Source organism: Aptenodytes patagonicus, chromosome 24 (assembly GCF_965638725.1).
Source record: "Aptenodytes patagonicus chromosome 24, bAptPat1.pri.cur, whole genome shotgun sequence".
Taxonomy (NCBI): domain Eukaryota; kingdom Metazoa; phylum Chordata; class Aves; order Sphenisciformes; family Spheniscidae; genus Aptenodytes; species Aptenodytes patagonicus.
In genome coordinates, this window is record NC_134972.1 from 4600724 (window position 1) to 4661112 (window position 60389).

Below are 60389 nucleotides of genomic sequence, written 5' to 3' on the forward strand. Positions count from 1 at the left end.
AAAAAAAAAAAAGGAAAATAAGACTCATTGTTCCCTGGTGAAAACACAAGCTTTGTTTTAGCTGCGCTATGGCAGCCCCTGGGAATGCTATGGTACACCCAGGATGGCAGGGACCCCCACCTTGCTACAGCAAGGGCCCGGAGCCAGCAGCCATCGCGCGTGGGCTGGAGCCACTGCAGCCACGCTGGGTAGCTCCTTCCACGGAGCAGCACATCCGTCCCCCTTCCTATCGGTGACACAGCACACGTCTGCCAGCCACGCTGCAAGCGCGTCCTGCCAATGCTCCTCTCGCCACGGAGAAGAACTTCCCTGTGGCTCTGCTGATGCCCCAGGCAGGGCGAGTGCTGCCAGCCGTCCAACGCAGCGCGAGCAGCAGCCTCACCCGCGCACACATCCCACTGCCAGGCTGACGCATCCCTGCACCAGGGCTAAGCCCCTGGCATGCCACCCCGTGCCAGGAGGACCCCCATGGCCTCGCGAGTGGCAGCAGGCACCCAGTGCTCACCCCAGCTGTGCGCCAGGCAGCTCCACATGAGGGAACCATCCTCCAGCCCTGCCTCCTGCAGCCCCATCGCAGTTTGGATGTGCTTGTAGGGCTGCCAGGGGACGCTGTCTTGTGCCAAGGGGAAGAGAAATGCTCCTCTCCCCAAGGGACACCCCATCACACCAAGGTCAGGAACACGAACGCCAGGGGGCCAACCAGCTCCCGCACAGCTCTGCGCCCCAGGAAAACTGCTGTTTCGTGGAGCCACAGCTATCCCGAAACTGCCTGCCCTCACACCCCTCCTGAGGCACCATGGCCAGTGTCTTCCAGCCCACAGCACTGCCCAGGACTTCACTTTCCCCTTCCCACATTATCCCAGGCTGATGGAGCCAAGAAGAAGCCCAGCCACGATTCGGGTCCTCCCGCCTCAGGCAGTCCCCACTGCAGCAGCCCAGAGGCAGCCATGCCGGCACACGGCTGCCCGCCACAGCTCGCAGTATCAGGCACAGCCTCCTGCCTCCTAGCCTACTGCAGTTTGGCTGGGGCCCGTCTTCTGCAGTTGACAGCTCTACTCCAAGCACAACCTTAGCCTGCTTCCAGCTCACTTTTTCCCTGCTGACCATTTTCTAATGCCTGGCTTTAGAGCCAGCTTACTCCAGGGGCAGGAGAAGGAATGTGTAATGCTATATTAATCAGCAACTCCCCTGATGCATCCTGTGGGCCTGCAGGCTTTACCGCCTCATGCTTAAGGAGAAAGGAATTCAGCAGGTCAGCTCTTTGAGAGGCAGAAACAAATTCCAATTTCAAGGTGTTAATGGGGAAAAATACTGAAAGGGCTCGTTCTTATTAGTGCCCAGAGAAAAGGGGGGACACTGCTGGGTTCTGAACCTCTTTGAATCAACAGGAAACACACCCCAGTGCCCAAGACCAAAGGGGCTCCAGGAGCTGGCGCTCATGGAAGATGCACACAAACTGTGGACAGGGTCTCCCGCGGCAGAGCCCCAGGCAGAGGGGAGGACCTGGCATGCACAGGGACAAGGGCTGAACCACAGCAGCACAAGCATGCTCACCCAGACACACCCCTCATCTGCACGAGGTGGCAGTGCCAGCGGACAAAGCGCTGGACACCTCGCTGGGTCCGGTCCCTGCCATCACTGCAGGCCATGCACAGATCTTCTGCAGAGTGCGGGAGCAGGAGCATTAGCGTAGGAGATCTGGCTGTGTTGGTTTACATTACAGCAGTGGTCACAATTAACTTTACGTTTGCCCTGTTCACTCTAAGCTGTTTGGGGCAAGAGCGTCCCAGCACACGGTATATGCGGCACACAGAGCTTCACCAACCAAAGGTTACTCGTAGGAGAACACACGCCTCTGCCGCAAACCAGCATCAACGTCATGAAAGCTGGCACACCTAAGGGCAGCAGGTCCAGCCCAGCAGATTACTGGGGGGTCTGGCCTTCTCATCTTGAAGAAGCATTTTCTAGCAAGATTGCTCGTCCCCTCACAGGTATGTGCCCCAGCTGGTGTGATGGGCTCATGGGGCTTGGCCAGCACCTCTGGAGCTGCTGGGGCTCAGCTACAGCACATGCAAGGGTTTCTCTTGAAATACTTTCAAGCAGCCAGGGGATGTGAAGATGGCTGCTTATACTTTTCCACTGAATACTGAATAGAGTTCACATTTGCACAACAATTTTAAAGACTTACTTTCTGTAAACATCCTTGTGAACAAATTGGTCATTTAAAAGTGCTTGGGACATAAGTTTTGCGAAGTCATTTAGCAGACAGCAGTTTATCTGAGTGGCTGCAATACTTCCTTGCAATACTCGCCCAGCTCTGATTTACAGTTCACTTGAAGAACAAGTTAATACACCCTAAAGTTTGTGCAGAATGAGGCCTCTCTGCATGCTAAACAGGACCAGCAATAGATCTACAAAGGACTTAAACCTGAGCTGATGTAATTTCTTGTAATAAGGTCACTTTAGCGATGCCTGTGAATGACAGCATGGTGTCCAAATATTGTGCGGATGGGCACGTTAGCAGCACCAAAAGAAAGCGGTAATGTCCCACCCCAATGCTGCTGTCAAGATAGGTCTGAAAGGTGATCAGAAAGCTAGTTGTTAAACTACACAAGGGAAAACTTAGCAGATGCTGCTCACCTAGAATACTGTTCCCGGGTCTTGAGTCACTAATGTCTCTTAGAATGAATGACCAGCAAACAGCTCAAACTCTGTTTCAGACCTGGGAAAGGGCAGCTCTATAGCAAGCAGCTCAGACACAGCTGCCCCAGGAGCATGCTTGGCTGCAAGTCCCCAGGAATAAAAGCAACCTTTGTACCCGCAACACAGGACATGACTGCGGTCTTGACCAAAGGTCTAGGTTCACATAGGACAGATGATTTTAGAGCCTTCCTGGAAAACAAAGAGCTTCCTCCAGCAATCACATCAGTAAGTGCAAGCCATGGCAAGGAAGCCAGCGTGGCTATGCTGCTGTCGGCGCCGCACAGGGAGAGGCTGGGTCCCCGAGAGTGAGAGCAGCCAAACCTCACCCCCTGGCACGGGTACACACTTCACACCGAGACACGACAGAATCTGCCACTGCTGAGACACGACAGTTTGCCTGTACAGCTCCGGCGGGTGTCGAGCTCAGGTGTCCCTCACTGCCTGCCCCCAGGCAGGCTGCCTGCCTGCAGCAACTGTTCCGTCCTGCTCAAGCCATCGCTCTCCACTTCCTTCTGCGTGCCCCCACACTGGCTCCTGGGGACACCCCCAGTGTGTCACCCCTCTGCTGCAGGATGTACTCCCTTCCTGCCCCATAACTGAAGGGCTCCCTGAAGTACAAGTCCCGCTGGGATGAGTGGGATAACACTGCACAGTTCCCAGAAGGCTGGACGAGGGCTCCCAGCCGAGCACGACTTACAGCCTTTGTCTGCAAAGGTAACTGCACGTGAGCAGCCGCAACCTTCCCTCCAGATGAGCTCCAGACACAGCATGGAAGCTACGGGAATCGCTCAGCCCCACGCATGGCTCCCCCATCCCTGAGCTCCTCCCGAGTGCCTGCACTATCCCCTCATGAAATCGGGAGTGCCCATCCCTTTCAATGAAGCTCCGGACGAAGGAAAGCATTGCACTCTTTTATAGCCCTCTGCCTTCTCCCTCTACAAATATTCCTCCTGCCAGCCTTTCAAAGCACTCCGATGCAGAATGCCGAAGCAACACCAGGACATTGATTTATTTTAAAAGTTTTCAGCAACAAGCCAGACTCATTGCAACTTGCACAAACAAGCCAGTCTGGCACCAAACAGACCTGCCGCACATAATGGAAACAAACAAGAACCACATCCACTTTCCCCAGTCATTTCTTGATAAATCTCTTGCCCCCTCGCCAGCACACAGCCCCACCTGAGACGGCAGGGCTGGATTTTCACTGCACACGCAGCCACCAGCTGCCCAGCCTCTTGCCCCAGGACTGCTCGGGAAGTTAGGTACCCCATCAGGATTGCTGTCACCATTTACTCCAGTCAGGCAGCGCTTTCTGCCATGGGAGGACCATGTGTTCTATTGCTGCCAAGAACAGCCCCACAGGAGTCAGGCTTGGGAGAGAAACTGCTACCAGGGCTGTGCAGCACCTGGAGGAGGGTCAGAGCCCTGGTCCATCAGGGGCCAGAGCCCGACCCTGGTGCCTGCACAGGGATCAGAGCAGCCATGCACCCACTGTGCCCTGGCACCATCTGCTCCCGGGCTCAGATCCAGGATAGAGGCGAGGAACTGGCAGGGCATCCTGCCTTCCTTGGGACAGGAGCGCTTGCAGAGCGCTCAGAGGCTGGAGGAGGACTGCTGCCGAGAAACAGAGTTCAGGTGAGCCTCCTCCTGCCGCAAGACCCCCTTCAGTGCCACACAGCCCCTCCTGGGCTAACACCTGCCCCATCAGCTCAAAGAAAAGCACCACGAGCAGGGCCATGGCACTGGTCACGCCTTACCTTTGGGCCTGGAGACCTCGGTGGCGTTGGGAGCTGTCATGGCAATGCAGACATCGTCCTGGGGGAACTGGTCACACTTGAGCATCTCGGGCCAGAAGAAGCCAAAGAACTGCATGACGGGCTCGCAGGAGTCGCGCACGGCCTCACAGAGCCAGCGGCACGGGTAGACCGGCCGGTCCAGGCAGACAGGGGCAAAGAGGGAGCAGAGGAAGACCTGGGTGCCCATGTGGCAGTTCTTGTTGAGCAGCGGCACCCAGCTGCTCGCCTGGTGTTTCACCTCAGCCATGGTCTCGTGATCCAGCAGGTTGGGCAGCACCATCTTGTCATAGCCCACGCTGTGGCAGAGCCGCAGGTCGGCGGGGATGGCCACGCACTGGTGGGGCTTGGCGTAGAAGCGCCCACCCGGGTAGGGGCCCAGGTCAGACTGGTAGCTGACATAGTCGTACTCGCTGGCCCCGCCACACGCCAGCAGCCCAGCGGCCAGCGACACCAGCGCCCGCAGGGCGGCCCCACGGGGCCCCAGGACGCTGCCCATCGCTGCGCCCGCCGACGGCGGCCCCGACGGCGCCACCCGCCACACCCCGCCGGGCGCCCGCTGCCGGAGGCCGCCCCCGGGGACCCTCCCCGCGCCCCCACCGACGGCCTCCTCTGCTGCGCCCTGCCCGGGGCCCCCCAGCACTGCCCGGGACGTCGAACCGCCGCCGCCCCCGCCCGGTGCCCGCTGCCGGCAGCCCCCCCCGCGTCGGACGCCGGGCGCCCGCAGTCGTCGCCGCCCCGCGCCGAGCCGCCCGCCCGCCCGCCCGCCCCCTCTGCCTCTGCCTCTGCCTCTGCCTCTGCCTCTGCCTCTGCCTCTGCCTCTGCCTCTGCCTCTGCCTCTGCCTCTGCCTCTGCCTCTGCCGCCCCGGCCCCGGTCTGGCCCCGCCGCGCCGCGGGTTTGTGAGCCCCCGGCAGCCAATCAGGGCGGCGCCGCCCGCCGCGCGCTCGCCCGCCGGTGTCAATCAGCGGCCCCGGGAGCCAATCCCGCTCCGCCCCGCCCCGCTCCGCCCGGGCGGGCCCCGACGGCGCGCGCCTCCGCGGCCGGCCGGGAGCTCCGCGCTCCGGGGGCGGCCCGGTGCGGGCGCTCGCGTCCCGCGGCGGCTCCGCAGGCTGCGGGACAGCGCCCGGCGCGGTCCCGACGGCGCTGCGCAGCCGGGCTTGCCCCGGCGCCGGAGTGGGCGCTTCCCCGCGCCACCTGCAGCGCGGGCTGCGGGCGGGAGAGGGGCCGCGGAGCCCTGGCCCGACGGGGTGCAGGAAAGGTGCCGTGGGCGGCCGGCGGGGGCTCGGGGGCACCGGGAGAGCCCCGAGCTTGGGCGCGTGAGCGCGCCCCATAGCCCCGCGCGGCTCCTTCCCCCGTGGGCGGCCAGAGCCCGGCGGGTCCGTGCCACGGAACCCGCCGCCGCCTGGCACCCCGGGCGCTGGAGCCGGGGCAGCTCTGGGAGGCCCAGGCGCTCCTGAGCAGCTATTCCAAGGTTGCAGATGTTTCTGAGAACCTGGACTGGACCGTGCAGACCTCATCTCCCTGTGGACAAATTCCAACAAAAACTATGGTATTTGCAAAAAAAAAAAAAACACGAGAGAGAAAGAGTCAGTTTGTTTCTTAAAGAGGTATTGCGCCTGGGAAACCTGGCTCCAGTCCTGCCAGGGAAGCAGAAGCCCTGCAACAGCAACATCCACTGTTCCCCCAGCAGTAGTGCCAGTACCTCACCACCCCTTGGAAGAAAAGGTCTCGTGTAAAGCAGACTAGCAGTGCTGCCTGCTGCGGGTCCAGAGCTCCATGGAGGGACTGCTACCAGCAGCTTCTTGGAGCAGGAGCTAGGCCACAGCAAGCCTGACAGCTTGCAGCCACAGCCACGCATCCTGCTCGGAGACAAGCGGGATATGCTTGACACAGCACGGCTCTGCTGGGGAGACAGGACAGGAGCGCAGGCCAGCCCTGTTCCCCACAGCAGCCACGCACAGGCTGCTGTGCTCCCGAGGACCTGCAAAGACTTGCTGCCCTCCAAAGCCAGGAGCTGTACATGTTGAGGTTGGTGGCTGTGAACCTACCCAGGTGCCTGCACAGGGATGGGGTGCTACGGCCACTCTGTGGGCAGAGCATGCTGCCCCTTGGCGCAAGCCAGGCAGAAGGAGCTGTCTCGGTCCCTATGTGCACAAGATCTGGCCATCGAGCAGCCCTGACCCCCGTGTGCCCACATGTCCACATCCAAGGGACCTCTCCTGAGCTCCCTCCTCTGGACTTACACAAAGCTCTTGTTACTGCTGCTGCTTTTTGCTTAAACAGCTTGTGCTATTTAATACAGGAACTACACCTCATTGAGAGGTAAATGGAAGAGGCTCTGCAGCCTGGAAGCGTGAAAGAGCCACTTTCACCTGAGGGCCAACAGAAGAGAGAAGTCAGTTAGCACCGCTAATGAAGTGGAGAATTCAGCAGTAAACAAGAGAAATCTTCGCCATAAGGTGCCAGTAGCTGAATGAAAGAGGCAATTGGATGGAGCAGGCCCTCTCCTGCTGCTTGGCCTCAGGAAATGGTAGCAAAGCACTGATCACTGTTTGCACCAAGAAACAGCTGCAAAACGGACTTCTCATCCCTTGGGAAATTCTGACACCCTAGAATTTGCTTTTACCAAAATCAATTTAGAAACACTGAAACATCTCGTTTTGAGAACATAGAAAATACCGCAGTGTCCCAGTAGCGTGCTATAATGTGGTACACAGAACAGGGCACTGATCTGCTCGAGGGCTGTTGGGCTGAATTTGTCTCAAGAATCTTTATTTGTACCCAAGTGTTCCATCCTCAGGTACGAGTGTCTGGTCCAGAATATGACCCCTACTCATCTGGGACACTCAGAACCAAATTGTGCAAGTAACTCTCCATTTTCGATTGCAAGATCATAAGCAAGTCTCAGAGCCTCGCCGTTTTCAGAGTGGCAATGGGCGTGTTTTACTTGGCAGTGCTGTAATCTTTCTGTTCCAGGCTGAGTAGTGTGATAGAAACATCATAGCTAGGCAGGCAAGATGGGGACTTAGGAAACTCTTGTTCAAAAGTTGGGGAGCTCTCCAAAGGCAACAGCAGTAACACTGCGATAAAACTACAGTCAGGATTCTGGTTATCCCCAGCTCAGCAAATACCACGTGGAGCAAGGTAAATGTCCTGACATGGTCACTCCAGAGATGTGTGCCACCATGTACCTGGAGCATCCTACACTGATTACTGGGCTGGCTGCAACCCTGACACACCGTACAGTAGCTGCTGAGCTCGAAGGACTGCCCGCCACAGTTCAGTGCTCTTGATCCAAGCAGGAAAGCTACAAGATGGCATGCCTTGGCTGCTAAATCCATCCACACTCAAAGCCTGGACAGTTCTTGAACTCAGCCCAGGGAAGGTCTTTGCTGGCTTCCTTCTCTCTTCTGTATCTGAAACCCACATTTACAGCAGCAGCGCTTGTATGGGAATCCAAGAGTGAATTGTAAACTGAAATACAATTGCTCAGCAAACCATTTTTTCTTTAAAAAAAAAAAGAGGAGGAAAAAAAAGAAAAAAGCCAACAGCTCTGGTCTAGACCACTAAATTGCTTAATACACAGTATAAGACCTCTTAAATAGCAGCTGCCCAAGAAGGGCTGCTCTTCCAAGAAACCCCTTCCAAATTGGGCATTAACTTTTCTAAGTGAAGCCTGTGCAGCCATTTCCGTTAATAATTATGTAGCCCACTGCTGCTTAAATCTCTGCGTAGTCTCTAATGTCATCATTTAACTTTGCTTTATAGCCATTTATTGCTGCCTCTCCCACAGGGGCTAACATATTCTTATTGAATAATGAGATGCTTTCCAACATGCACAATTTCGGCTATCCCCAGTCCTCTCCTACCCTTTGAAAAGCCCAGCCCAATTAACCGTGCTTATTTCTGGCTCCATTGTTCATCTCCGCAGCCTGTGGGACCACGCGCTCTGCCCCACACCGCAGCTTCCTCTGCTTGCTGTGGCTGCTCTCCTCTACATCCACCCGCGGTGGGCACTCGGCATTGAAGGGATGGCTCGAAGCTGACGTGCCCCCGTGCTGTTGACAGCCACCTCGCCCATTCGCAGCAGTGCCCTCCCGCCCCTTCCCAGCCTCCCTGGCCACATTGCCCGCAGGGCAGTGCCGCAGGGCTGGCAGGGCATGCTCTGCACCGGCCGCCCAGCACTGGAATGCGCATTTCTCTCCACGCCACCCCAGGGAAACAGGCAGGCGTGGGATAATAGAATATATTAGCCCTGAGCCCATTCAGCCCCGGGCTCTTTACGAACAATGCCTGCTAACTGAGCTGATTTTTGCCAAATGACTGGCTTTCGTGCATGAGCAGCAAAGTAGAGCCCCCAAATAGTTCCATGCAACAATCCAGCAAGCGCTATTGCCCAGGGCCCATTGTTTTACTGCTGCGTTTGAGGGCATGGAGGAGTCATGGCCTTGCCTGCCCTGGCATTTCTTCCTCGGTTTCCCACCGCTGCGCTAGCCCCGTCTCAGCCCCAACAGAGGCAGCAGTGATGGGGGAGCTGAGATCGGCCGGCCACAGGCATCCGCTGTCCCTGCCTCAAGCGGGGCGACACAAAAACCACCAACAGCTGCTCCGTGCCAGGGCTTGCACTGCCCCTCCGTGCCCGTGCCCCTGCCGAGGAGGGGACGAAAAGCACTGGTGGAGGCAGCCCAACCCCCATGTCCCCGAATGGGGAGCCCACTGTGCCACCTCTGCAGTGGCACATGGCTCCCACACCACCTCCTGTAGCAGGACAGCTCCTGGACACCCCCCAGGGAATATTTGCTTTAGATTAGACACCCCCTCAGCCAGCTGAGAGCTGATAGCCCCTTGCCGGGGTCAGCCTGCCGAGGAGGATGTTAGTTTTGCCGTGTTTGTTTTCTGGTTTTCTCAGCAGATAACTCCAAGGTTCCAATAACGCTGATGCAGCCAGGAACGCTCCCTCGCCCCACGATGCGGGAATCTGCACGGGGAAGTTTTGCAGCTGTGGCGACGTGCTCCACCGCCCCAGCCTGGTGCCTGGCACCACCTGGGCTGCAGAGGATGCTTACACCAAGAGCCAGCCCGCAGCAGGGCCAGGATCAAGGCACGCAACAATTCCAGCCGATGTCTCCTGTTAGTGTGAAATTAGCACCATTAAGTGCTATAACTAAACACAATCAACAAAGGGTTTACTAGCTGAGATAACATATAAAGAACTACAACAGCTAGTGCCTTCAGCGCTGCTGAAACTCTGACCGTCTGCCCCAAGTCCCAGGAGGGATCTGATGGCAAATATTTACAGGGGCTTATAAATATTTATCCTGTAATAACTTGCTGCATTACAGCACATTCTTCTCTATGAGGCTCAGCTTTGCCCTGGACCAGGTGCAGGCTGCTGAGAGGGTCTGTAGCATATATAAAGTTTGTCTGAATAACATACGGCGAGCACTGGCGTTCAATAAAATAGCCAGCAGCTGAGCTGCTTGCGTGAAATGCACTGCAAGTCATTTCTTACCCAACAAAAGAAAAATGTGGCTGGAGAGCACAGGTGTGCAGGCACCTCAGTGTGGGTGCAAACCCCTTCTGTGTTGCCAGAGTAACCAGGGGAAGTGCTGCAAGTCACCAGGGAGCTACAAATCACACCGCCGGGCCGATGCGATGGGGGCCTCAGCCCAGGAGCAGCCCCATGGTGACTGAGCACACAGGGACACTTGGCTGCTTTGCTGAGGACCCCAAAGGAAGAGAGCTGGAGACCTGCCCACCATGAGGAAACATCTCCTCACGCTTCTCGCACTGTGGCAATCCTCTCTCCAAGGAACCAACCTACTGCACCCCGAAATCACCAGAGATCACCAAGATCTGCTCTGCATGCGGCAGTTGGGCAGCAGCTCCCCACAGTGCTGTGCATGGAGGGGTCCTCTCCAGCAGCCGAAACCTGCAACATCAGCAGGAATCACAGAGGGACCATCCCATCACGGCTCTTCCTTTGGTCTTGCAGACCTGGCAGACCAAACCCCAAGGGGACCACAGGCTCCTTAACAGGCACCCACATCGGTCACCAGGCGAGTATGTGAATTACCTGGGGGGTCTGAGAGCTCACTGGGTCTCTCGGCCTTGAAGGAAAGCCAGGCTGTTGGCTGGGGTTTCTGGGAGTTCTTCTTTGGACCCCCCATAACAAAAACCAGAAAATAAATGGATTTGTAATTTTTCCCTGACTTTCCCCAAATGAAAGCCCCTCTCTGCTTCCTCCCAGCCCTCCTCTGTGCTGCGTAACAAAGTGCAGATGGCACTGGTGCAGGTGTCCAGAGCGCAAGCCTGGAGCTGGCAGCGCGGCAGCACCCCAGGAGTGCCGGCTGCCTGACCAGCACCGCGTGACCAGCACCACACGGCATCCCTTCCCCAACCTGCAGGGATGGTTTCTAGCCTTGCCATGAGCAGTGCACTCTCTTAATCTGCTGCCCTGTGCAAACTTGACTTGCTCAGCAGTGAAGAGAGCCTGGAACCAGCATTTTGTTGTGGTGGTGTTTCATTTGATTGGAGGCCAGATATTTATCTTCCCTCTAACAATTTTTTGAGCCATCCGTCCGCTTATTTATTTATCTTTCTCATGCTTAATGATTTGCAAGAGCATAAGCAGCCTGTGGTTTGGAAACCATGCGACAATCTCCGAGCAGCACCAGAGATGGAGTTCTGAACTACTTTCTAACATGAATAAATAAACAGCGTGGAAAGGCTCCATTGTGTATATTCTAGGTTGCTATTTTCTTAACCCTGTCTCATTAAGATGGATGGAGTTTCTGCTTATTAGTAATTTGGCAAGTTCCTCTTTGTGTACACTCTGCACTTCTCACTAATGACGCTTTGCTTCAGTGATTAACAAAAGAGACTTCCAACATAGTCAGTGAAAACACAGCCACGCACTTGGGGCACTGGGACAGAAACCCAATGTTCTGGAGATGCCGTTTGTGGAAGACAAGAAACTGCAGGGAACCCAGAAAAGGAAAAGCTGCTGGTCATAAAACCTTTCCTGACATTCAAATAATTTTGACCTAAGGACATTGGTTCTTTGATTTACATGCACAATTGCAGAGCTGACAGAGCCTATAACAAAGTGATTCAGAGCCCTTACACTGCTGTTCCTAAAACATGTCCGACAGAGATGAAGCTGGCACTGCTACTGCCTGGATTTACAGCTGGCCATTAAAGTATGTTTACAAGCCTTTAGTACAGTGTACACATCTGGTAAATCATTGATTGAACAAATAGCTCCTGGTGTCATGCTCCCTCTGTCAACTTTTTCCACTACCATGTTACCCAGCACAGAATCATCTGCTCCAGACCCCGTTTTCTGTGGCGTCTGCCAGCCCGCAGGCAGACGTGTGCACACGTGCCCGAGCAAGCAGCTGTGCACATACCCAGATTTGCACGTGTAGCCTGGGTTTTCACTGCGATCTAGATGCCGTCGGACACACACCTACACAAAAAAACCCACACAGGTCTTTGGCACACCCAGGTGATCTATACCTTACCTATGAGCAGGGAAAGTGGTATCACCTGCACAAGACAGAGTCCCAGCTAGCTATGCAATTGACAAGAAATGAGAGGGGAAGCTGTTTCTTCCTAGGGATATGCATGAGAGAAGAGAAGGCAATCAGGAGTGCCTTCGCCAGCCTGTCGGCTGCCTTCCAGCAAGCTGGCCAGATGGCAGGCATTTACTGGTGCCCGCACGCAAGACGCGCTCAGCTTCTTGGCACTTGGCCAGAGCCCTAGCCAGCTTCAGGCTGGGCTGGCGGGCATAGCTCAGCAGGGGGGACATGAAGAGCATCAAGAGAGTAATCCTGCAACTGGAGACGCTGCAGGCAGACCAAGACCCCAGAGCCTCAGCAGCTGGCAAAATAAAGGTCCTAGATGAAGCCAGAACTAAGAGGACAGTTCTTCTCTGCCTGCAGCCACACATCAGCTGAGTGACACACACAAACATCCCATCAGAGCCAGGCTGCACCAGCAGCACAGGTACCGTCCCCCCCACGCTGGCTGAGAGCTGCCAGATCCACCCTGGGACCAAGGGCTCACACCAAGGAGTGAAAGCCAGGGCTGGCAGGGCCTCGGGTTTGCTGCATCAGCACAGGCACAGTGAAAGAAAAGCAGGATGGAGGTGGGGCACAGTGCCAAGAATGTGGGGGAAAGCAGCATCCATCTCCCCTGGCACTGGGGCAGCATTGCGCACAGCCCACGCACAGGACCTGTGCTGAAGTCTTCCTTGCAGTGGGAGAAAAATGGCGTTTGGTGTTTTACCAAGCATGCCACTGCCCGGGGCCGGGGAGCAGGAGGAGCTGCAAGCCCCCTCCACGGCTCATTGTGCTTCTGTGAGAGCATCTGGCCAGCTGTGCAGTGATCTGTGGCCAAAGCCTCACTCTCCTGGCCATGGAGCTGGGCAAAGGCCAAAGGGTAAAGGGCAAACCATGGGAGCAGAAACAAAGCTAGATCAGTTCATTCATGCAAACCTTTTCAAGAGCTTTTGGGTGGCTGGACAGACAGACATGGAAGAGCAGGACTTACCACCCGTGTGTGAATCACCATAGGGGACACACAGGCTGCCAGGTCCCGTGCAGTCACTTTGCAGCAGTTGAAAAGGAGGTGCAGGATCCTGCACTCACAGCGGGCTCTTAAGCAAAACGAGGGTTCAGGGACTGCTCCCAGCTAGAGACAGAGCTCAGAAAAGCAGGGGGAACAGTAAAACCCTGGCTCTCTGCAGGGAAAGGCACTGCATCCAGTCATGTTCCTGGACACCTGCAGGGCAGCTCCCGCAGTCTGCTGCGAGTACAGCCCAGCCCTCCCTGACGCAGCACAGGTCCATGTTTGCAGGGCCAGTGGGGCATCTGCCAGGGCTCGGGCAGCTACAGATGGTGGAAACCATGTCAGGGAAGGGGGAATCGCCACAGAGCGGAGGCAGAAGGAGGGGAGGAGAGTCCATGAGGGCAGCTTGGAAAAGGCGACCCAGGAGGCAAGCAGTGGAGAGTTCCCTGGCTGTCATCCCACTGTGAGCAGTGACCCAGGGGAACGCAGCCTGGAGAAGCATTTAGCCAGCTTCCACCCTGCCCGGGTCACTCCTGCAGGCAAAGTACTCATTCCCCATCCTAGTCTGTGCTCACAGACACTGGGCGATGTGGGGATTGGGAAAAGCCAGCACAGAGAACTGAGGCAGATTCTCTCCTGCGCTTGTTGAAATTACATACGGGACAAGCACAGCTGCTACAAACAATTTTAAAACCACAAAAAAAAATGCAGTAAGATTTAATTGTTAGCAATAACCTCTTAAAATAGCAGCTCATTAGCTGGGTTCCTGTAAAACTAATGCAAGGAAGAAACACAGCCCCTGAGTCCTGAAGAGAAAAAAATGTATTTCACTTCACATTAGCACATGAAAAAGTGGCTCTGATACATAGTAGGCTGCCATTTTGTTGCAAACCCGGAATCTCAAGGGCTGCAGGGATGGCTGTGCAGAAACACCAGACACCACAAACCAGGGCAGACCTTTTGTGCCGTTCAAAGCTGCTAAGGAGGATCCTGCAGCACCGGTGACTGTGCCAGGCCCTGGAGGTGGAGGAGCCGCCCCAGGAGGGCACGACACTTTCAGCTGCTCTCTTCAGCCAGGCGGGAGCACGAGGACGAAGGACCACCTGGCTTACCCCCCCTGTACCCATGCTCTCCTTCCACCCTGCTGACCCCAGCTTCCCTGGGGCAGAGCCACGGGGCCTGCCCTGCTTCCCGCCATGACCCTGCTCAGCCACCCAGGTGCAACGTCCACCAGAGCCTAAATCCTACCACACCAGGGAACTTGAGAGCATCCTTGAAGTTAAGGTCTTGCTTAAGTGCTTTCCTGAATAAAAACTTTGTAATTCACCAGAAAAGTGCCTGCAGGGCAGGAACAGCCCTGCTCCCGTGTCCTCTCTTTAAGGGGTGGGAAAATGTGGTGGCTTTGCCCCGAGGCAGCTGTGCCTTGGGGTGGGACGGGAAGAGGCTGGGCACTCTCCCTCCATCCCTATTGCACCCAGCCGTTGCTGGTGCCAGCTTCTGAGGGAGACTGGGAGATGTTGGCTTGAGGTTGATTTCCTGGGGCACAACAGCCCCTGAATTTCAGGTTTTTAATGGGCTGGGAGGGCATCCGGGAGGGAGGAGAGGGAAATAGACTTTTCCTTCCCCAATAAATAATTTTATGGAAGATTTTAAGAGAGATTTAAAGAAGAACCTCTTCCCTCCCTCCACCCCCCTTCTCGACTGTACTGTGCATTTTAAACTGTTTGTGGAAGGGAATTAATTAACGCAGGCAGCAGAGCCCAAAGCTCTGCAGCAGCTCGTCCTCCACACAATGGAGATCCTACTTTTTCTCCCCTGCCTGAGAAACACATGCCCAAAATCCAAGTACATAAATTTTTTCTAACCTAATTCATTTTGTAGATTGATGGAGAAAATCCATAACAAATATTTATGACTTTGCAATAAATAACCCTCACAGAAGTTACAAAGAGCTCTGGCGAGTCTCAAGGTAACTTTCAGCAAGTTCCAGGGGTCAGGGCAGATCGGGATACTAAGTCTATAGTGTTCGAGCCTTTGGCTCATCTGTTTTGAATTATTGGTATTACTTAGTTGAGCAGCGCTCTCAATGGAGTAGCTGTGCTGTGATTCCCTGCCATATTTTATTTCTATGGTGGGAGAGAGGCTTCAATAATTATTAGTTGTACTCTGTTGCAGCCAGCAAAAAAACAGGCCCCAGTGAGCACGGGTTAGTCCTGCTGGTGTTTGCAGGCTGAGCTGTATGTACACATTTACACTTTGCTTTCTGTTTTCCCATGGGATCCTCACCTTTTCACCTGTGCCGACCCCAAAGCATGTCCAGCGCTGTGCCAGGGAGCACCACCCGCCTTCACCGCAGTCAGATGGAGCCATAGCCAGGACTGCACCGCCACAGCCATGCACGCTGGGCAGCAGCAGCCATCCGCCCTGCCGAAGGCAGCCGGAAGGATTCATCGGGCACCGCTGAATCACTCACGAGCTGGTGAGGGGCAGCGGGCGCTGTGGGAGAGCTCACCCTTGCGGTACCGCGTGCCAGCACATGGCACCGAGCCACCGCCGAACCCCAGCACCCGCTTCCTGGGAGCCAGAACCAGGGCAAGCAGGGAGCAAGCCTGTCCCCGCTCCATCTTCGTTAGCTCTTAATCATCACAACGGAAAGAGAAACCGCTGGCAGCATCATGCTGCTCTCCCGGGCGCGGGCTTCTTTCAGGGCTTTCAGAAAACAGGGTCAGACGTGTCTTCTGACCTGTGACCTGTCGCTTCCCTCCTCGCCATAATTATCTAATACAGCGCTCTCCCTGCCAAGTACAATGAAACAATTTGTCACTTCAATTGTCTGTCAGTCAACACTGGGGCCTTTTCAACAGGCCAACACATGTTTTTTGAGAGCTTGTCAGCAAGGGCTGTCTGGCCAGGCACATAACCATGGAAAATGGAACCTTTGTTAATTCTGGTTCTTAGAAAAGTAAATCCATTCACTTGCTTTTTTCAGGCCTTCAGTTTGGAATTTGCACAAGAAGCTGAATTACCCCTGATCCCTAAATGATTGGTCAGAGGATTTGCATGAGGAAGCAGAAATTAATTATTCTTTTCTTTTCTTTTTATTTTCTGTAATTGTGTGTTTAGAAATGAGATTACATTCTACAGCAGCACGAGGGGCTGGGGGGTGGAATTGCTTTGCATTTGTTTAGCTCCTTAGAGTTAAGATCACCTAATCGTTTCAAGCATTTCCTAAGATTCTCTCTCTCTCTTTTTCTGCTTTAATGACCAAACAAAGATTGTGCTACTTCCCGGGGAACTTTTCTGGCAGCTGAGCTCAGCAGTGAGAGCCAGGGGCTTATCCCTCTGCTGAACTGGTCTTCTTGCTGCTTTCGGCTTGCAGGGCAAAAAATGCATCCCAGAGCTCATGGGCTTGGGAGCCATGGTGGCTCCTCGCATTGGAGAAAGGGTGAAATGGATTCCCACCAGCCCAGGAGGAAGATGCTGGTCGCTTGAGTTGTGCAGCCGAGCAGCATGAGATGGAGTGCGCAGGCGGTCCTGGCTCGGGAAAGGGCACTGGGAGCATCTGAGTGGGTTCGCCTGAACCAGGACTGACGCTGTCAGGACACGGACCCGCCAGCTCCAAGCCCTGCAGTCAAGCCCGTTCAGACCACCACCAAAACGCTGTGGCGCCTCACAAATGCTCCGGGGCCGTCCTTCCTCACAGGCAACAGGAGGAGGGAACACTGCCGCGGCTCAGAGGGACTCGGGGGAGATGGTGGAAACCAAACGACTGCGAGCCACCACCAGGTCTGTGTGCAGCTCATGCCAACACATCGGATGCGGCGGGTCCCGTGGGACAGAGCGTGCTGGGGATCCACAGGCTGCATGGGCAGAGCAGTGGCCCCGTTCCCCAGGAGCGGTGAAGTGCCAGAACCACAACGGCAGCAGAGCTGGGATAGTCACCCCGACATGCGAGGAACGTAAGAGAGGAGGGCTGAAACTGAAAAGCTTGTGGTGCATTGCACTGCCACGCCGTAATTTTGCTGTATGAACTGGTAGAGGGTCTGGTTCTCAGATAGTGGCTGCATTGCACAGAGACAGGAGCAGCCACAACATAGTCCCTTGGAAACTGCAGAATAAAGTGGCTGCGCCCTTCATAAGGCCTGGGGAAGCATCTTCCCTGGCGGACCCTGCAGTCTGCCCAACAAAGCTTTTTCACTGCTGAGGTTTCACACAGCGGCTCCCTACAGCTTTTATGTTTTGCACAGTCACAGACAATAAAACTGATAACCTTGTTAATAGCACAGATACAAACTGGTAGAGGAAAAACAATTCATTTTTTGGTGCTACTTAGAGCTTCCTTCTTTTTTTTTTATTTTTAAAGCAGCACCCTTTGAAATTCCCACTTTCTCTGTTGATACACATGTGGAATCTTATTCCTAAATATTTAACATGGGAGAGAGACCTCCATTTTCACATATTCATCATTTTCTTAACCATGCGGAAGCTTCATTTTTGGGCAGACATGGAATATTTTATTTGAAAGCATTGCAGAAATGCTAGATGGCCCCTACTCGATTACAAACGCCCTGAGTGAAAACTTCTCCAGATCTAGCTTTCCAGAATACCGCTATCCAAACCTAATTCAAACCATACAGGGAGCTCTGACTTAGAATCTTTCAAGCCTATAAAATGAAACAAATTGGCTTTGCAAGCATATCTCCCAATCTAAGCTATGCCTGTAAATTCGATTTGTCCTGTTGGATCTATACTGCATTAGGTGGCCTGAAAGACCCTTTGTTTCAAAGTCCTTCTGTCTCCCCCACGAGCCCCGCGTTTCTGTATTTGGTCACATCAGGCTGGAAAACTCTGTGCTCATTAACAGCAAGGACTTGGTGACCCTCCGGCATCTCAGCTTTGCCTGTGGGTCTCAGCAGGAGAGGAGCGGCACCGCACAGCCCCACGGCACACAGGACCTTCGTCGCGAGCACCCCACGTGTCAGAGTGGCTGCAGAGGGTGCCTGGGAGCGCCCAGGCACTCTTGGACAAGTAGCCAGCACATATCGCTGGCTTTTCCCAGGGAGATCCCTGCCAGAGCAGGGTTAGGGTCAGCGCCCGAGTCAGTCGGGCTTTTCTGAGCCTCGGGCTTTCGGGGTCCCCGCTCATCTGCAGGCCCTGGCAGCCTCCCCTTTCTCCGAGCTGCTCCCGGAGCAGGTACCGCCAGCTCCCTGCAGCAGCACTGTGGCCTGCGGGGCTCCCCGCGGCAGCGCTCCCACTGGGGTCTGGCGATACCCAGCAAATGGACATCTGGGGGTTAGAGTGAGGGAAGCCCAGCCTGTGGTGACGCAAGGAGAAAAGCATCTGCAGGCAGCAGTGACGTTCGGTGTTTCTCAGAGGCAGGATCCACAGCCTTCAGATCACAGCTGGTTTGACTTACAAATAACAAATACAATCCTGTTCTTTGCGCTTGTTTTTTCTTTGTAAACACTGAGCGAGATACCCAACGGTACAGGTTCAAATTACCTTCCCCAGGCAGCGCCTGCACCACCCGTCCCATGGGACACCTCCCAGAGCAGGGCCAGGGGCCAGAGGCTCTTGGAACCCGAGCAGGGCTGGGGGGCTGCGTGGGTTTGCTTCGCTGACCTCTGCACACTGCCCCGAGGCGCTTTGCCTCTGCCAGCTCCCTGACCTCTCCCCAGGGCAGGGAATAACCTGCCGCTCTGTTTCGGTGGCCTTGAAGCAATCACCATGGCACTTGGGGGCTGAGGGTGGGCAGTCCCTGAAAAACACCACCACAAGACAGAGGTATGGGCAGGTAGGCTCTCCAGACCGTCTGGCTTTATGCATTGCTGTTTTCCTTGGAGGTGTGTGAGCTAATCCGACTGTTTAAGTTTCCCAACTTGCAAATACACTGCTGCGTGACCTTCACAGAGTGTCCAGGCTGAAAGGCCTGGGTTCAGCACAAGTGCAAGACAGGGTTTCCTTTCCTTCTGTTTGCAGCAGCGGTGCAGGCAAGGATGGGTTCCCGAAGGTGCAGCCCGCAAAAGCACCGTCATTTTGTTGGAAGTGGCTGAGCCACTTCGGCTTGGCTGACGGTGTGCAGCATGGAGACAGAGCCTGGTTCTCTCTCTTTAACAGAGTAATTTATCACCTTTCTTTATGATTTCATGTATGCTTACTATATAATTTTAACAGGCTTATTCTAATTCACCGTCTTTGAATAGAAATAAGCCTGTTAAAATTATGAACTACTTACACATGGAATCATAAAATGCTGTAACGCAATACATGGATCTTTCAGAAATGGACAGATTACATGATCAACATTTCCATGCGTAGCCTTCATGTTCACATGGCAAACCTAGAAGATTCCCAGTGATTACAGTGTTTGCCGTCTTTTCTATTCCAAAAGCACAATAGTAGATGTCTTTAAATGAACATCCATTAAATTCCATTTATCTCCTTTCTTGATTCAGGTTTTCAGTTAAGCCAGGGAAGAAATACATTCTCATTTAACATCTCCGGAAGCCTGTCTACGAGAGGCTGAAATCGCCAGGCAGGATAAGAGAGATCTATTCTTACACTTGCTGGGAGATAAGCTAAGCAACTTAGTCCATTGAAGAGTTGCCCTGAGCTCTTAAGTTGTATTTTTAGTATCCGATTCAAATCCATTGATGTTTGCAGAAGCCAAGCCTTTAGCCCCCAACAGAAAGCAAAAGAAGGTTTTGGTGCAGAGGTGGAACATATTTATTATTAACTGTCCCTGTGTTAACTGTTTTCAGAGGTGACCAGATACGGGACTGAAGAATTAGCACATTTACCTAATCATGAAAATTCCAGAGACATCTCCCATGTAGCAGCAATTATCTGCCACTGCAAGGGCTTCAGAGTTTACTACAAAGGCCAGCAGCATCTCAAACACCCTGAAAACATATTTTTCTGTTTTTATAAACTCTAGTAAAATTGTAATTGGATAAAACCTTGTATTCAAAAGCACATTCTTTGAGAATATTTTATATGCACATAAAACATCTGAGAAAATGTTAACATTATAATCTTAACTGTTTGCACATTGGAACCAGCTAAAGGTTAGGAAAACGCAGTCCATCTGGTACAGTATTTTAAGCGGAATATTTCTGAGTTCATTTCCTTCAGAGCTTGGGTTCATAATACTGTACAAACCCAGCTATGACAGATTGCGGACATATTGCGACACACAGGCCACGATGCTGGTCACAGCATTCACAGGAAGAATGAGCCCAATTTATTTTCACCACACTTACGACCCGGGTCCCCAAAGAAGGGGCAACACCTAACGGCATCACGGGGTTTCTGCAGCTTGCACTACACTGTGCTCGCTGGAATACGCAGCTCTGCAGCCTGCCTGGAGCTTCTCCCCAACAGCTCCTCGTCAGGGCAGAGCAGGAAAGGTCTGCGCAGCACAGAACCCGGCTCGTGCTAGGAGCAAAAGTCCTGCTGAAAGCACAGTGCCCTGCCAACAAAGCTGTGCAGCTTTTGGAGAAGAGCTGGCTGCCACCCAGCCGGCTGGCAGTGCCCCGCAGAGTGGAGGTCCCCCCGCCGTGAGGGGACCGAGCCCTGTGGCTGGCAGCGGCAAGTAGGGCCGGGAAGGACAAGGTCTGGAGAAAGCCACAGGCACTAGGGAGGCAAGCAAGGGAAACCCTGACCAGTCAAGGCTGGCAAGAGGAGCAACTGCAGGTCTGCAGGGCTGGTGGCACTCTCGACTGAGAGTTTGTGCAGCAGGAACCCCCTTTGGAGGAGGAGAAGCCCGGCCAGTGCAGGGAGCCAGGCTGTGAGCAGCCCAGGCACAGCAGGACCACGCTGGGGGATCTCCAGCTCAGGTGTGCAGGAGGGGAGAGCCGGGGGCAGCCCCAGCCCTGCGCTCCCTGGTCTTCCCCCACACCACGCCACGGGACTGAGGGTTTCCTACGGCCTGTGCAGAGGTTGTTTGTTCAAGCAACCCATTAGGTGTTTATTAGCCTTCATTATGGAGTGCTAGAGGGTTAATTAGTTCAGGCTGTTCCCATGGAGGGGGGGAGCAGAAGGGTGAGGCAAGATCATCAGCAGCCAATATCGAGGTTCCTACAGCAGCTCACCACTTAGCCTGGTTTCTTTCTTTTCTTTATTTTTCCCTCTTTATCTCTTCCCTAAGCAAATTAGGAGTGTCATTATCGCATCTGCAAACTGCTTAGCACAAGAAAGAGTGGCTGGGCAAAAGGAGGCTGGGGTGCCCAGCTCCTCTGCAAAGCCAGGGAGTAGTGGACCGGGAGGCAGCCTGGCTCCATCTCCCACTCGGGTGGTCCAGAGGCAGGCAGGCAGTGAGGGCAGCGAGGGTCCGTATCCAGGCTGCAGGCTTGAGCCTGGCTCTGGCTGCCGAAAGCCTCGCAGGGCCCAGCTGGCTATGGCCATGGCCAGCTGACTTCTAGCAACCTTTGAGCATGGCAAGTACCTCTCCTAGACGTGATGCCTGAGCAACCAGGGCATCCTTCGAAGCTGTCCCTTCCCTGGCTTGCGGCGAAGCCTGGCCTCCGCCAGCCTGGGCACAGGCCCAGGACACCTTCCAGGGAGCTGGCCGGCACAGATGTGTCCCTGGAGTGTGTGTTTGGGGACAGCGACAGCACTGTTTATCGTATTACATTATTGCAAAATTGCTGCTTTTGACCAGAGCATGACATCGAGGCTGCTTATTATATTCTGTAAAAACTAAACTAAATAAATCATTCTTGTGTTTATTTCTTCCTTGTTGAATTGTGGTGCAACAAATGATTCATCAGTCTCAGCACCAGACAGGATGTAAGGATGTTGAATCCTTGCAGATCAGAGAGCCCACGAAGGGCTCCTGCACCAATCCACCACTTACGGCCTCTCAGCCTGGAAATAGGGAGACAAGGGGTGATGGAGAATGCTTGCCGGCCACCAGCAAGCTGTTTCGACAGTTAATCACCCTTCCATTAAAGCCTGAGTTCATCTAGCTTCTGCTTCCAGCTGACCTCAGTATATATACATTTTCATCTGTTTTCATCAGAAACCTGCTCCCTCTGTAAATACTTACAAACCGTGGGAGAGGGGTAACTTGGAGCCTCACAAATCCAAATCAGCCATGCTATCCTGACACCTGCAAGCCCTTGTGCCAACTCTTAGCTAGGCATAACAGAATCCATCCCTTCTCCCCAGGGAAGGCTGAAATCGACTTGCAACAGTGGAGAGAAATCCAAACCCAGAATTGCTTTGCTAGAAGGAAAGCCTGGGTTCTTCTTCCTTGCCTACAATAGGGGGTAGTCCAGCACCAGCTGCAACTTGCATCTCTCTGGGGCAGCTGGTGCTGGACACTGGTGGGGCAGCAGATCTGGAAAAAGTGTCCCTGAGCCTGAGACCATGCAGCCTGGGCTGTCCCAGTCCTCACACACAGACAGCCAAGGGGGAAGCTGCAGACCCCTCCCGGGCAACAGGGAGTCCTGCCACCCTGACCAGAGTCCTCTTACTGCTCGGTGGCCGCCCTAGCTGAGGATTAAGGGTTAATGTTTCTTGCTGCTCCACTGGCATTGAATTCATCTTGGCCATCAAAAGTCCTCTTGCAGAGGAAGGACAATGCTGCACCAGACTCTGGTGTGATGTGAATGAAGCAGCCCGGCTCGGCCAATGTGCAAAGGGAAATTGCAAATACTAAAAACGTGGAGTTCATGGAAGTCTTAGAAACTCCCAGGCTGGGCCCCCCAGCTCTCTCAAGCCGTGCTCAGCATATGACCACAGAGGGATGGCGATATCCACCCTTGCTGGATGCATCCCCTCCCAGTAGCCTTCCCAGCCTCCTAGATGAATTAGAGCAGTTTCCACTTCAAGAGCAAAAAGACAAAGGTTAAATACAAACAGAAAAAGGTATCTTCAAAACGGTGTTGTGCTGCTTCCTCTCCACAGGCACCCAGACACCCACAGGCCCAGTCTGCCACCCCTCTGTATATTCTCTGTTTAGCCTTGCAGCCACTCCTGGGATTTATTTGCCCACAAACTCCACAGACCAACTTGGGGTGCAAGAGCAGCTCCTCTGAAAACTTCTGTATCCCTTGTGATGGGAGGAGCAAACATTATCAGTTTTTTAGCAAAAGAAAATGAAAAACTAGCAGAAGAGCACAATGAAGTAATCCCTGGCAGACTGAACTCTGGCAATCAGGTACAAGATAACAATGGCTGTGGCCCTGCTTAATTATTTCTGCTCCACCTAATTGTGAAAAAACAGTCATTTCCACTTAAAAGACACTCTGTGTGATCTTTAGGAGGGTGATTCCCCTGTGGAGCTGCAGCTTCCCCAGAGGAGTCACTGCCACAGTCCCACGAGGGCTTTGAAGAGGGATTCCCTGGAGGGTGGGCATTAGGCATTAGCATTTTCCAATTACTGTGTGGAGAAGTCGAACTCTGCCCTGAAATCAAACCAGCACTGTCCGGTACGCGGAGAGCTGCCGGCAGGAAGGGAGACAGGCTGCAATTGGATCCGCACACCACCAGGTCTGGGCTCAATATGTCTCGCTTGGAGTGCCCCGGTGGGGGGTCTCAGAGTCCCAGGACCTCCCAGAAAAACTCCCATGGGCCTCGGGAGGGCTGGTCTGGACCTTGCTAATTGTACAGCTATTATGCACCCAATGTGCAAGCACTCAGGCATCCAGCTCCCCTGATACTTCCAGCACAAAGTTTAGAAACAGCATCTGCATGTTTGGGAGTTTAAAGGAAATGAAGCTCCCAAGGGGATGTCCACAGAAAGTCCGAACTGTCTGCTCTTCTCTCCGAACCCTGGCATTGCAAACCCAGCTTCCAGGACGTGGCCAAAGTACAGTCCCCCCCTGCTCCTTCCTCCCCTGGCTAGGGGTGTTCAGGGGTTTATCCTTCTGGAAGGGATGAGGACAATAGCTCAAGGCCATTTACAGCACTGCCTCCCGATGAATGTAAGAAAGCCCGGCACACGCTCACCTTGTGTTGCAACACACTTTCTCTCACTGCTGTGTTGTATTTTTAAACCATGAATACAAGCTGAGGTGCCGTGGTCCTGCAGGCAAAAGCTGAACTCACGTAACCTGAGATTTACCATTACTACGTGTGTCCAAATTTGTAACCAGTTTACATAAATCCTGCGGGAAGATAAAGCGGTTTTTTGGCAGGTATGAAAAACCAGACGATGTCCAGGGAAGCTGTCAGTTCCCTGCACATCATGGAATGGCTGCAGTCTCTATTCAGGGGTGGCACTAGGGGACACACAGTAAGGACAAAACCCATCTGTGTTGACAGGAAATAAAGTTAGTCCTGGTTAGTGCAAGTCTGATGCCTGGGATCTCCGTAGCCTCCACACCCAGAGAGACCTATTATCTGTTGTTTCCCCACATCACCAAAATGCCTCTGACCTGCTGATCTGGCGCTGCCGATGCTCCACGCTAATCTTTTCTCATCAGGCAGCTGCCTACAACAGCCACGCAGTGCAACCACCTGCACCACAGTACCTGCCTTCACCTGTCTTTAGCAAATCTGTGCTTTCTGGGGATGTTCAGCCCTTACCCTTGGGATGATTTACAGTAGCTACAGCTAGAGATAAAGCCACAGACAAAAGTCTGGGCTAGGTCAAACTTTTCCACACAGTTGCAGAGCTGAGAGGCCATAGTCCCCGGGTAAATATGATCAAATGATTTTCCTCTCGCAGCCATGTTGAGGTTTGTGGCCCTGAGCCAGGAAAGGCCGTCTCACACTGTCGGGGGAGAGACGTTTCAGCTGGTCTGGGACTGAAGAGGCATCAGCATCCCTCCAGGCTGCCAGAGCACTAGTGGTAGCACCAAACATGAAATGGCACCTCGAGAAAAAGGCTTGCTTGAGGCGCACAAAGGAAACAAGCGGTGAATAGCAGGGGATAGAAGAGCCCTGAATATGTTGCCGTTATTCTTCTTCCGACACTGGCCACTGACATCCATGCAAGTGCCTGCACCCGAGGGCTCCCGAGCCCTTTGCTCTGCTGCACACATGGCTGCCCAGTTCTGCAAGCCGTTGGTTTATTACCTTCATAAAATAAGTACAGCATTGATTTGATGTGCTTACAATCTCGCTCTTTAGCCATAAAAATGCACAAAAGTATGTTCAGCAAAGGGATAAAGTTGAAGCCTACAGTTGGATACTGCGGCTGCTTCTAAACATGGGCCAGCCTGTGGAAAAACACAGCCGCACTAAGCAGGGCCAGGTTACCCAGCCAGGAGCATTTTCTGTCTCTAAGAGCATGAATTAGAGACCACATTTTACTACCAACATCTGGAATTTCAAATGCCCTTGCAATAGATAGCATCTGGATTGAATTTTCCTTCTATTTTTTACAGGGCCTTCTTATTTAATAAATAATAATAGTTTATTACTGCATTGTAAAATTTCATAATCCTTTTCTCAGCAAGAATGAAAAAGATTCAGAAAAAAACAGAAAGTGCTTTAAACAGGATGATGCCAAGAACTAATGAAGACAAAGCATTTCCTCAAGAGAGGTGGGTCAACTCATTTTTGTATTTGTGGCACTCAGCTCCGTGTGCTTCTGCAGATGTGCCAACAAGTGCACCAACAATTCCTAATAAAATCTTGGCTCACATCAGTTCAGAATGGCAGAACACGCCCCACGTCTGCTCCGCTGCAGGACCCATACAGGCTGGGTTGCCTCTGCGTGCATCTCTCACACACACATGCTCAAGAGGGGCTCACAAGCAAGTTTTGAAACATTGGACATTTTTTATTTATTTCCCAATTTGGAATAATTTCAGACCCACACTGAGAGTTATTAACAGAGCTCCCACCAACGGAGACAGCAAGAGTTTTGGAGGTAAAACGTGAGACTGATTTAACCAGTAAAATGATGTCTTTTCTCCCAGGCCTTACTCCTCTGCTTTACCCAAAAAGCTTCGCTCCCTGGAGGTGTGTGCCGTCCCTTACCAGGCACAGGCACGTCTGTCTCACTCAGCAGCCGGTAGTACTGTTGTGAGAAGGAGCAGGCAGAGCAGTGCTGTGGCTTACAAGAGCCCTGGACATCAGAGAGACCTTGGCTCTCCTCTTCCTTACATGCCAGCCCCAAGGCAGCCGGACACCAGGAGCACTGGGGTGAAGCCGCACGAGGACTGAGACAGCCTGCAAGCTGAGAGATCCCCGGGGTTTGCAGCTTTCTCGCTTCGCTCAGGGTTAGTGCTCCAGGGCTGGGAACTGTCATCCTCTTGCAAGAGCAAAGAAGTTTAGGGAGAAGAAATAATCTGTACCAGCCGCAGCAAGAGCATGAAGGGCACAGACGGTGAGCCTGTGACCCACAGACTTCACCGCAGAGTGACGGGTAAAAGCCGTGCTGCTCAGCGAGGGAGAACATGGGCATCGGTTTCTTTTTGGCACTTGGGCAAAGGAAGACACTGATGCACATCCCTTTCTTCCCCTACAGCTTCGGCTACAGAAGGGCAGGACTCTCATGCCCACTAGCACTCTGCAAGTCCCATTATGATTTAAAGCGAGACAGGTTTCAGGTAATGCCTGCCGAGGCAGCAAGGCAGAGCAGTGTCTGAGCAGACCGCTGGGGATGCTCCGCAGCCTGGCTCAGCCCCACACCCCCAGTCCTGCAGCCAGCGAGCCCAGCAACCCCCCTCCCTCCCTGCACAGCATCCTGGCAGGTCCCGCACAGCTGTGGCACATGGCCTGGCAGCGTGTCCTCCCTCCATGAGCCTTGCTGAGGTCCGGGGATGCCTCCCCATCCAGCACAGCAGCCTCGGTGCCTGGGTTTGTGGGAAGCAGGTCAAGCTCTCCGGTATGCTCTGACACTGACCCAGTAGAGATGGAGCGTGGCCCAAGCCAGTGTGTCTGCACTTGAGTTCATTCCTCCTTGGGACGCCTGGGAACTCTTCTCCTGTATATCATCTTCTAAGTGGAAGCTTCAGCAGACTGAGAAGGAGCAGCTGCAGTAAGCAAATAATGAAACTCAATGTCCCAAATGCTTTGCTTCCCTCTACTTTTTATTCACCAAGTGATAGCTTCCAATAATTGTTTAAATAAATGTGTCACTGATTAGCTAACTTCCGAACCTTGGAACAGTATCTTCCGATCATCTATGATTTCACAACTTCCAGATGAGAAAAAGACTCTCAGGAATGCTGAAGGCAAGAGATCAGCTTCATTTGCACAAGTCACAGAATTAGGAACAAGGATTACACAGGGAGGATCCAACCAAGACATGTTTCCTAATCCTGGCTGATGGTGTGTCTCTAAGACTTTGCTGCCACTGGACCTCAAGATCCTGCAGTACTTCTGTGAAGTACTTCATTAATTAACACAGATATACACTAAACAACTCACTGACGGCTTTTGCAGAAAGGCTTGCTCCTAGTATCTCTCATGTGTGACCTCAGAAAATACTCGCTGAGGACTGTTCTGCAGCCCAGGCTCGGTAATTCTGCCCGTAATTAGTGTCTGCGTTTTTTTAATCCCATGGGCACAGCTTGCCATAGACACCTCAGAAATCTTCAATTAGTTGTATCATTCTCCAGTTCCCCTGGTTTCTGAATTAGCTGAAAGGGTGCTGTCACTTTCCAGGGGTTTTGTGGAGGCCATGGCACTTGTTATACCAAAGTATTCCCCCTCCCGAGGAGGTTCACCTTCGCCTTATGTTTTTGTTCACTTAAAATGTTTTTAAATAATGTCATTAGATCCAGACGCCATTTAGCTGCAGCATGTGAATTTTCCCACTGCCTAAAGAATTTTTGAACTAAACTATCTCTTTGCAAATCTAATGTCCTGTTGCCCAACACACCCCGCTGGGCTCCCAAAGGCTCTGGAAAACTTACGGTGCCCTTTCAAGCCCATCACAGCAGCTCCGAAGCTGCTCAGCAATGCAATGCTCTACCCGCAAAGGGAAAAGACCTCAGCAGAGGGGTGCTGCTCACAGAGTCCCCATCTTGCTGCTCAACACCTCGAATCCGTGAGTCCAGCCCTGTCCCGTGTAGTGCCCAGGCAGAAGGACAAAGCAGCTTCACAGGGCGTTACACTGAGACAAACAGGATGTGGCAGCGAACTCCACGATGAGCCCCAAGGGGCAGGACATCACCCTGGAACTGTGTGGCCTGAAGGCCCAGGTTAACGTGCTGGCTCCTGTACAGCCCTGCAGCCACTTCCCCAAGGCCCAGCCAAGAGCACCCCGGCAGGGACCCTCTCAGCCTGCCCATGCCCAGAGCTGGCAGGGCTGGGGACAACACGGGCTCGGGGTGGCAGGCTGCCTCTGCGGCGTGTGGGGATCAGCAATGGGGCCATCCAGCTCAGCCGCACACCGGGCTGTTTCCCCAAACAACTGCCCCCACGTCTCACGACATACCTCAGGGGGGAACACAGGGCACAAAATTCTGGTTTGAGATTGTCAGTAACTTCCCTTGCTGCTCGCCTGGTCTGGGTAAGAATGGTTTTCGGGTTTTCCTTGAACTAAATGATCTTCGACCTTGCTTATGCCTTGCAGAAGCAGGGCTCCCAAGGTCAAAGGTTAATGGGCCTGGAAACGATCGTACATTTATCAGCAAAATCAGCTTGGAATAAAGCTGGCGTGAACGCCGCTCCGTTCCCGCTGGCTCGGGTTCCTAAGAAAACATCGTGAAATTAACACCTGGGGCAGCGAAGGCCAAGGGAGCGAGTGTTCTCGCAGGCTGCCGACAGCCCGCGTGCCAGCCTCCCGGGCCTGCTTGCGGCTTGCACCGCCGCGGCCGACGCCACGGCCAGCACGGGGAGGCGGCGGGACCGGCGCGGCCCCGGGGCCATTCGTGCCCCGGGCCGCAAACTCCCAGACGAGCGTCGGGGGAGGCGGCGCGGCAGCCCCCGCGGGGCGCGGTGGGGACCGCAGAAGCGCGCTCAGCGCCCCGGCAGCCGGGGCCGGCCCGCCCGGAGCCCGCCCGCACCGCAGGGCCCGCCAGGCCGGGGCCGGCCCGCCCGGAGCCCGCCAGGCCGGGGCGAGGCGCGGGGCGGGGCGGGGCCGTGCCACATCCGCCTGCGGGGGGAGCAGGACCGTACCGTGTGTGTGCGGGGGTCGGGGCGGTACCATGTGTTGGGGGTGGGGGGCGTTACAGGGGCTGTACCACGCGGTGTGCACGTGGGGTAACCGTGCCCATGATGGGAGGGGGAGTCACCACGCAGCCAATGGGAGGCGGGCGGCCTGCACGCATGCGCAGACCCTGCCGCTCAGCTGCACGGCGGAGCCGCGCCTGCGCACTGCCGCTCCCCGAGGGTTGGCGAGGCGGCGGCGCGTGCGCCAGACGGCACTTCCGCCCTTTCCCCAGCCCAGAGTCGTCCCGACGCTTTTGCGACAGCCGTAAGTGAGCAGCGGCGCCCGGCGGACCGGAGCGGAGCGGGCGGCGGCTGCCGCGAGTGGCGGCGGCGGGATGAGGCCGCAGCAGGCGCCCGTGTCGGGCAAGGTGTTCATCCAGCGCGACTACAGCGGCGGGACGCGGTGCCAGTTCCAGAGCAAGTTCCCGGCCGAGCTGGAGAACAGGGTAAGGCGGGGCGGGCCTGCTCCGAGCCCTCCGGGCAGCCCGGGGCCCACCCCCGCCGCCCGCCTCGCCGCCGCCGCTGGGGCTCGCAGCTCGCGCTGCGCGCGGTGGGAGCGGCGCTTTCGAGCCCGCTGGGCGGCGGGGAAGGGCGGGACCCGGCGTACGCCCGCGGGCCCTGGGGTGTAAGGGCGTGCGGACAGGGACCGGCCGGCGCTCACGAGTGACCCGACAGACTCTCGTGGCCGTAAGCCCGTTCTCCGTCTTTCTGAAGCACGTGGTAGGTCTCTTGCACAAACCTCCGCTCCTTTACCTAAAGCCGTCCTTTTTAGGTGTGGGAGGGAGGTGGGGTTTCACCCCGTGTCCCTGTCCTGGGAACAGTTCTCTCTCCGGCACACCCCAAGGCTGCTATGCTAAGGTCTCATATCTGCCTTTAAGTTTGAGGACGCTAGAGCTTTCTAATCCTCTCTTTCTGTTACAGCCCTATGCATAGTGTGAGAGAGGCATGACTTCAAATTTTAAAGGCATATCCTGCTTTGGCTATTGTTTGGGTTTTGGCATAAAAGCGTTGTTTGTTGTCCAAATGGCATTTCTGATCAATTGTGGTAAGAAAATAGTTTTCATTTGCAGCGAAAAGCCGCATGAAAAATACTTCAAAAATGCTTCTCTTCGGTGTTTATGAAATGCTGGTGTTTTGTGCTTTCTTTAATCCTGAGGAAGCCAGCTGTCTTTTGTAGCAGTAAAATAGAATGTGTTCATTATGTTGGTGAGAATAAAGCGTGCGTTGTTGTACTGTGGTGCATTAACGCTGTCCTCTCTTGTGGAGACCAGCCAGTTCTGCTGAGCCTGTTCAGTAACCTCACAAGTACTGTCTCAAGTACTTTCATTTTGTTTAATGCTGTCAGATGTAATATCTTCAACTGATAGCAAAATAAACACTCTTTGCTAATGCCTTTTCTTTTTTTCATTGCACTTTTCTTCTCTTCCCCATTTCTTTGTTTTGTTTTATATTGTTTTATTGAGAGCTTGTTTGACCAGCACTGCAGCAGCAGTAAGGCATTATTGATATTAGAAGTCAGCTCTGTCAATCCACTTCCTAATTGCTCTTTTTAATCTACCTTATCTCTTTGCGTGTGAATTAAGCTTTTCTTTTTTCCAGTTGAATTGCACATTGGTTTAGTTATGTTACTTGTTTGTGCTCACATTGTGTTGGAATTCAGACTTGATCTAATCACTTGGCAGATATTTAACAAAGAACTACAGGTCTGTAACTCAAAGTGTCCTTCAGACTTTGGCTCTAAACACGGTGGCTGCAAAGTGTGGAAGTGCAAATAAGCCGTAAATGAAGGTAGATATCTGAAGACATCGGTGAGTTCTGAAATGTGCAGGGCATGACAGCTAAACTTGACTTCTCTTGCAGATTGATAGGCAGCAGTTTGAAGAGACTGTCCGAACACTGAATAACCTCTATGCAGAAGCTGAAAAACTTGGGGGTCAATCTTATCTTGAAGGGTGTCTCGCCTGTCTGACTGCCTATACCATCTTCTTGTGCATGGAAACGCATTATGAAAAGGTGCACTTCTTTTGTTTACCTTGTTACTTGGAAGGCAGTATGTCTCGTAGACTTCAGCCAAAGACTTATTTCTTGGTAGGATTTCTGTGACTTGCACCATTGTCCTACAGATTCCACATAGACTCTGGATCTTACTGCAGAGTGATTTCACATATACATCAGACAGATTTGTCTATATTAGTCAATTTGAGTAACGTAATGATTGCTTGTACTTCAGAGGAATCACGCAAGTTCTGCCTCTAGTTGTGTGCTAGGCTCTCCTAACGTTGCTATATTTGTGATATTGCTGGGGCTCTGACTGTTAACATAGGGAAACCTGACTAAGGAACTGTGACTTCTGTGCTGTTCTGTTACCAGGTTCTAAAGAAAATTGCCAAGTTCATTCAGGAACAGAACGAGAAGATCTATGCTCCTCAGGGCCTCCTTCTGACAGACCCCATTGAAAGAGGACTAAGAGTTGTATCCTTCTGTGGTTTCTTAGATTGTCTCCTGGTTTGTCCATTTATGATGTGCTACCTGTTTATCTCAGTATGGCACCCTGTGGTCATGCTTCATCTGTGATACGGCAGAATATGTGATTAGTCTTGTTACTCTCCGTTGTGTACTCTCCGTTGTGTACTGTTCTCTGGTCAGATTTTAGTACGTTAAGATGTGTCACATCAAAAGGCAATGAAAACGCAGTATGGGAATCTGTCCTTTGAGACTTCCTTGGAAACGCAGTATGTATAAACGGAGTACTTCCAACGCTTTAGATGCTTCCTCTATTTCAGTGACTTCTAAAAATGAAGTTTGTCCAATTGGAAAAAAGTGACCAACTTAGTAGGATAGAAATTGATAATGTGAAAGCAAGAGATGGCTGTTGCTTAATTTGCAACCCTCAGCTCAGGTTCAGGTGAAGATTTCTCCATATGACATCCCTTTAAGTTGATACCAGCCTAGCACTTGCTCTTGGTTCTAGCATGGCTTATTTTAACCTTTTTTCTTCAACTCTTGAACCACACTGAAGGCATTTTATCTAGTTATTACCTTAGCAGCTGTAAAGACCTCGCATAGCAAATCTAGGGATAGAATGAGTAACACGTATCATTTTTTGAGAATGTTGAAACCGAAGCAACTTTAAGCAGAGAATGCCAATTAAATGTGTGCTAAGGCTAATTCCTTGCAGTTGGGTTATTTGTGTATTCATCTAAATAGCTTATAGCTGTCACCTACATGACTTCATTATTCTCAAATGTTTTCCACATTTTTCTATGCATACACCTCCTGAAAAAAAACATTCAACTTGAGTAAAAGCATTTTCAGTTTTGTTAGTGACTTAGCAGCTGAACTGTAGAAGTGTTAACTTTTATCTAGTGCATAGCCTTTCCTGAAATTTAAGAGAAGGTGGCAAGGCTCACAAACCCTCCATGCACAGCATCTTGTGTTCTTGTTGTCAGGACAGTCCTGGGCTGGATAGGCCACTGATCTGACCTGACAGGGCATCTCTTATGTGTACTGTTCTGTTTACTTTGTAGCTCTGAAACTAGCCTTGAAACAGCAGGTATGAAGCAGAAGGATCAAAAGTTCTAGTATCTTAATGTTTTTCCACTTTTTTTTTTGTTTTCATAATCTTTTTATAGTATGTTTCCCTAACAGCTTTTCTGTGCAGATTGAAATTACCATTTATGAAGACAGAGGTATGACCAGTGGAAGATAAAACTGTGGAGTCTCAGGTACATGTTAACCTTATACTAGATCAATCTCAACCTGTTTTCTATGCTCAGAGGGGTAGATTCTGTCGTACTGAGACAGAATATTTATCCCATCACCGTTATGTAATCAAAGGCTGTTCACATAGATCTTGTGTGGACTAGGTTTTCAGAATAAGTAGAAATACCAATACTTGGCATTATGCCACTGAATGTTAATACAGATCAGATGATACCAGATTTACCTTTAGAGAAATTCAGGTCTTGATTGTGTAAATATCCATTAAACCTGTAGTATGTCCAAAATCGTTCTCCTTTCTGTAGATAAAAATCTTTTTTTATTCTCTTGAAGCTTTTCTGTCACAAGGTTCCGAGCAGACAAAACTTAAGACTAACCCTTAAATTTGACTTTAAAATAGGTCACTATTTAAATGCTTATTTTGGATCCCCAAATAGTTTTCAGACTAATAGCATAAGAGAGAAATACTCAGGGAAAATCGTTGATGGTGCTGTACTAGCATCTGCTCTTCCTATACTGCTGTGAAAGATACAGCCTTTCCTTTTGAATGTTTTCTGTGATACCTCAGACCAGGGTCTATTTTAAAAGCTTCCATGTTTCGAGCACTTGTGAAATCAGGGTCGTAACCACAGCATGTGAAAGATCCCCTTGTATTTTGCCTAGAAGTCAATATTATTAGTCCCAGAATCCTGAACAAATCAATGTGAGTAATTACATTTTACCTTCGTGGCTCTAAGTATATAGAAGATTCACTTCTATATGCTGTTGAATGGCAGCTTTTCTGTTCCAGAAGGGACTGAAAAGAGAACTACTATGGCCTGGGGTGATACTTTGGTTTCATGTGCCAAATGGTGGGATTCTTCCAAACCTCTTCTGCTCAGAAATGTTTGATAAGATACCGTATAAATACAGTGTATCTTATCTGCTGTCCTGAATCTTTGAATATGGCATATTCCAAGAGTCAAATCTTACACAGCCTAAAGGGAAAATGCAAGTAACTTACTTGGTAGTATTACTAAATTCTTTCAGTGCTTTTTCTAACCTGCCTCTGCTACACATCTCTAGGATGTCTCTTTTGGTAGCCTGCTTATGATTGACCCATATTTACAGTGCATATAAACCAGATTAATCTACTGCAAGCTGGAGCAAGCCATGACAAGAAGTTCCGGTAAAGCAAACCGGTGAAGATTCTTGCTGATGCATACCTGTTTCTAAACAACTCTGGCTTGTCAACTTGGCATTGTTCGTAGATGCCAATTCTGTCTCAAAATAACCTTCTTTATCTGGTTATTAGCACTTGGGAATCTGTTGTATTGCATGGCACTTGTGTTCTGCTGCTGGAATAAGTTTGTGTTTTATCAACTGCATCTGCATATATTTGGCACAAGCCATTTGTCATGACTCATTTCACCGCAATTACTGCAGAATGTTTTCGTAGGTGATGGGGTTTTGAGCAATTACATGAAAGCTAGTTCTGTCAGTGTTCAAACAACTGAAATTTCTAAATGAAGAAAGACTTGTATCGTGAAGTTCTGGATGGTTTGATGAGTTGCAAATATTTGTGGTCAGTAAACATCTGTTTTGAAAGCAGTATGAGTACCCAAGTAAGCCTAATCTGGAACTGGAGCTTTATTAGGTATTCATCTCCTCATCTGTAACCTAGTCATTTGGAGCCTGCATACTGTCCTGGATGATCTGTTCATGAATGCAGCCTGCATGGCCTCTACAAAATGTGGACTGTCTTTCTATCCTGTATAGTGGCAGAGGATATGACTCTGGCTAGGAATCTTAAGACTTCTAATGGTCTCTGCAACATCTGTGTAAATTCAGAGGAACTCTGAGATCTGCTACTGTATTTGAGATCTTATCCTACCCAATAGTTTTCAGTGGAAAAATCTTTGCATGACTTTGTCCCTGTGTTCTAGCTGTATTCTAGCATCCAAAAACTTTTTATCGCTGTTTTTTGGCTGGATGCTGTTCCAGTTCTCACTTTGGTATCTTTACTCGTGATGCTTTCAGTTAAGAGTGGCCAGCAACTTCTAGCTTTGGTAGCTTTAACTGGAAAAAGTTGCTGAAAGGCACTTAGTTTTCATGATACTGTGTGGCAGAGTCACAAAGTGAAAAGGGTGCTCAGAGTGCTTGAAAGAGAGAGGCTAAAATAAAGGATCATGCTAATTGCATGCAGTATAGAACTGCAAAATTACTATCCCTGAGTTTCAAAAATACCTACTGAACTTTCATTAAGCTTTGGTTTTGAAAAGCTCAAATTTGAACTGGCTCCCTTGTCTTAGGTACTCTGCAGATCCTGGGATGGTATTCTAGGTCTAGGTTGTTGGCAATGTGTGCAGAAAAGAGATTGGAAATATTTATGCCTGTTATGCAGAAAGAAACAAAGAAGTAAAGGTCTTTATTTCCTGTTAGACAAATGAAATCCAGAGTGTTGGCTTCTGTTCCTGCTACTCTCACCACAGCACGTGGTAACCATACCTTTCCTGCTACATACCTCCTAAGACAACAAAATATAGCTATGTAAAGGTTTGTGTAGGATTTTGTTGGTTTTATTTAGTAATAGTTTCTAATAATATGAAATTTCTTTTCTAGCAGATAGCTCAACAGTGGACTCGCTGTATCAAAGTTCCCCTACCTCCTACTTTAGAGCATCATTCCTTTCTCTGCTGCCAGATCCACAGTGCCATCTACTACAAGGACTAACTTCCTAAAACTGCTCCACATGGGGTGACCTGGCTGGTCAGCATCCATTTTGTGGCAAACTTTTAAGTAATGAGATCACTTTTTAGTCTTTTTCAAGAAAAAGCAGAAGTGGTAAAGCTACGTACTCTTCTGAAAGAAATGGGCACTTAGCCCAACGGAAGTCTAGTTTTAGTCACGTAAGTGCAGTGCTGTTCCTCCCTAGTTCTTAAACTCTTCTGTACATCAATCGGGCTTTGGAAAGCTACAAGTCAGAGTTGGGAATTTTCCAGAAATGAGGCCTTCCCTCCAGTTCAGTATTGGAGTGAGGGGATACACAGTGCCTCTGACTGGCAAGAAGTGACTCAAGGCAACAAGCGTTTTACGTTTCCTGTGCTGATTCTTGTGGAAAACCAGAAGGCAAAGTCTTACTTGTTTCAATGTTTTGGTTGTTCGTAGAAGGGGGAGGAATAGCCGGACTTTAATCCTGGTGTTTTTTCTACTACTGTATCTGCGCTGTTATTGCATCTGTCAATGCTCACCAGAAGAGGGGGGTCTATTCAATCATAAAACAGTAAGTATAATAAAATGGATGCTGAACCAATAAACATAACAATTCCTACCCTACTCTGATTAATGTGAAGTGTAAAACTGTTTCTTTATGGATTTATTATATATAATTTATAGGAAAACATTGATTTGACAAACTGTTAGATGTTGTGTAAGATGGTTTCTTAATTCTATCTGCTGGCACACTATTGAAAAGTAGAACTGTGCATTATTTAGTATCCCCTGTGCATCGACATTCTCAGCAATACCTGCAAAAGTAAAGTTCCTACAAACCAGGCTGGCTTAACATTTTTTCTCTTATCCTTTTCCCTTATCAAAGCAAGGATGTCCTAGTTTAGGTTCTGAGCGTCACTGTCCAATTATAGAAGGAATTCAAGAATATAGAAAAGGAGAAGACTGATGCAGAACAGGTCGAGTGTTCTGGCTTTTGGTGGTGCTGTAGGTGCTAATACTGGATCTGAAATTCCAGGCTTATTACTCAGCCACCGATTTCTGTTTTTTTGAGATTTAATACTTTAACTGTATAAAATTTGTTTTTTCTAAACTGTAACAGTGTTTGCCTTTCAAATCTGTTGCAATATTGGCGGAAGTACTAATGGATTAGTAAATTTTTTCTTAAACTGTGTCCGTGTCATATTTGATAGCACTGCTTTGCATAAAGTAGCACTATTGGTGAGACTTTTGCTCCTACAGTAGCAGGGTCTTGGTTGGGAACAAACAGAGCTAGCATCATTTCAAGATCAGTTCCTAAGCCGCAACTGTTTCGTCCGCTTTCAGTATAGCTTTGTTTTTCAGCGGCCTTCCGCGGCTGCTGGCCGCACAGGGCTGGGGCGGTTCACCCCGCCCCGAGGCCCGCCGCGCCGCCGGCCATTTTCTTGGGGGTGGGGCGCCTGCGCAGTGGCGTTCACCTGGGCCGCGCGGGCGGCTGCGCAGTGGGGCGGATCCGGGCTGCGCCGGGCGGCTGCGCAGTGGGCTGGACCGCGCATGCGCGGAGGGCCGTAGCTGTTGGCGGGAGGCTGTGGCGGGATGGCGAGCGGTGAGGGGACGGAGGGGGACTCGGATGGGGGCAGTGAGGAACTGGTGCTTACCCCGGCGCAGCTCATCCACAGCCTGGAGCAGGTAGTGTGGGCTGGGGAGAGCGGCTGAGGGCCGGGCCCCTGAGCTCCCTGGAGATATCTGGGGGGGTGACTGAAAGCTGGGCCCTGGGCTCTGTGGGGGAGATGTGGGGCGGCTGGGGGCCGGGTCCCTGGGTTCGCCGGCGGAGGTGGGAAGGGCTGAGTTTCTGGTCTCTCTGGGGTCTGGGTCGTATAGCAGGTGCATTCCTCACTTCTACATATAGCGTGCCTTCTTTCAGGCCTGGCTGAATGAGAAGTTTGCCCCAGAGCTGTTGGAGAGCAAACCTGAGATCATTGAGTGTGTTGTGGAGCAGTTGGACCATATGGTAAGTTCTGCTGGGCTAAGGTGGTGGTACAGGCAGGCCCTGGTTGCCTGGCCTGGCAGATACATGCTTGGGTCCCTCTGGGATTGCCAGGATTGTCTGCTCCTCTGTCCCTGAGATGAGGCTGTTCTGAGTACCTTCTTTGAGCTTCTCTCAGAGAGGGGACTGAGAGATACAAGGAAACAGCGTGCTTTGTGTCACCAAAAGCAGCTACAGTCTGTTTTTGTGGGCCCTATGTACAAAACCTATCTTCCTCTCTATTTCTTGTTGTTTGACATTTCAACCATTTAATTTCTCTTTGTCTTTCCTTGCAGGAGGCAAACCTGAAACGGGCAAAGAGAGGAGACTTGAAGGTCAGCGTTCACCGCATGGAGATTGAAAGGATCCGTTACGTGCTCAGCAGCTACTTGCGATGTAGGCTTGTGAAGGTAATACTTGCTTGTGCTGCCCAGGGGATGAAAAAGGGTGACTTCAGGAATGATTTTTACCTATATAATGCCTCCTGCTTCAGCAAGGCACTTAGTTAAAGCACGCTCCATCTCTCTCTGTCTCTGTCCTCCGAAGTGCAACCCAAAGGAATTCATTCCTTGGACACGCTTTTCTGTTGTGATGAAGGAGGATCACAGCATTGCTATGAGTGTTTTCTTACCTCATCTAAGTCCAGGATGGCACAATTGAATGTTTGCATGTTCTGCCTGGGTCCTGCCAGGTACACATACGGTTGTGCAGCTTGGAGACCCCAGCTGACCATATCGCTGCTAATTCAGGAGCAGGTATTTGGGCAGACCTGCAGCTGTTGCATACATCTGTACAGCAGTGGACTGCTGCTTGTAGGGGAAGCCTCTGGGGAGTGGGTATTGTAGGCGCTGAACTACTGGGAGAGGTCTGTTACGGTCTTTTGGGGTTTTGTTCCGATATCAGATAGAGAAGTTTTTCCCCCATGTCCTGGAGAAGGAGAAGTCTCGAGCCGAAGGGGAGCCTTCCATTCTATCACCGGAGGAGTTTGCCTTTGCTAAAGAGTAAGTAGGTTTTACATGCATCTCCCTCCCTTTTTATAGGTTATGGAACTCACCTGTGTGTTACGCTGAACAGGTCTGTTCAGCCTTAGACAGTTAGCCTTAGACAGGTTTGCAGTAAGAATCACGTGTCTTACCAGGAGGTTTCCTTATGGACAAGGAAAGAGGTGAAATAAAATAACTGGTAACTCTGAGCCAGTTACCAGGGCAAGCCATTAGGCTTGGCTCTGGCCATGCCTGTGGGACCAGGAGATGTCGCTTGCTGGCGTTTTGAGTCAATGCTCTCCCTGCAAATCTGTATTTGATTAAACCAGTAAATGCTCCAATGATTTATTTCAGGTACATGGCAAACACAGAGACTTATCTGAAAAACGTGGCCCTAAAACACATGCCACCCAACCTGCAGAAAGTGTCTCTCCTAAAATCAGGTGAGTACATCAAGACTCCAGGGTAATCTGAAAATTATAGCAGCAGGGGTGTGGGGAAAGCTCTGGGGAGCGTGAAATTTTAAGGGCTAGTCCTCCAGCCGGTGCTTGGTAGAAGCAGAAATGATGGGATGAGTGTTGTAACACTGCTCTGCTGCGTGGTACACGTCTTGATGCTGCTGTCCCTTGGCACTGCTGTCAGAGGATCATGCTGGCTCCTGCCAAGTCTTGTCTTATGCTGAGGCAGTGCACACTACATCTGATCAGAAGTGTCTAGCGTTTCCTTTACTGGCCATGAGTGTGCTGTCCCTCGTACCCCTCTGTTAGCTCGGTGTCCTGCAGAGGAACATAAGCGAGTGCTGAGCTCGTGCTCTGAATCCGTTGTCTGCAGTTCCGAAGCCCAACCTGGACTCCTTTGTGTTCCTGAGGGTGTTGGAGCGTCAGGAGAACATCCTGGTCGAGCCAGAGACGGATGAGCAGAGGTAGGTGGGCGCTTCCCCATGTGGTGCACGTAAATAAGTTAGTTTCACAAAAGCGGTGTGGGTTAAAGCAAAACAGGAGAGGCAGCTTAACTTCCCATCTGTCTCTGGCAGAGAGTACACCATCGACCTGGAGAAGGGCTCGCAGCATCTGATCCGGTACAAGACCATTGCCCCGCTGGTGGCCTCGGGAGCGGTGCAGCTCATCTGAGGGGCGAGCGGTAAGTGCAGGGCCAGGACCGCAGTGGTGCCGGGGGGCCAGCCGCTGCAGCTGCCGTGACCCCCGCGGTCCCACGGCCGGCAGGTGGCGCGGGGGCGGCGCGGTGGAGCGGGCTGTGGGGCCGGGCCGTGTCCCCTTCGGGCGTGGCATGGCTGGGCAGGGCAGCAGCGGTGTTGGAAGGGGTACCCTTGAAAGCATGCAAATGAATCAGCAGGGCAGCTTTCCCTCTGCTGGTGCAGAGGGGTTCGTTGCCCCCACAGCTCATCAAACTCCTAATTGCTTATGACATTTCTGGAATACAGCCAGACTCCTTTCCCTGCTGCTCCTGAGTGAGGGCAGTCTGTGTCACAGCACTCCCTCCAACAAGGCTTTGCAGCAGCCTTGCCACAGTCCCCTTGGAGTCCCGAAGGAGGGACGAGTGTAGGTATTGCCTCTCCAGATCTGAGGCTGGTTTGACAGCACATGTGGACAGAGCGCATCTATCCTCAAAGGTGAATACAGCCTTTGTAAATAGCAGGGTGCTCTCTTTTTAAACCTGCAGCTGTGTGTTCATTCCTGTTCCAGTTTAGCATTGTTCTTTAAATTAGGCTATCGGGTGGAAACTGACTGAATGGTGTGGCAACCAGCTATGTAAACTCCACCTTCCCCCATCAGCTTTGATCTCGTCACAGGGTCTCTGCAACCCTGGATGTTGTGCAAATGGCTAATTGCTCTGAGGTGAACCAGGGGGATACTTCTGCACCATATTTGCCACATGATCCATTGAGCAAAAAAACCACCACACACAAAGGTATTTGCTGGCAGAGCAAGTCTTGGTTCTTGCAGAAGGAGCAGGAGGGATTGGGAACACGTTAAGGATGGAAACTGCAGCTCAGCGCAAAGGGAATGTCATGGGCGAGCAGGGGAGAGCCATAGGGTCCTGGTTGGGGTGCTTAGTACCAGCGCCTTACCTGCAGTGGGAAGGGAGGGTGAAGAGTTTACCAAGTTTGTTCCCTTTGTCTTTCTGACAATATCAGCTGGGAGATGGCCATGAGCTTAGGAATTCAGGGTTTCTACTTGCCTCAAGTTTCTCCCTTGAAGCATTGTTATGCAGGCCAAACAGCAAGTCTGTCCTTCCTTGGAAAGGCCCTGCCTTTGGGGAAGGCAGGCTGCACAAGCTTTGTTCTGCTTATGCAGCCTGTGTCCCAGTGTGGATACAGTTGTGTCAGTACAGCCCCTTCTAATATGGCCAGAGAGGAGTATGCTGCTTTTTCCTGGCATTCTGGTAATAATAGCACTATCCTTGTAAAATATCCACCTTTGCCATTACAGGTATCTGAGATTTGCCTGCAGACTAGGCCTGGATTTGGAATTGCTGCCTGGACCTTGTGCTGATAATGGCATTTCTTTCCCTGGGCCAAGGATTGAGTGCCTCCAGGAGCCACGGGCAGCTGTGTTTTCTCTGATCAGATTGTGAATGGTGCAATTGGAATGATGCTTTGGAAATGTCAGACAGCATTTGCAGGATTGTCACAAACCTCTTCTTAACCAGAGCAACTGGTTCACGTTCAGGGTGTTTGTGCCAGAGCCATGGGGTCTTCATACTGTTTCAGTCTGCAGTTCTGCTACATGCACAGACTGTGCGTAAAGCCAACACCAGAGCAGATCCTGCACAGAGGATTTAAATGCTGCTTTTTCAGCCTTTTCCAACCTGCTTCCTTGGACTGGCTGACTTCAGGGAGATTGCACCACTATTACAGCTAATCCTCAAGCTCAAGGCTGCCTTGGTCAGTGAACTCCAGAGCAGGTAGGGCCTTTGTACAGGATGGCCTGCATGATCAGCAGCTGAGCACTGTGGAAGAGCTCTGAGGAATTTTGTAAGCTTGTAGGGGCTTGTGGTGCCTTCATGTTGTTTAGAAAGATATTGGAGCATGAGGCTGGCAGAGCTTTCCCAGAACAGTCTCTTGCTGCAGGATGAGAATAGGAGTCTTGTTTTTGCCTCGCCTTCTATGCTTTGTGTGTTATTCGTGCTGCTTCCTATCAGGCCAGTGCTCTGTATTTGATTTCTGCAGCAGAGCATTCAGCTCCCTGTGCAGGGAGACTTGGATCAATAGAACAAGTGCAAAGTGACGAGTCAGAGCGCGTTTTCTGGAAAGCTTCAGTGTGTAGCTGCTGGGATGCCTTATTTAAGACCAGTGGTGTTCAGTTTCACTAAAACGGAACAACTGTAATCATGGGCTCAGGAGAAAGCAGCTTTCTGCTATGCATGATCTGAAGACCCACCCTCCACGGAGTGAGGGGTTCTGGTACAGCTTCTGATTGTGGTTGTGAGGGTAGAAACTGTCAAACTCCCTTCTGCTGAAACAGCTGCTGGGGCAAGGGGGACGAACAATTCCTTTGTGCTGGTCACAGCACTGTGCGTGCCTCTTCTAGTTGGAGAAGAAGCCAGGGTGTCCCGTGCTACCTCAGCTCAGTGCCTGTCAGGTGTGTGGACAGACAGTGGCTTGTGTTCCTTCAGGGCGGGGTCTTCCCTGCATGGTGGTCTGTGTGAGGAACAGCCTGGTGCTCCTCTGACACTCTCCTTCCTCTGCCAGGCAGGGGGTGACACAGTGCATCTTGTAGTGTGAGTGGCTTTGCGTGTGTGGTTTATAGTGTTCCTAATGAATCCATTTAAGTAAAGAAGATTCTTTTAAGTATAGACATTAAGAGGAGGCTGGTTTTAATCCTTAGGAATCAGTAGCACATACCCCTGCGCAGCCCCCCAGGAAGGGCTGTGGATTGTGCCCTGCCCCTATCTACAGCCCAGGCAGCTTCACAGAGGTGACTGAAGCTCCCAACCAAAGTCGTCATTAATCCGCTGCTGCGGAAGCATGCTATAGAAGAGCTGCTTGGAGAATGTCCAGGTGGCATGTCTGGCAGACTTTCTCCTTTGCCCTATTAAGTTTGACTGAACAATTGTCCAGACAGCTAGTACTTGCCTCACCACTGCATCTCATGTGGCTGCAGCAATGTGAGCATAAGGGGTGCTTGCCGTCTTCTGGCAGCTGTATCTTAACTGGATCTGATTTCTTTCCAGAGTGCCTTTGATACAGCTCCTCTCTGGAGTCTGACAGCTGGCACATGGCAACATCATCACAGACTGTGCAGGATTTTTGAAGATGGCTAGTAGGCCGAAGTCAGTCAGGCTAATAGTGAGATTCAGTTTTGGCATACCTGAAGATGCTGCTGTCTGCTTTTTGTGTCCTTCCATGACTAAATACCAAGACACTTTTGGGACTGGATACTGCCTCACTGCTAACACTGTGCCTCTGTTCGTCTTCTTGGGGGAAGACGAAGTGTCCACAACTTTGTCGAGGAAGTGATGCTTTTGGCTTGTACTTCTAGATGGAGGAGAAGACCTGGCAGTCCATCCACCTTAATCTGTGCCTCTGGAAGAGAATGTGCAGAGTGGGAGCATCTTTTCCAACTTCCGTGGGGTCTGCTGTAAGGCTTGAGCTCAAATACATCCCCTCTTCTCTGCTCTCTCCGAGGTGGAGATAGCTTGGGTTTACGAAGTGATTAGCTCTGAATGCAAAGTAGGTGGATGGTGAAAGAGGTCGCAAGGAGGGCACTGATGGTGAGCTGTGATTTCCCAGCCTGAGCCGGATCTGCTCTCCTGAGTGAAGGAGAAGGGTGAGGCAAGCTGTTGCATTGCTAGGAAGCCTCTTTCACGTCTGTGTTGACTCCCCCAAGTCACTGAAGTTGGGGGGAAATGCACTGTCAGCCTGAGAGGATGTGATGAAAGGATGATTCTTGGAAAGCAACTGCTGAAAATTGACTCATCACCTGCATTGTATGTGCTGGAGGGCATCTGTGCTTGTAAGCATGTGGAGTCATCTAGTATGCCACCCATCACAACAGTGCGCAGGGGGACTGTCTTCCCTTGGGCCCCAGTCGTGTGTGAAACGTGGAGTGTGGAAAACGTCCCTGGTATTTTTCTGTGGGCTTTCTCTTCCACTGCCCTGGTTAACCCTGGCTGTAGGCTGCTGTGCTTCTGGTGACAATAGCTTTCCCAGAATTGAGAAATGTCTGCGTTAGAGCTGGTATCAAGGGAATTGTTCCTCTGAAAGTCCCATCTAGGAAAAGTAATCCAAAGGTGGTTCTATTTCTTTTTTCCTGGCTATCTACAGGAAAATGATCTCAAATAAATAACGTGATTCAGTGAGGAGGATTATTCCTTAGTAGCAATAACTACCTACACAAACTTTCCTACACAGTGGGGAAACAACTGGAAATTCTGTCGGAAAAAGCTTCAAGTACTCAATGGTTCAAAAGCAGACAACTTGCGAGACTATGAGCAAGAGCCCTTAGTTCAGAGAAGGGGGGGGGCAGTTTGCTGTCACAACCTCAGGAGATGTTGCTGGGGTTTGTAACTGGGGCGGTTGCAGCCACAGTTAAATCTTGCAGGGGTGAGTACGCCGTAGCCGATCCTCCAGCTGACCTCTGTGGAAGGATGTGGCGCTGCCTGTCTCCGAGGCTGGCCTCAGAAACGGGGAACGCTGCTTCTAGCTTGGGCCTGAGCATGGTCACCAGTCAGGGCTTCAGCTTGAGGCTTCTGGCACAGCATGTCGACTGCGTGCTGACAGCAGGAGGTCTGGCCTAGGCCCAGCAGATGGACCTGCTCTGATGCTGGCCAGGTGGAGGACTGGTACCCAGGAGCACTGGGCAACAGCAGACACCTCCAGCTCCTGCAGGCCCAGCCAGACGAGTGCATCTGGCTCCTGGTCACCCACAAAGATCGCCGTCCTGCTCCTCCCCAGGGAGGAGTGTCTGGCCAGCAGTGACGCGAGTGCCACACGTCCTTCTAGGGGATGGTGCTGCTTTGACTCTCTTGCTTCTCTTTCTCATGTTTTTGCTGACTGAAGCCAGGGCTGAACTGCAGATTTTTGCCAGCCAAGCACTGGGTTCAAGCTCACCTCTCCTGGCTGTCCTGGAGAGGTGTCCTGCATTGTGCTGGAGGCGTTCAGACACAGTGGCGATGGAAAGCCATGTATAAATACTGATAGGTAGGTTGTGTCATGAGCTGATGAAAATCTGTGCTGTCAGCAGGAACAATCAGGGCTGCTTAACATAAATGGCTAGACAGCTCTGGAGAGATTAGCAGGTAGTACAGGGCAGGGGTGATCTGATTTAGGTGACAGTCTTTTCTGTCAAGGAGTCACATGTGAGCTAAACAGTGAAGGTGATTTTGAATATAAATGTCAGGGACACTACACTGTCTCTTGCCTGCTCGGGTGCGAGTGAGTTTCTTTTTCAGGGCAAGGAACCAGGGTAAGAAACTTTTGAGTTAGATCCGCTTTTGATAGAGGATGAGTCTGATTTTCTTTGTGCTTAGACACCCTGGAAATAGCTGTCTTCAAACAAGCACCTGAAAAGGGGTGTATAAAAACAGTTCAAACCTCCCACCACTGAAGACAATGTGAGAGGAACATGCTTCTCTTCCTGTAGCTTCCTCCAGGTGTTGTTAGTTCAGTAAACATTTATCTTCTAAGAGCACTCGCGGTTTTCTGGCATTAGGAGCTTTTTCTGTGCTGCTCCTCCCATTAGCCCACTTTGTAGCTGGGCTCCCGAGGAGAAGGCCGCAGCCAGGAGCGTTACCCGGCAGGGAGAGGATGGCCTCCGGTACCCGGGTCGCTGGGCTGGCTCCGTCTCCGTGCCCCCTTCCCTCGCGGGCTTCGCCGGTCCGGCCCTCGTTAATCGGCCTCGCTCGAGCGGGCTCCTTTGCGGCACAGCGTGGGGGGCAGCGCCGCCCGCCCGCCCCCCCGGTGCCTGGGGAGGTGCGGGGCCAGCGGGCAGAGCCCGGCTGCGGTGGGAGCAAACGGGGCGGGGGGTGGCCGGCGGAGACCCGCGGGCGCGTGCTCAGCCCGTCGGGGCGGGGCGGCCCCGAGCCCCTCTTGGCCGCTCGGGGGCGTGTCTCTGGCGCTGATTGGCTGCCGCCGCGGCCGCGGGGTGTCCCGGCCGCCGGCGCTCCCGCGGCTCCATTGACCGCGCGGAGCCGCCGGCAGCGGGACCGGAGCGGGCGGGACGCGATGAGCTGCGGCGAGTGAGCGCGGGGCGGGGGCGGGGGCGGGCGGGGGCGGAGGGAAGGGGGGGCGCTCGCCGGGGCTGGAGGCCCGGCAGTCGGGGGCATGCCGCCTGACCCCCTCTTCGCCTCTAGGCTTTTCCAGGTGTATAGCGCGAGGGCCATCGCCCCCCGAGCCGTGCCCGTGGACCTGGCCATGCGGCTCTGCCTGAGCCACTCGCCCCCCATCCGCAAGCTGCTGAACTCCTATGAGGAGCTGCGGGGCAACCGGGGGCGCAAACCCCTCCGATCCTGTCTCAACCAGAAGCTGAGCGCAGAACCTGAGCCCGAGCGGCAAGATAGCACCAAGAGCTCCAAGGGCCAGAAGAAGAGAGTCGTGTTTGCTGACATGAAGGGGCTCTCACTGACGGCTGTCCGCTTCTTCTCAAAGATTGAGGAGGACCTCTGTGACTTGCAGCATGCCCTGTCTGACCTTGCCTGCTTCCGACCTAGACTGTGGGACTCACGCCCAGAAGTGTGCAGGTATGTGCTGGACTTCCCACAGCCCTCTGCGGACTACACCACTTTCCGCAGCCGCCTACACAGCAACCATGTCTGCCTGGAGAACTGCCTGATCCAGGACCGTGCCCTGTCAGGGACAGTGAAGGTCAGAAACATCGAGTACGAGAAGAAAGTGATGGTCCGCATCACCTTTGATGGCTGGAAGAGCTTCCGGGACATCTCCTGCCAGTACATGCATAGCACGTACAGCTCAGCTGACACAGACACCTTCTCTTTTGAGCTTGCCCTGCCCAAGCCATCCGTCTCCCGCAGGGCCACAGAGTTCTGCATCTCTTTCCAGTGCGGACAGAAGACCCACTGGGACAACAACCACGGGAGGAACTACAAGATCTGCCACGTGGGCATGATCCGCCCTCCCTCCCATGCCGTGAAGAGTGCTAACAGGGCCTGGGAGCATCTTGGCACCTCTCGGGCTGCCACCCTGGTCCTTTCTCACCTGCAGACCTGGCGGCACTCAGAGACCCGGGCTCCTTATTGGTAGGAAAGCAGTGTGTGGCAAGGTGTAGGTCCCTTCCATGTCCTGACTATGGTACAAGGGTCTTTGGGGAGGGGTCAGCTGCAGAAGATGCTGCTCACAGTTTTGTTAGCTCCTCCGTGTGTCTGGCCTGCTGTTGTAGGAGCAGCTGCCGGTCTCCGTGGAAGCTTCTTCACTGCTGGCTCCTGCCACAGAGGCTGGAAGCTGCTGCTTGGTGTAACTCCTGCCCGTAGGTTCTCGAGGCAACGCTGTTGCGAGAGCAGGGGACCAGCAACAAAGGAACGACTGTGGCTGTGTCCACGTCTGTCAGCCGCTTCAGCTGGGAGCCAGCCATGTGAGCTGCGGGGGTCCTGGTGCTGCCCAAGTGCCTTGTGTGGAGCTGCTGGGGACGGGGCGTGCACCCCTGCGGCACCTGGGGCCTCAGCAGACCTCGCGCTCCCAGGCTGTGACAGCGCCATGGCAGCAGCCACCAGCAGGGCCCACTGCCCTGCCAGCCTCCCGCTGCGGGCACTCCCCGAGCCGCGGTCCCGAGGGGGGCTCACCGCGGGGGTGACTGAACGTGCAGGCTACCGGGCCGGGCTGTGCGGGGGACGGCAGGGGCGCCTCCGGTCGTTGGTGCTGTAACGGAGAGTTAATAAAGTGACAGCGCTTCGTGAGTCCTGCCTCTGCCTCTGCCTCTGCCTCTGCCTCTGCCTCTGCCTCTGCCTCTGCCTCTGCCTCTGCCTCTGCCTCTGCCTCTGCGGCCGGCCCGGGGGGGGGGGGGGCGGGGCGCGGGTCGGCGGCGGGCGCCCTCTGTCGGCGGCGCGAGGCGGCGGGGCGCTCCTGCGGGCGCGGCCCCGCGGGCGGCGCGCTGACGTCAGCGCACGCAGCGCGGGGCGGAGGCGCGCACGGCACGTGGCGGGGGCGGAGCCGGGGCCCGGCGGCGGTGGCGGCAGGTGAGTGCGTGACCGGCCCGGTTCGGCCCGGCCCGGCCCGGCCCGGCGCGGCGCCCTCCTCTTCCCCGCCTCCCCGCACGGGCCTCGGGCCACCGTCCCCCGCCGCGCCCGGCGGGGTCGGGGCGCCTGGGCAGGGCCCGGCCCGGCCGCGGACCGTTAACCGGCGCCCGCCTCGGGGAGCGCGGCCTCCCCCGCCGTGGTTGCGGGCCGCGCCGCAGCGCCCCCCCGCGCCGGGTGCGATCTGGCCCGGCCCACCGCGCCGCAGCGCCCCCGCCCCCTGGTGCCCACTACCCGGTCCCCGCCGCTCGGCCCGGGGCGGAGGGGCGGAGCCAGCCGTCCCCGCCCGGCCCTCCGGGGCGCCCCTCGCGCCTCCCCGGCACGGCGGGCCGCGGGCTGCCGGCGGGAGCTCCGCCCGCGCTCCTCCCGGAGCACCCGCTGCCTGGCGCGCACACGCCGAGGCCGAAGGTCGCCGGGCTGAGCCCCGGCCCTGCCCTGATTCGCTGCGCTCGTGGGCCGCGTCCCGGTGCGCCGCGCCGTGCTCCCGGTGAATAAAGCTGAGAAGGACGCTCGCCGCTGCCCCCGGCCTCGCTGCAGCCGCACCGCGCCCAGCCCGGGGTGCGCTGTTGCGCGTACCTGCGGTCCGGGTGGAAGGGGTTCACTCGCGGCCGCCGGGTGCTGAACCTGAAGCGGCAGCCCAGAGGCAGCCGGCGCGGGATGCGACTGCTGCGCCCACCGGGCCGCGGCGCCGGCAGCCGGGTTCTGCCTCTGCCCTGGGGCGTTACAACGGTGGGGCCGGACAAGCGTCCTGCCAGCTCGGGGGCGTCGGCAGCGTCGTCCTGGCGTGAGCCCCAGAGGTTGTAGCCAGCAGGCAGGGCTACCTGCGCTTGCCCCGGGGTTCATCACACGTGGCTGCTGGCCGTGCATGCTGCCTGGTGTGTGGCCTGCCCTGACAGGCCAAAACTGGGTGACACAATGAAGGAATGCAATAACTGAGCCCCTCTTAGGGCAGCGGCTGCCAGCTCAGATGGCCGGTCTGACCAGTTCGCCAGCACGAGTCCTGGTTCTGATGGGTGACAGCTCTGGCATAATGGGCAGTTACATGCGTGGCTGTAGAGCTGCCTCTCACGGGACGTGGCATGCATGTTCCTTTGAAGCACTGACAATATTCTTAGCATTACTGGTATAGCAGTGCTAAGCCAGCAGCTGGAACGCACTGTAAAGGGGAGCAAGAAGATCTCCCCAGACTCTTCTCTGCTCCTATGTCCTTGTCGGCTACCTGTTAAATCCCATCTTCAGGTTGACATCCATAGCCAGGTGAAGGTGGTATCTGGAGGGAAGTCTACCCCCGAGCAGACTCGTCTCTTTTTACTAGCCTCAGTTGGCCTTGTGCATACCCATGCTCTGGAGGGCGTCCTCCCCCGGGAGGGCTGTAGTGCCGGGTGTTTCACCTTTGACTGGTCCCTGTGCCCCAACAAGTTCCGCTTTGGCTAATCATCAGCAATAATTCTCCCCTTGGGCTAACTTCCTGTCCTGTAAAGCTGCCCTGTGTGACCGGGGGGCGAGGTGTGTGTACAGGAGTAGAGGAAGTGATTCCTTCCCAGGAATCTGGGTACCTGGCTGGCTCAATGCTCTCGGATGCCTCTGAAATGAGAGAGGCAATAAGATCTTTGTCATGAGGATGGGTTTTCTGTCACTCCATTGGCTCCTTTCCTGTACTTGGGACCTGATTGCAGCGTCCTGTGCTCTAGGCGTGGTTCTGAACAAGTCTGCTCAATCTGAGGTGTGAATGGTATGAAAATAGAGGACGAGTGGCAGCAGGGGGTGATTCCCAAGTCTGACAGTGCCAGGCAGTAGCTGGAGTGGAGTCCGAGTCTGCTGTGTCTCAGGAGTTGCTCTGAGTGATGTGACCTCAGCCCAAGCACTGCCTTCCAGGTTCAGAGCCCACTGTCCCTGGCCTCCTGCCACCCTCTCTGAGTTGACGTCTTTCCGAGCAGCGTGACTTGCCTGACTTCAGTTTCTCTTTCCTCCACTAGTGCTGGTGGCATGTGAGTGCCTCGTGTGCCAAGAAGCCAACTTGCTGTTTGAAGAGCTTTCCAGGGACACAGGCTTCATTCGTGTCTGTAACTACCCTTCAGCATGAGTGGATGCCAGGGACCTCTGGAATTAAACTTGTTCCAGGCGTCATGCAAGGATCTGCGCTAGTGCCTGTGTCCTCACGGAAAGAACAATAATAGCTCCACACACGGTAGGCTCCTGCAAGTGCCAACTCCCTCGATCTCCTCCAATGCAGGCTCACGGATGGACTCCACCTTGTCCCTGTGAAGAGACTCTGCATGCTCTCAGCAGCCAGAAGGGGATTCTGCTGCCAGCTTCTTCACAAGCTGCCCCACAGCAGGACTTGCTCAGCGGCGCCTTGGGAGGATATCCATTCACGCACTTGTGTCACTGCAGTGTCCACTGCACGCCCATGGAGGAACCTCTGTGTGTGTTCCGTCTTCTTTGAGCTCCTCAGCCCACACTGTCTGAACTTACCTGGGCTCCTGGCAGGCTGTTTGCTTGTTTTCCCAACTGCTCTCCCTGATCCTGTTGCGTTCCCTCTCTCGCAGAGCCCAAAAAGGATGTGAACTTTGGAATGGGGTCTGTGAGCAGGCTGTGGACTCAGTGCATGTGTGAGACTGTTGCTGAATAACAGGAGGACTGGTTAATCGCTCCGGGCAGCCTTTCTGTCTGGCTGCAGGGCACCAGCCTTTCCTGGGCCCTTCACCATGTTCCTCCTGCTCCCCTTTGACAGCCTGGTTGTTAATCTCTTGGGGATTTCAATAACTGTCCTCTTCACTCTGCTTCTGGTTTTCATCATTGTGCCAGCAATTTTTGGAGTCTCCTTTGGCATCCGCAAGGTTTACATGAAAACATTATTAAAGATTTTTCAGGTAAGTCATGTTTTCAGAATTTTCTGTGTGTTTACAGGGGTCTTGTCAAGCGTGGTCGTGCTAGGAAGGAAGGCTTTTGCCCCTCAGCAGAGCATTGCAGATGACTGGAGTGGGAGGTTCGTTTGTTGGTGACGTGCTGGTGCCAGATGACCCATTCGGGTCATTTCAGCCAAATGCAGTTTACTAGACCTCTGTTCATGGGCTGTTTTCTCCCTGTAATTAATCCAGTAAATCTTCAAGTAAACTAGTAGGATAGTGTGGCCCGTAAGTATGCAATAGTACAGTAGGATCTGTAGATGTGCTGAGAGAAGCTGTGTGCTTGGATGGGTTAATGTCCCAGGCAAGGCAGAGTGCTGTTACAGTTCGATGTGGAAGGAAGCCAAAAGGGGTGTAGGGTGTGATGGGGAGGGACAAGGCTGCAGCCAGCAGGCTGCTCCTCTCCAGCACATGTTTGGATGAAGCAAAAGCAGGAGGTAAGGCAGGACTTTCTGTACTGCAAGCCCCGAGTGGTCTGTGGCCAGAACCCAGAGCTCTCAACACCCTTCTGTCCCAGAGTGCTGCCTGCTTATCTGCTGAGCCCAGCAGCCATGTGTGGACCTGCAGCCTCTGAGGACGACCAGCAGCCCTTGCTGACCCTCTTGGCACAGAGAGACCAAGTGGAATTTTCCAACTTGGGGTCATGCTGTTCCCTTGCCTGCCTTTGGCAGACTAATTTTATGGGCTGTCTCACAGCCAACACCTCTCCTTGAAGCAAGTCCCTGGTGAGACCAGAATTTTTGCCAAAATCCTAGTAGATAAAGCCTACACCACCCTACCCTGGTAGCCCAAGCAAAAGGAAAAGGGGTGCCCTGTGCTTGATAGGGAAGGTTTAGGCTCTTAAATGTGAAGTTCAAGCTGCTAAAGGATTTATGATACAGCAACTGCTGTTTGAACAGGACTGATCTTCCCCAGGAGTATCTTTGTACTGGCTGGCTTGGGAAGGCAGCCCTGGAGCTTGCAATGTTCAGCTTTTCAAACTCTGAGTCCTCCCAAAAGCCTGAGGTGTGAATGGGAAGACCCTGGGCTTTGTGAGGTGCTTCGTTAACACAGATGTCTGAAGACCTGACTTCAAATTTAATGACTGAGCTGGGAGAAAAAATTAATAAGAAGTTTGGTTTATCTGAAATGGAACTTTTCACCTTGTTTTCTTTTTTTTTTCCTTTCTTCAATTCAGGAACGTTTAATCTCAACACCTCTTTTGGTGTTTGATTTTGAAACTATTTTTCTGAAAAGACTTTGAAGTCTATTTCAGTTTTTATCAAAGAATCTTTGTGGTGAGAGAGAGGAGCACGCTGGCAGAAATGCTCACAGATTTGCTGGAAAATTCACTCACTAGGTTTGGTCACTCAGAATTGTATTTTTGGGGAGCGTTATTTACCCGAAAGATTTTCCCAGCTCTAGAGACCAGTGTTGCGAACATAGCCCAGAGCGGCAGCACTCGAGTCTGGCAACTTGTGCACACAGCCAGAGTTGCAGGGCCTGAGGTGGCAGCTGCACATCTCTCTTGGTGGTGAGGGAGACCTGCCTGGTGCTTCCCAGGTGGGAGTCTGGGTTTTCTGCTACCGCAGTCAGGATAGAGATGTGCTGGGCTTGCGAGGAATGCCTTCTCCTATAGGCTGCCCAGCTCCTGCTGGGTCAGAGCTCCTCTTCTGACTTCTCCTGGGATGGCAGCATCTAGACAATCTTCTGCAATCCTGCAGTTCCTTCTGCTGGCAGAGGAGGCTGCTAGATGAGCCAGACACTCCGTATGCAATTAGCATTCCCACATCATCCAGCCTCCTCATCTGATGCTGGCATGGGCTGAGACCGGGATGCCAGGAGTTCCCAGCAGCTTCCCCTTCTTCACAGATCCCTGATGGAGCAGCTGGCCTGGAGCAATAAGCGTGTTGTACACAAGTCCTCCTTTAGAAGCTTGTTCTCCTACCAAGCTTGTTCTCCTACCAAGAGTGTGAGGGTGAGAGGGTTATTTGGAGGGCAGGCAGGAAGACCGGCCAGAAATCCAGCCTGCAGTTTTTGCTGGTGCCCTTGAGAATTAGCTGAGAGAGATTTCTGTGGATGACAGGTAGTCTGGGCATGGGATTTGGCAGCCAGCTGCCAGAGAGCTGTCTGAGGGTGCTTGCTGCTGCTGTTTTGGACTGACTGGTGAGCTGAGAAGCAGCAGCAGCTGTTAGCTGAATCGGGGAGGGAAGGATCCCATCCTGTCATCAGCTTGATGTTTTTAGCAGCAGCCTGAAAACACAGTCTCTGCTTTGAGCTTGGAAGAAATGAGGGTTGAAAAATAGCACCGGTCCATGATCGGCTTCCTGTGCTCTGATGCAGACCACCCCGGCAGGATGCACGGTCCACCCAGAGGCTGTGCAGTGGCAACCACGTGCCAAGTGCAACAGAGCCTACAGGACATGGAGGCTGCAGAAAACCTTGCTGTGCCATCTCACCACTGAGCACTCTTCTTCCCTCTGGCACTCCCTGCTTCCTGCTGGGGCTCTGCTGTGCAGAATGGCACACAAACACGTGCACATCCTGGCTGTCCTATGCCTGTGCTCGACACCTCCCCATCAGTCCTCTTGTCCCATTGCAGGCAGATCTCTGCTGTAAAAATGTTCCTCCCGGGCCAGTCTCTGCTTCCACCTCAGTTCAGTTGTGTTCATCACTCTTTCAGTTCTGTACGGAAGCATCCTGCTTTAACCCCATCTTCTCCCCTTAACCATGGTCTTACATGGAAATCGACTGTAAAACAGGGGTAGTATGAAGTAGAGCTACAGGCCTTGCGAATCTTGCTTGTCATGTGTGTCTCTTGCAGTGGGCGACACTGAGAATAGAGCGTGGTGCCAAGGAGAAGAACCATCCACTATACAAGCCCTATGTCAATGGTAAGATCCTGCCCTGCATGGGTACATATGAAGTTCAAAATTCTTCGTGGGAGATGGAGTAAATGTGGTGTCTCTGAGCAGCTGAGGTATGCTGGGAAGCCTTTTCCATGTAGATGGATTGGAGTGAGATATGGAAAGGTCCATTTTGTGAGGAAGGGGAGGGAAGCACCCAGGGAGTGCTTCATTTCTAGATAGTAGGGAGGACTGGTTTATGCCTATCTGGACTGGAGAAAGGAAGGGGGCCCTGTGGAGGGCAGGCGAGTAAGGGCCCTGGTTCTCAGCTCTCTTTGAGTGGGCAAGTCACACTTTGCTTAGAGCTGCCTGCTGCATGTTGCAGGTATCATTGCAAAGGAGCCAACATCACTGGAAGAGGAGATCAAGGAGATCCGCCGGAGTGGCAGTGGCAAAGCCCTGGACACCCCTGAGTTTGAGCTCTCAGATATCTTCTATTTCTGCCGCAAAGGCATCGAGACCATCATGGATGATGAAGTGACCAAGAGGTTCTCAGCTGAAGAGCTGGAGTCCTGGAACCTGCTCAGCAGGACCAACTACAACTTCCAGTATATCAGCCTGCGCCTCACTGTACTCTGGGGACTGGGTGTGCTCATCCGCTACTGCTTCCTTCTGCCCCTCAGGTGAGTGCTGCTGCAGGAACTTGCCTGCCGAGATGGTGCTGATGGCCTGTTCCCACTGCAGCAAGTGCAACTGGTCTCCAAGCCCCACGGACCCTGTTCAACATGATCAGGAGAGACAGGCTACTTGATGAGTAGGGCCTGTGGCCTGGTTTTGCTAGCATGTAGCTTCCCTCTTTCTGCAGGATAGCCCTGGCGTTTACTGGCATCAGCTTGTTGGTGACTGGTACTACAGTGGTGGGATATTTGCCAAATGGAAGGTGAGTTTGTCTTTGAGGGAAGAGGGGATGCGGAGCTCCCTGTGCAGTTTGGGACCTGATAATCCTGAAGTTTTCCTGCAAGGCCTATCTATTCTGCCTGCTGTAGACAAGGCAGGTGGTCGTGGCATCTGTAGCCTCTCAGGAACAGACACCCTGTAATTTTAAACAAAGGGCCTAGGTGTGAGCACTAAGCCTGTGGCAGAGCGCTCAGCCCTGGGCTCTGAAAGGAGTAAGAACAGAAAAGAGCAAAGGCCAAAGTTTTGTTCTCATGAGTTAAGAATCAGTGGTCATAAGCTGATGGCAAAACCCAGGATGAGACGTGTTTCTATGGAAGAGATGTGAAGTCTCTGTTGGATCTCATGGCCTGGGGCAGCTGGGCTGAGTGGCACTGTTACAGGGGAGATTGTAGAACTGCGGGGTGATGGTCTCTGTCCTGGGCTGCAGGTGTAAGGAGTTCCTGAGCAAGCATGTCCACCTGATGTGTTACCGGATCTGTGTGCGTGCCCTCACAGCCATCATCACCTACCATGATCGGTAAGGAGGCACTGTCTGCTGCAGGGTGTCCCTTCCCACTAGCTGCTCCGTGCCGTGCCTCTTGCAGGCCTCACACTTCGTTCCTTTGTCCTCATCTGTACTTTTGTTTTGCATTTAGAGAAAACAGACCCCGAAATGGAGGCATCTGCGTGGCCAATCACACATCTCCCATTGATGTGATCATCCTGGCCAGTGATGGCTACTACGCGATGGTAAGGTCTGCACCCCAGCCCCAGCTCTGCCTGCCATGGCCTGGCCACATGCGTGGTGGGAGCAGCAAGCATATTGCATGGGGCAAGGAGTAGGCAGCAAGAGGCTTTTGAGCATGCAGAACTACTTTTCCCTGCATGACATCGCAGGGCACTCTCAGACCCTGTGCACAGATACCCTGTTGTGCTTGGCCTGGGACTCAGAGTACCAGGGGTCTCTGGGCACTGCTTTGCAAGTAGAGCTCTGGGCTTTGCTATCCATGGCAGAGCAAAGCACTTCCCCAGCTGGACCTCCTGGAATGTGGAAAGCACTTGGGGCTTGCTACATCTGTCCTTCCAGTCAGAGCCTGGGACTTTTCCTCTCAGCCTTTCCAGGGCAGGGGTAGAAAGATGAACCTCAACTTGGCTGTGAAGCTAGGAGCTGCCTTGGCCTTCCATGTGTCCCCAGGTCTTGTAACTTGTGTCTTCTTGCCCTGTTCAGGTGGGTCAGATCCACGGAGGGCTCATGGGTGTGATACAGAGAGCCATGGTGAAAGCTTGCCCCCACGTCTGGTTTGAACGCTCTGAGGTCAAAGATCGTCACCTCGTTGCCAAAAGGTGTGACAGTTACTAGCTGCAGGGGGAGGTCTGGAGGCTGGGAAAGGGGGGGGCTGCCCACTTCCTTTGGGTGAGGACGCTGCCTTGCCTCATGGGTGTTGGGACGCTGTGCCACTGTTGCTGGCACCCAGATAGTCCCCAGTGACTGCAGGATAAGGACTGTATGCTGTGTGGATTGCGAGTGATAGCTTCCATGCCCTGAGCTAATTGGTGACACTCTTCTGTTTAGGCTCACAGAGCATGTCCAGGACAAGAGCAAACTGCCTATTCTTATCTTTCCGGAAGGTGAGTTACGGAGCAAGGCCAGACAAGCACCTGGTGGAGAGGGCACATTGGGACAGCACCGCATCTCTGTTCCTTCCCTTCTTATGCAGCCAAGGGCCTTGAGACCCTTCACTGAGACAAAAGGGACATTGCATCTTTAGAGCTGACTGAACCCAGAATGTGGAAGTCAGATATATGATGTCCCGGTGACACATCCTGTGCACACAGAGAACAGGGTTTGGAGTGAGTGTTAGGGGGCCGTTGCTGGGTGCCTGCAGCCTAGCCATTAAGTGTATAGCTTAGACTTCTGAACTGACTTGCAAAGGGAAGTTGAGAAGATTGTGCTTGCCTCTTACAGGAACCTGCATCAACAACACGTCTGTGATGATGTTCAAAAAGGGGAGCTTTGAAATTGGAGCCACGGTTTATCCTGTAGCCATCAAGGTATGAGAAGGCAAACATTCTTACAGCACAAGTAGCTCTCTGCGTGAGAGCTCAGTCTTGGCAGCCCAGTCTTGGCACTGCTGGGTCAACAGCCTGGTCTGAGGGCATGGGGAAGCTGAGGTCACTCCGTGTAGTGCTCTGGGAGGGCTGGCCTATAGCTGGGCTTGGGGTAGAACTTGGAGCCTCAGGGAGGGTGCAACTACTGCCTGACTTTCATGAGCTCTTCTGCCTCTGTAGTATGACCCGCAGTTTGGAGATGCCTTCTGGAACAGCAGCAAGTATGGCATGGTAACCTACCTCCTTAGGATGATGACCAGCTGGGCCATTGTCTGCAGTGTCTGGTACTTGCCCCCAATGACCAGGCAGGTAAGTAAGGTGAACCTGGCCTATCTTATCTGCTACCTGTTTAGCCCTTTGCTCCTGCTGAACGGTGTTATTTTGCCACAGCCCAAAGAGGACGCTGTCCAGTTTGCCAATCGAGTGAAGTCAGCCATTGCCAGGCAGGGGGGCCTTGTGGATCTGCTCTGGTGAGTCCAGGCAGGCTTTTCTCTTCTGTTGCCAGGGTTCCTTGTTCCTGGGTCCTGGTATGAGCTTGTGGACTGTAGAGCTAAGCTTGTGTCTTGCGTTGGGCAGAGTAGGCCCTATGGAGAAATGGAGATACATCTTGCCTGTGACCTCCAAAACTGCTCTTCTGTAGCAGGGACCCAGCTTGCACTGGGATGCCCTGGTTCTGACTTGATGCTGCTCAGCAAAGTGGGAACTTCCTTTTTCAGGCACTGAGACCTTCAGAGCCTGGGAGGCAGAGGGACTCTACAGGCAGTCTACTGTAGTGGTATGAGAGCAGCTCACACTTCTGACAGAGCTGCCATGTTGAGCACAGTGTGGGGCCATGGGTGCAGCTCCTGGCAGAGCAAGGTGTGAAAGTAACTCCCCTTGGGGACAGTTGGTCTGCAGTGTGCCCTGGCAACATAAGGTACAAGTGTAGCTGTCCGGCTGTTGCAGAAGCTCTGACTTGCTCTGAGCAGCCCCAGCTGAAGTTTCAGACAGTGCACAACTGCAGCTCCTCTGATGATATGACTCTCTCCCCAGGGATGGAGGACTGAAGAGAGAGAAGGTGAAAGACACGTTCAAGGAGGAGCAACAGAAACTCTACAGCAAAATGATTGTAGGCAACCATGAAGACCGGAGCCGCTCCTGAGCTCTCTGCCTCCAGCACTGTTACTGGGCCTGGCCAGAGCCCTCTGCCTCCAGCACGAGCCAGGGCTTGTCTGAAGCAGCTCCAAATCTTTGGACTTGGGCTACTCCAGAGCTGCTTGGACTTGCTCCTTCATCCTCTGGCTGTTCTTTCCCAGAGGCACTATTACTGCCTAGAGTCTTCAGGCCCTGGGCAGCTCTTGGCAAAGATGCCTTCTTGTTACTGTTACAGCGAAGCCCCTTGCAGGGGCAACATTAAATGAAACACTTATGGTGTCATATGCTTCCATATGGTGTTTACAGGCCCAGGGGGAGGACTGGTGTGTTGATGTGCATGTGTGTCAGTCACAAGTCTCCCACGGCACAGAAACTGGTGAGCTGTACTGAAATTAGCTGCCTTGACAACCAAGGGAGTCTTCATGAGCCTGTGCCTCTCACGTCTGCAGCATAAACCCCTTAGGAGCAGTATGTGGTCTCTCAGGCCATTTCCAGCTTTACTTCCAGAAGGGGAAACCTTTCCTTTTCCTTTTGCCATCCTCCTGTCGTAGCCTCACCCAGACCATTGCTTCTCCAGCATCAGAGTAACAGCCTCTTTGCTGGGGTTCCTCAAGCAGTGAGGATCATCCTCCTTGGAAGCCGCCCTCTGTCTCCTGGAACTGCAAGTTGCCAGGCAGTTGTCAGTGGTGTGGCAGGTGGGGCTCTTGAGGAATCCATATGTGCTATGGTAGGAGCCCAGGGTGGGTAGGAGAGTCTGAGACTCCATGGCTGGGGCAAGAATCCCCTTTCAAATGTCTCCTGGGGGAAATGGTGGGATCTGATCTTCTTATGCACCAACATGCACATATATAATCTCAGCTTCTTGCAAGGAAGCTGAAATCTTGTGCTGGAGGTGGTGGTACACCTTTCCCTTTCAGCTCTGCAAGCATATTACTCAGTCAAACAACTTGTATTTGAGCATTCATCCCATGTATGTCCCAATTTTCCTTATGTTCCTACAAACTTTAGCACTTCATTGGGTCCTCTGTCTGCTCTTATAAGCAAATGCTGTTTCACTGCTACCTGCAGAAGCCTGCTTGCCTTTTCTAGAATGCTAGAGGAGGCAATACTTAAATGCCTCCTTTGTACCCCAAGTGTTGTTTGTTGGGGGAGGGCATCTGCTACCCCCCCAGGTCAGGACAGCTATTCTGTGTAAGTGTCCTTAAATTTGAATTTCCCTGCACTAGCTACCAACATGGATTCAAGGTGGTTTACTTCCTGCTTGTTCTTATTTGGGTAAAACGCCATTATATCAAGAAAGAGAGACAGAGAAAAGAAAGCAACAGAGAGAAAGAGTCCAGAAACTCCCCTAACCTTTCCCAAGAGACATAATGCACATACCCTCACTTATATTCAGTTCTGTGCGGCCTCCCTGCTTCACATTGTTAGTGGCTTCAAAACCCTTCTTTTGGGTCAGTTAGGTCATCTTTACCTGCACACAGAAAATGTGCAAGCAGGTTATGCACAATTTGTCCTCATAGCTGAGGAACCCCATTTTCCACAGTGTGCTACTTTCCACCTACCCCAGGACCATCAACTTATGCACAAATAAACTGTTCCCAGTACAATACCTGAGAGGGGATAGTCTTCCTTACTCACAGCGATGTAAAGCTACACTTAATAGCATGTGATCTGTTAACGTACAGTTATGGGAAATATTTCTATACTGAATTGATTTACCTTTGCTTCTTGTAGTGCTCAAAATATGATCCTTTATAAATATACACACACACAGACACATTACCTACACAAACATTGCATTCAATTATCGGTGATCTGTTACACATGATCATTGTTAACACCCAGCTTCACCAAGAGAAACCAGGCTGCTCTTGTTTCATGATGGAGACACTCTTATTGGCCCCATGCTTTTCACTGTTACCCCAATTTCTTATTCTTGTCTTCTGCCCAACTTCAGCTATGGCAATTGATCGGGGGGGGGTGGGGGACGACACACAGAAAAAGAAACAAAGCCTGGCATCTTTTCCTTTCCACCTAAGAGAACGAAACAAAAGCAACTGAAGCCAAGCAGGAGATAGTTAACATCTACAGGGTTGAAGTGTATTGCTTATGCTCCTGTGCTACCAATGGAAGACAAAACAATTGCTCATTACTAATAGATATCTCAGTTACCCAGGCTAGGACCCCCTCCTTCATTAGGAGTTTATTATGGCATTAAGGGTCTAGTCCGCAGCATTTTGGTTTACTTGTTTTACCCAACTTATTAGGTACAGCTCCTAACACCAGTTCACCAATCCTACATCTGTGTCCATTAACCGATGGGGCTGTTGCTTTGCTATTTAATAAAGAAAAGAAAAGAAAAAAGGAAAAAGAAAAGCGCAACCCTTATCTCCTTGGCAGCTGTTACATTTATGCAGAGTTTTTGACTATCATCTTCTAGTTGTATAAGAAATGCTGGGTACAGCATATGCCTTATGGGAGTTAACCTGTAGCATAGTTAAGCTTCAGTTATACAGCAGGTGTGTGTCACCCTGTAGTACTTGCCTATACCATTTAATCATAATATTTTCTGAGCTGTATTTGCTCCAGTTCCTGCTTGAGTCACATGCTTGCCCCAAAAGCTATTGCTGACCTCCATGGCAGCCCTGGCAGCCTCTGGCTGGGGGTGATGGCCTGACCCAGCTCCAGTTTTGCCTGACTGAGCTTTGCAGCTCTGGCCCCA

The 60389-nt window shown here is 52.6% G+C and overlaps 5 protein-coding genes across 9 annotated transcripts in view; 4 read left to right on the forward strand and 1 right to left on the reverse strand.

Annotated features, from left to right (window-relative positions):
- Positions 1-4995, reverse strand: part of SFRP1 (secreted frizzled related protein 1) — a 23722-nt gene extending 18727 nt beyond the window's left edge. Inside the window, exon 1 of the mRNA XM_076358851.1 lies at positions 4461-4995. Coding sequence (XP_076214966.1) covers positions 4461-4995 — 535 coding nt within the window. The remainder of the gene's footprint in view (positions 1-4460) is intronic.
- Positions 4996-29414: 24419 nt separating this feature from the next.
- On the forward strand, positions 29415-36732 carry GOLGA7 (golgin A7). 2 transcript variants are annotated; one of them, XM_076358869.1, is made up of 5 exons: positions 29415-29576; positions 30991-31143; positions 31501-31602; positions 32792-32855; positions 35452-36732. In XM_076358869.1, exons 1-4 carry the CDS (start codon positions 29466-29468, stop codon positions 32837-32839), a joined length of 414 nt encoding a protein of 137 aa, XP_076214984.1. In that variant the 5' UTR covers positions 29415-29465; the 3' UTR covers positions 32840-32855; positions 35452-36732. The 2 variants fall into 2 exon arrangements, with proteins under 2 accessions (XP_076214984.1, XP_076214985.1); XM_076358870.1 differs by having other exon boundaries at positions 35455-36732.
- Positions 36733-37129: 397 nt separating this feature from the next.
- GINS4 (GINS complex subunit 4) lies at positions 37130-45925 on the forward strand. Of its 2 annotated transcripts, none has more exons than XM_076358971.1 (8): positions 37130-37227; positions 37463-37549; positions 37861-37974; positions 38468-38565; positions 38902-38990; positions 39379-39469; positions 39581-39687; positions 45862-45925. In XM_076358971.1, the coding sequence occupies exons 1-7, from the start codon at positions 37135-37137 to the stop codon at positions 39675-39677; spliced, it is 669 nt and encodes a 222-aa protein (XP_076215086.1). In that variant the 5' UTR covers positions 37130-37134; the 3' UTR covers positions 39678-39687; positions 45862-45925. The 2 variants fall into 2 exon arrangements, with proteins under 2 accessions (XP_076215086.1, XP_076215087.1); XM_076358972.1 differs by lacking the exon at positions 45862-45925 and adding an exon at positions 42742-44026.
- LOC143170567 (protein phosphatase 1 regulatory subunit 3C-B-like) lies at positions 45720-47424 on the forward strand. Its single transcript, XM_076358970.1, has 2 exons — positions 45720-45747; positions 45862-47424. Exons 1-2 carry the CDS (start codon positions 45734-45736, stop codon positions 46766-46768), a joined length of 921 nt encoding a protein of 306 aa, XP_076215085.1. The 5' UTR covers positions 45720-45733; the 3' UTR covers positions 46769-47424.
- Positions 47425-47650: 226 nt separating this feature from the next.
- GPAT4 (glycerol-3-phosphate acyltransferase 4) lies at positions 47651-57949 on the forward strand. 3 transcript variants are annotated; one of them, XM_076358777.1, is made up of 13 exons: positions 47651-47697; positions 49731-50627; positions 53467-53536; positions 53874-54171; positions 54354-54428; positions 54873-54962; positions 55081-55174; positions 55653-55768; positions 55998-56053; positions 56391-56476; positions 56714-56842; positions 56924-57003; positions 57566-57949. In XM_076358777.1, the coding sequence occupies exons 2-13, from the start codon at positions 50463-50465 to the stop codon at positions 57672-57674; spliced, it is 1368 nt and encodes a 455-aa protein (XP_076214892.1). In that variant the 5' UTR covers positions 47651-47697; positions 49731-50462; the 3' UTR covers positions 57675-57949. The 3 variants fall into 3 exon arrangements, with proteins under 3 accessions (XP_076214892.1, XP_076214895.1, XP_076214893.1); XM_076358778.1 differs by having other exon boundaries at positions 47681-47697; positions 49988-50627; XM_076358780.1 differs by lacking the exon at positions 56924-57003.
- The last annotated feature ends 2440 nt before the right edge of the window (positions 57950-60389 follow it).

What these genes read in the sequence shown, in the direction of transcription:
- GINS4 (XM_076358971.1), top strand. Translation starts at nt 37,135, where the DNA reads ATGGCGAGCGGTGAGGGGACGGAGGGGGACTCGGATGGGGGCAGTGAG. An exon ending in TGCGATGTAGGCTTGTGAAG is followed by an intron (nt 37,975 to 38,467) that starts GTAATACTTGCT and finishes TTCCGATATCAG; the next exon opens with ATAGAGAAGTTTTTCCCCCA. An exon ending in CCAGAGACGGATGAGCAGAG is followed by an intron (nt 39,470 to 39,580) that starts GTAGGTGGGCGC and finishes TGTCTCTGGCAG; the next exon opens with AGAGTACACCATCGACCTGG.
- GOLGA7 (XM_076358869.1), top strand. Translation starts at nt 29,466, where the DNA reads ATGAGGCCGCAGCAGGCGCCCGTGTCGGGCAAGGTGTTCATCCAGCGC. An exon ending in CGGCCGAGCTGGAGAACAGG is followed by an intron (nt 29,577 to 30,990) that starts GTAAGGCGGGGC and finishes CTTCTCTTGCAG; the next exon opens with ATTGATAGGCAGCAGTTTGA. An exon ending in TTGAAAGAGGACTAAGAGTT is followed by an intron (nt 31,603 to 32,791) that starts GTATCCTTCTGT and finishes TTTTCTGTGCAG; the next exon opens with ATTGAAATTACCATTTATGA.
- GPAT4 (XM_076358777.1), top strand. Translation starts at nt 50,463, where the DNA reads ATGTTCCTCCTGCTCCCCTTTGACAGCCTGGTTGTTAATCTCTTGGGG. An exon ending in TGCTTCCTTCTGCCCCTCAG is followed by an intron (nt 54,172 to 54,353) that starts GTGAGTGCTGCT and finishes CTCTTTCTGCAG; the next exon opens with GATAGCCCTGGCGTTTACTG. An exon ending in GGATATTTGCCAAATGGAAG is followed by an intron (nt 54,429 to 54,872) that starts GTGAGTTTGTCT and finishes CCTGGGCTGCAG; the next exon opens with GTGTAAGGAGTTCCTGAGCA.